Here is a 72,089-nt window from a genome sequence, read left to right on the forward strand (position 1 = left end):
TAGTGTCCGCCGCTTCGAGTAGACTGGCTCATAAACTAGAGTTGAGCCATCTGCCACACGCAACCTTTAAAAAATTTCGAAAGTGTTCGCTGAAACACCCTGTATATAATTCACTCAGTAACCGAAATGAGACCAAGCCGAATTCACTCGAAATAAGAATCAATAGCAATTACGTGGCAGAAGGGCTTATGCTCGGACTCACAGTTAAAAAACAATTTAAAAAAAAAGGCAGAGAGAAAAGGAGAGGCTGCTGTTTCGCCGAAAAGACGAAAACTTTCCGCCTAAGGTTTATTCCCGGCACTTTTTTAACAGTGTAAAAAAGTACAAAAGGTATTGCGCACGGATATGTTTCGCAAGAGTTTTTGACGTTAATCTTTATTTTAAAAGCCATTGAAGTACATTATATTATGTATTGTAAACATTTGCGTGTCCATCCTAGACCTGTCAGGCCTTTCGACCCTGTCTGTTGTCCTGTTTTATCGGTTCCCAATACACGCTTGCCGGAAAAAATAGTGGAATACCGACATGACGAAACAGCCACTCTTGTTTGAACGAAACGTATTTGGATGAAGTTTCTACCCACGTCGCGTCTGTGTCCTTCGCAACGCATAGCAACGTCCGTGCTGCGTTCATTGGCTTCCTAGCGCATTACCGCCGTTTATATGCACGCGACGTGCGGAAAATGGGATACCACGGGCCATTGTTGTATTCGTGTAAACGGGGCTACTGAAGAAAGCAACAAGCTTTCGATCACCGAAGGCCGGCAGACGCTGAATATGTTAAATTTTATGCATGCCGTTTTTCGCATGAGTGTTAAGCGAACACCAGGCATACCCTAATTGCACATTGGAACAGTCTTCCGGATCACGTCGCATCCATATCTAACTGCGAAACATTTCGTAATAACCTGAATATGCTCTTTGATAACACTGCATAATGATGTTCGACTGTACTATTTGTAACCTTTGTTCTGTGACTTTTCTTTTTTGCTTTCTTTTTGCTTTTTTTCTTGTTTTTGATGCTACATATTTCTTTTCTGTGCAAACTGTAACCCCCTCCCCCCCCCCGTTACTCCGTGCCCTTGAGTGGGCATCTAAGGTGTTATGAGTAAATAAATAAATGTAATAAAAGAATATGCGAATCCCACGCACTGTGGGAATTGATGTAAGCGAAGCTTTCTATGCTGCTTGCTTTGATTGACAATAACTAAGGTTGACAGTTGATAGTTGACGGCGAATGTGTAATTTCTTCAGCGTTTAGTCCAATACGACAGGGGTGAGTTGATGTTAAACGTTACCTTGCGTGCACCGCTGCTGTTTGTCTGCGTAGTACACAGAACACACAAGGAGACGTGTTTGCTTCAGACGTTGTTTTGCGCCATTGTTCATAATCTCTTAGAAGGTTGAGCAATATCATTGCCTCACATAACACATCGCATGGTTGAAGAAGTGTCAAACTTAAATTGAATTATGTGTCTGTACGTGTTTAAATCACGATGGGATTACGAGGCACGCCGTGGTGGCGGACTCCGGAATAATTTTTGACATCCCGGTGTTCTTTAACGTGCACCTAAATCTAAGTGCGCTAGCGTTTTACAGAGAAACTGTTAGCCTCTAGTTGGTCGGGAATTCGCGCGGTGTCGTCTTCCCGGAAAAAAATACCTTCAGCGATTCAAAAAAGAAGAAAAAATCTTCAGTGATTGAAGCGAAAAGTGCACACATTCTCTGATATCACGTACACAACATACAGCACAGCATTCGTTTCAATAAAGAACAAGCCCAAAACAAGCATCCAAACCACATCATTGATAAGGCACTCCTTATAAAAATGCGAAGCACGTAGCGCTCCCCGCATACGCTTCCCGGTAAAGATTAAAGCGTGGGTCTAGTCTGGTGTTGCCAGCGTGCCTGGCAGTGCCCGACAAAGTTGGATACGTTAGGCCGGCGACGCCAGGGTCGCCGAAAATTTGCACCCCATAGGGTACGGCGCACTCATTGTGACCCGCAACACCGCGGCGATCAGCTGTTGCCGCGGCGCATGGGCACAAGTGCGCGGCGAGTGGGCGCTTTTTCGTTTGGCAAAGGCGCAAACTGGGCGCAATCTCTTCATTGCACGCTGTTACGACATCCAACCGGTGCCGCCAGTGTTACGAACTTTGCACCGCTGCACCACGATTACGGCTTTGTGGTCCCGTAGCGCTCGTCACCCGTTTCGTGACAGAGCGTTGGTAGCGAAGACTCCGAGCCTGGCGTCGATGAGAATAACAAAAGGGACTTTATACATTATATACAGGTTATCATACAGGACATGAACGGTCGGCACTGGGGCCGAGTGCTCACAACAAACGCGACTGTTCTCGCACGACGACGTCCGGCGAAAACGCGTGACACATCTCACCCCAGTCGGGAGCGACACTGTCTCCCGGTGGGTCGGCGGATCCTGTTTTTCAGGCAGCGCGTCGCTGCTTTTATAATCCCCGAGGAACCATTGTCACTCAAACGGCCCAATACAAAGTCAGCACACGACGGTCGTCCGAGGGGTCCAACCAGCGACCGCGCTGGCCACCCGGTTCAAAGTTCGCGCGCGCGGAGACCTCCATGCAAAAGGAGGTGCGGCGCCGGGCTGTCTGGCACACGCCGACACGTCCGAACACGCTGCTCGCCGAGGCTTCTCCCGCAGGACACCGCTGCCTGACGGCTCAGCATCTTGCCTTGTGAAGGGAGAATTAGGGCGCTCGCAGGATAGATTCTGCATCTCCCAGGTTCGGAATCCGGGCTTGTGGTAATGGCACAACAGCATCCCCGCCCTCAGATAAGGCGCCGGGAAGACGAGCTGCCTCCACGTGGCTCGGATGCCAGGCGCGCACGTTCGTCAGGCTCGTCCAAGTTCACGTCCAGTGTCGGGACGCCAGGTAACTTCACGTGCCCAGGTCCGACTCGCCAGGACAGGAGCTCTGCTCACCGCGTTGTCGCCAAGGCACCTCGACCAGCTCCGCTCGGGTCGTTCGTAAGACCTTGCTTCTCGCCACTGGTCCCGGTTGGTCGTTCTGCAGCTTGCAAAACCGACCGGCAAAAGGCAACACCCAACACGAACAAGTGCCCTCTGTCTCCCGTCAAACACCAGACAAGGCCATAATTCAAATCAACCTAACTAAATTGCTATCCCCTTTTGCTCCCGCTGCAACAAGAGGCAGGTGTACGATCTAGCACACAAGGCTCAAACAATCAGTTTTCAAATTAACAACGCAACAAAATAGAAACAATTATTAATCAGCAATAATAATTACAAATGGAATGGTCCCCTTGAAATCACTTGGACCGAAAACATATTACTGAGGAAGCAAGAGAGGTCATTCATTTTTCCCGGCGATATTTTCGCGGAATCCGAAGCTGCTTATATTTGCGACCCTGCTTATCCGTGTAGCGGCGGTACAATAAGCCAGATTCCTTACCAAATGAAACCCCTTTTTTTTCACTCCCCGTTTGATGCTCTTCCTCAGATCGGCTAGTGAACAATCTTCCTGTTGCTCGCGAATCAGACTTTCTCTTTCAACTGCAGCCTGCTCCTGCCGGCTGGCGGAAACCGGAGCGAGTGTGGAGCCCGCGTCGCCTAATTGCGGCGTCGAGTCTATATCGCGGCTAGCACTGCACGCGTCGCTCCCACTCACTTCCAGAACCCGCTCGCCTAGGCCAGCCTCCGAGCTCTGCCTCCCCCGTGACTGCTCGCCACTCAAGTTACCGTGATCGGTCCGTGTGCCGCACCGCCTTTCGCTCACCGACGCTAAGTCAAGTTCCCTCGACAGGGGCGCGCTTTGGATCGCGTGGGGGCCATGTACGCCACGTCGGCAAAGAATGATTTGCCCTGATCCCTCAGCAGCTGCTCCGAGTTATTTGAGAAGAGGTAGGAAAATTGCTCCGGGAGGGCGGCTGACACAGCGGCTTCGGTGTTAAGTTTCCCAAATTCTCCTTCAATGATAACCGTTGCGATCGGTAAACAGACACTCTCCTTCTCGGCCACTTGCCGTATCCTAACGCACTCTCCCGTAAAGTCACTCGAGGAGACGAAAGACGGGTGAACAACGTCCATAGTTGCTGCAGAGTCCCGCAGTGCTCGGCACTTCTTGCCGTTTACCTTAATTTCCTGCACATAGGGCTCCAATAGACGTATGTTCTTGTGAGTTTCCTGTATCGTTGCAAAAGCAATTCTCTCTGGGCAGCTTGCAGCGATGTGCCCTTGCTTTTTGCAATTGTAGCAGGTTAACGGTTTCCGTTTTTCAAAAGAACGCGTCGTATCGTTTCGCTGTTTCGGACCATCGTCACCATTCTGAGATGCATTCTGTCCTTCCCTTACAGTTTCTTTGGGAAGGGACTCGTCGTCCCGAAACTCGCGACGCGTGATTTCCTTCCGTTCGTCGGGCTTCCCGTAAAACCCATCTCTTCTATCTGCTTTTTCTACACGCACTGCCTTGCTGTGTAAGCTGCGGCGGGTGTAATACTCTTCCGCTAACTCTGCTGCCTTGTTTAGCTTAACCTCCTTTAGCCTATCTTGCAGCCAGAGCCGGACATCCTCATCAATGCAACGGTAGAACTGCTCCAACGCTATGCAGTCGACAATTTTGTCGCGGTCGTCGTAAACCTCTTCGCCCTTCAGCCATTCCACCAAGTCGGCTTTTAGACGAAACGCGAAGTCAACATTCGACTCCTTGCCCTTTTTTGCATACCGGAACCTCTGCCGGAAAGCTTCGGGCGACAATTTGTACTTCCGCAGTAGCGCTTCCTTCACATCACTGTAGCTCTCAAACGCCTCTTTCGATAAGCAAGTTATTACGTCTGATGCCTCCCCAGGAAGCAACGCTAACAGATTCTGTGCCCAAAGGGATCGCTCAATGCTATTCCGTTCACACACGTGCTCAAATTTCACGAGGTATTTGGCCATATCCTCTCCGACGACAAAGGGTGGAAGTTGATCGCGTATTCTTGGAACATTAGAAGTGAGACTAGGCGCTGGCGAGCTATTTCGGGTCTCCAACTCTTTCATTTTAAGCTCGTGCTCACGAATCTCTCTCCTTTCCTCCTTTTCCTCCTCGCGACGTTGCTGTTCTCTCCTTTCCTCCTTTTCCTCTTCGCGACGTTCCTGTTCTCTCCTTTCCTCCCTTTCCCGTCGTTCATTTTCGTTCCTTTCCTACTCGCAACGTTCCTTCTCCTCCCTTTCCCGACGTTCACTGATACCCGCCAAGGCCTCTGCGGCTTCCTCAGCCGTTACGTCCCCAGTCCTCATGACCTCAAGGATCGCTTTCTTTCTTTTGGTTGAGCCCAACTCAATGCCCAACTCCTCACAAATTTCGAGAAGTTCCTTCACCTTGTACTTCTCCATCGTTCACACTGTCCTCCTGCTGTTTACCCTTTTTGAATATACCTGCCGTACGCTACTATAATGCTACTAGTAAGACATATGCAAGTATTTCACACACTGCCCTGTCTACCCCCTCAGCATCCCCTGGTTTTCAAAACACTCTTACTAGGCTTGAAACACACAAGGTTATCACAATGCAACACCAAATCCTTCCCTAAGCTACTATAACCTGTGTCAGAGAAAGTCTGGTGTTTGAGGTAAACTTCAGGCACTCACCGCGCCGAGGTAGCTGATGCCGGTCAATCCCACCGCTGCCACCCAGTGTTACGACATCCAACCGGTGCCGCCAGTGTTACGAACTTTGCACCGCTGCACCACGATTACGGCTTTGTGGTCCCGTAGCGCTCGTCACCCGTTTCGTGACAGAGCGTTGGTAGCGAAGACTCCGAGCCTGGCGTCGATGAGAATAACAAAAGGGACTTTATACATTATATACAGGTTATCATACAGGACATGAACGGGTCGGCACTGGGGCCGAGTGCTCACAACAAACGCGACTGTTCTCGCACGACGACGTCCGGCGAAAACGCGTGACACATCTCACCCCAGTCGGGAGCGACACTGTCTCCCGGTGGGTCGGCGGATCCTGTTTTTCAGGCAGCGCGTCGCTGCTTTTATAATCCCCGAGGAACCATTGTCACTCAAACGGCCCAATACAAAGTCAGCACACGACGGTCGTCCGAGGGGTCCAACCAGCGACCGCGCTGGCCACCCGGTTCAAAGTTCGCGCGCGCGGAGACCTCCATGCAAAAGGAGGTGCGGCGCCGGGCTGTCTGGCACACGCCGACACGTCCGAACACGCTGCTCGCCGAGGCTTCTCCCGCAGGACACCGCTGCCTGACGGCTCAGCATCTTGCCTTGTGAAGGGAGAATTAGGGCGCTCGCAGGATAGATTCTGCATCTCCCAGGTTCGGAATCCGGGCTTGTGGTAATGGCACAACAACGCGAACTGTATAGGCCGGCCAGCCAAAACTAGCGCGCGATGCTCTCTGATCTAGCGGCTGAGGTAACCTAACCAAAGAACGTTGGCTGGGGCGTGAGATAAGAAATGCTTTATACCGACGCTGGTCATGCCAACACGTGCCAAACGACGCCAGTCACACTGGTTGCGCGTCCACTTTGCGCCGGCGTCTGCGCCGCGCGCCCGCGTTACGCCGGACTGTGTGCCACTTTAAATAAGCCGCACCGCGTGCGCGTCAGCCAGCGTCGGCGGCGGTTGGTGACGCCAGGTTCGTCAGGTTACGGTGGCACGAAAACCGACCCCTCTATAGTCCATCGCGTGCGCCACGCCACCTGGATGCGTGCGCATTTTATATGAACCTAGGAGTTTCTCGACGGTAAGAAACTGCGAGGTCACTGCAATGTGCAGAGGGGGGGGGGGGGGCGAGCAGCCACCAGCAGCGAGACACGGTGCATTCTGGGTGACGAGGCCGGCGTGAAATGGAGCATCTCGCACCGGCTGCAGCCGGGGAACGCCGACGGATCGCCTCGCGCCCCACGATGGAGTGCTGCGCTTTCGCTGGCGTGGCGTCGCCGTGCCGAGCCTGCACGTCCGTCAACGCTACGTCGGACTGTAAAGGGGCGCTAAAGTGGCCTTTACGCAAGCTGCCGCGGCGAGTGGCAGCCTACGATGTCGGGAGTGGCGTCACTAGCCTGTCATACCGAATGTTCAAAATTAAGCTTTATGGTTTTCTTAAAATTAGGCACTGGGCGGCACGCGAAGACCATCTTGTGCAAAAAAGTTATGTGGCCAAGGAGACACAAAGTGAGATCATAATTACCGCTGTCAGCAGCCCGATTAACTAAAATCGAATAATTAACTTTTTATTACTTGCAGTAAGTGTGTTTGTATTCAAAAGCTAGAGGGTAGTCGTGTCACTACACAGTTCCACTTGGAAGAATTCTTCTAGTGTGTTTCTGCTGCGAGATATGCGACTCCAAATTTTAAGTTGTCGTTCTCATCAGTACGCTTACAACACAGCGAGAATCCGCGCAAACTTCCTCCCTGATGTGACGCGGCTGTTGCGTTCGGCGTTTAGTGTGACGACAGTGCGGAGGCATATAGGCAAACATGATAACTGTTCCCCATCATCATCATCAGCAGCAGAAGCAGCATCAGCCTACCTTATGTCCACTGCAGGACGAAGGTCTCCCTGAGGTCTCCAATTACCCTTATCCTGTGCCAACTGATTCCGACTTGTGCCTGCGAATTTCCTAATTTCACCATCCCACCTAGTTTTCTGCCGTCCTCGACTGCGCTCCAATTCTCTTGGCACCCATTCTGTAACTCTAATGGTCCACCGGTTATCGGTCCTACGCATTACGTGGCCTGCCCAGCTCCATTTTTTTCTCTTAATGTTAATTAGAATATCGGCTATCACCCGTTTGCTCTCTGTTCCACCATTGCTATCTTTCCGTCTCTTCACGTCAGGCCTAACATTCTTCGTTCCATCGCACTTTGCGCGGTAGTTAACTTGTTCTCGAGCTTCTCAGTCATCCTCACAAGTTTCTGCCCCATATGTTAGCACCGGTAGAATGCATTGATTGTACACCTTTCTTCTCAATAATAGTGGTAAGCTTCCAGTCAGGATCTGGCAATGTCTGCCGTATGCACACTATTACGGTTGGCGTCTAGCACTCCGTGCAAAAAGGATTCTCGCCCACCACGCCTCGTCGAAATGAAGTGTGACTTCCTAATTCGCCATGGTTTTCTCGAGTGGATGCCGGTCTGGTGGACACCCCGCAGTGTTTGCAGGCCCCTTTTGTGTGTGTGCGACTTTAGAGGGACCCTTAAGGAAAGCGAAGGTTGCTGAGATATTCGCCATTCATACTTACTCCTAAGCCTTCCCAGTTTAACGCTTGAATACGTATTCCAAGCCCGCAGTGAAAAGCATTGGAGAGATTGTGTCTCCTTGTCAGACCCCTTTCTTTATAGGTAACTTCCTACTTTTCTTCTGGGGAATCAAGGTAGCTGTGGAATCTTTGTAGATATTTTCCAAGATATTCACGCATGCCTCCTGTACTCCTAGATTAGGTAATGCCTCTATGACTGCTGGTATTTTTACTGAATTAAATGCCTTTTTGTAATCTAGCTATGAAAGCTATATAGAGAGGTTCATTGTACTCTGCAGATTTCTCGATTACCTGATTGATGACGTGGACGTGATCCATTGTAGAGCATCCCTTCCTGAAGCCAGCCTGTTCCCTTGGTTGACTGAAGTCCAGTGTTGCCCCTATTCTATAGGAAATTATCTTGGTGAATAATTTATATAATGCTGGAAGTAAACTAATGAGCCAATAATTTTTCCATTCTTTAACGGCTCCCTTTTTGTGGATTAGTATAATGTTCACATTCTTCCAGTTTTCTGGGACCCTTGAATTTGTGAGACGTTCCATATAAAGGGCCGCAAGCTTTTCAAGCATGATATCTCCTCCATCTTTAATTAAATCAACTGTTAGTCCATCTTCTCCTGCCGCTTTTCCCTGGCTGATGTCTTGTAAGGCTCTTATAACTTCATCGTTGGTTATAGAAGAGGCCTCTGTATCCTGTTCATTACTACTTCGATGGAGATATCGTGGCTTCTCTTCTGGGTACTGTACAGGTCAGTATAGAATTCTTCTGCTGCCTTTACTATATCTTCGAAATTGCTGATGATATTACCCTGCTTATCTTTCAGTGCATGCATCTTGGCTTGCCCTGTGTCAAGTTTTATTCTCACTGTTTTCACGCTGCACCCATTTTTACAGCTTCCTCAGTATTCCTCACGTTATAATTTCGAATGTCGCTTATTTTTGCCTTTTTGATCAGTTTTGACAGTTCCGCGAATTCTATCTGGTCTCTTGAGTTGGACACTTTCATTATTTGTCGTTTCTTTATTAGGTCCTTCGTTACTTGGGAGAGCTTACCTACTGATTTTCTTGGTGCCCTACCTCCCACATCAACTGCTGCTTCTGAAGCCAGTGTAGTTACGGTTTCGTTCATTACCTCTATGTCATCATCTCTCTGTTCTAAGGCTGAATACTTGTTTGCATGCACCAGCCTGAAGTGGTCTGCTTTTACCCTTACTGCGCGTTGATTAGCCTGTTTCTTCTTCAATAATTTTACTCCGTCTCTCTTCATATTGAGGTAAATCCTAGACCTTTACTAAGCTATGATCACTGCACTTCACCCTGCCTAACACGCATGCCGCCGGGCAAAGCTCTCAAGCAGAAATGAAAGAGCTCTCCCTCTCTCTCTCTCTTTCTCTCGCCAGCTGCGAATCGCTCACAATTTGATCCCTGTTTTCCAAATGTAAAATAGCGCAGCACAGACCGGCTGCGCAAACGTACGCAAGGAACAAGGGAGGAAAATTTATATCTGAAGGTGTAGACAGCCCAACATTGTCAAAGTCGCACATCTATACGCAAAGCAAACCCCACTGCCTATTTATTTTTCATTCGGCCCATCCAAACAAATATAGCAATTATGTAAAAGTAAAGTCATGCGTACACACATGTTAAACTTGATGCTCTTGAAACTGCACGGCCAGCTACAGCTAATCCTTCAAGAACAATGGCAACCTCACCAAGAATAACAACGGCCGTAGTTATATTCTGCCTGCTTTACTAAGGGTATATAAATATGACTTCTTTCGTTTCGCCAAAACGCCGAGAGTGCAGTTGGACAAGGAATCGTTTCCAGCGGCTTTCAAGATTGCCCCGTCTCTGTCTTTCTTCTCCGTGGTGGATAAGGCAAGGACAGGTAAATTGAGAGATACACTTGCTAATTGTCTCTACTTTTTATGGCGATTGTGAAAAATTACTGTGAGAATGTTCCATGGCACCTTGACTACTCTGTTTGAGAAAATCGTCGCATTGAAATTAGTGTAAGCATTAAATAAAAATTATTTTAAAGAAGTATGAAAAACCTAATTTTGAAATGCCCCCCGAGGAAGAATGAGAGAGGTCGAGAGGACAAAATGAAGACAACCGCAAAAAAATAACATAATTCTTTACTGGCAAACTACGCACTTGCTGTAGGTTCCATTGGCCACCATGCAGGCTTCATGGGCTCGCTCCCTGCAACTTCTGCGCTGAATCCGCACAGAGTTTGGTCCTATCGGGCTGCACAACTTACAAAGCAAATACTGTCAGTTCCCTCTAGTTCGAGTCATGTGACAGGCGGAATAATTTTTCTTGATCTGCTTGCACGCTGATTGGATACTTTCGTTTTCGCAACTTATATCCTTCCTCTACGGTTTCTGTATTTTGAGCAAGACTGCGTTCTAGCAGCTTTTGCCAACAACTTGGCCGTGCGGATAGATAAAGTGAGAATTGAGCTCAGGTCTGCATTTTCTTTTAAATTTTATTTTCCTTCCCACTGGAGAAATTTCATGGTAGGTTTCATCACTTTTAGTGCTCTCGCCCTTGTTCAGCAGTTTCTCGCGACTGTCTCCGCAGAGTATTTTTCGGCATGTCAAAAACTTTCGATGCAGCGAAAATAATGTCTTTCCGCCGATGGACGGCTTCAGTTGCTCTTTGCATGTAATCTCCAGTCAATTCCAACCCTGAATGTCGTTCTCTATAGAAAGTCTGGACCATCCTACACAAGAGTATGGAAACTATAGAATTGTAATAAACAATGGGCTCCATAAATATATATTAAGGCTAACTGACGCGTTTTACCCACGCCTTAGAATATTAATCAAATAATTTTACTACAGTGAAGATTCACACACTCTCAGACAAAGGTACACTCTTTGGGGTGTATATCTGCCTCACAACGATAATCGTCATCTGCCTTGCTTGCGTTTTCTTTCTTGAAACGCCGCGCCCGCTACTTTCCTGTCGGGGCTGCTATGTCATGACCCGCCGTGGTTGCTCAGTGGCTATGGTGTTGGGCTGCTTAGCACGAGGTCGCGAGATCGAATCCCTGCCACGGCGGCCGCATTTCGATGGGGGCGAAATGCGAAAACACCTGTGTACTTACATTTAGGTGCACGTTAAAAAACCCCAGGTGGCCAAAATTTCCGAAGTCTTCCACTACGGCGTGCCTCATAATCAGAAAGTAATTTTTTCACGTAAAACCCCATAATTTAATTTTTTTTTACTGCTATGTCATGCTGATAACGCGCATGCCGTTCGTTACTAGTAAAGTACCGGGCTGGCAGCGTTAAAGAAAGGAAATGCGGCCAAGACAGATGACATTTATTGTTGTGTGACAAGATAGAACCCAAAGGGTGGAATTTTGTTTCAGAGTGCATGTACCGTGCTGAAATTTCGTGTAGCTAGTGAAGGATAAAAATAAAATAAGAAATTGGACACGACTCATCCAAGACGACTATTCAAATATTCGAATAGCCGAAACGCGCAAGTTGTGCGACGCCTGCACTGCGGTCGGGCTCCTCTCTCACGCTTCCCTCAGGACGTGCCGCGCCATCTGGCGGCACGCCCGCCAAGTCCACATGTCGCTTCCGAGATGCGCGGCGCGCCCGTGCATGCGAGCACTGAAGATTAATCCCTCCCTCTCTCCCTCGGCGCGGGCAGCCGTGGCGCAGCCCCCATACGCGTCCGGCTGTTGTGCTTGAGGAACTCGTGTGACGCGGGTTCTATTCTGTTGAGCACCGGATACATGTTAAAGGATTTTTTCTTTCGTTCAAGAGTGCCGATAACGAGATTAGGCCCACATTTTTAGAAGGAACTATCTTCGGGATCGGCCCATATTCTTGGTCAGTTATATAGCCGCAAGGAAAACTTGTCTGAGAATGCGGCTATTGCTATTCGCATTGAAGCTTTCGTTGATGAAGAACAGTACCAGGACCGTGGTGTAGACGACCAGAAATAACAAGTGCGCTGATTTCTGGCTCTTTTTGTCGGGCCGACAATTAGCGATCACTCAGTCCGTATTTTTTCTTCCAGTGTACATCGCCCTATCACTACAATTTTCCAGTCAAGAAAAGTTGTTAAATACTGTTATCTGTCGGCAAAATTACACGCTACTGAGATTGCGCAGTTTTAAGATACGGAACGGTAAGCTCAAGTTGACTCGCTTAGCGCTTTGTCTCATTTTCCCCCGCCTTGATACACGTGTCTCCCGTATAGCTGGGATAAGACAATCGCAGTCTTCGCATTGGGCGGTCAGGTTGGCGCTGCCGATGGATACGAGCTCCCTTTCAGGCAACGGCTGTTCTGACCGACATGAAATCGGCAGATGTAGGCGGGTAAACCACACGGATAGCGCGCGCTGCCAAAAAAGAAAGAAAAAGAAGGAAAGGCAAAAACATTCTCTGAATTACAGAGCAACCTGCTGTGTAAAATGTGGCCGCTCTCATTTCCGTAATTAGAAAACTACATAGCTGCAGGAGTGGTGTGCGCTCGCGCCAGACCTCCAACGTTTGGCATCTTGATGTTCCTGGCATTCAAAAGAAGGCTCACCTGAAACAGGTGAGCGTTCTAGGCAAGTATAAGTTGCCTATTTCACTTATACTCCGATTGTGTTCACATATTTATACAGACGGTTCCGTTTCTGCAAACGGCTTGTCCGGTGCGGTGTCCATCTCATCGATATTGGCGTCTATGTGTCAAGTTCTAACATACCATCCCATTGGCGGCTCTAAAGGGGAGCGGCCGACCCCACAGCATTTCCTCCTGCCCCGCCCCCTCTCCCTATGATGCCCTTCCCGGCACCATTGAGTGCCAAATGATGGAGTGCCTTCCTGCACCCCGAACGAAAATTGAGAATCGTGCTCCGGCACCTCCAACAGAAGAATCTTGACGTGGCACACCTCTACCACACCGTCGATACACAGCGTTGCCTGTTGACTATACATCAATCTACATTCGCTTAACCGGCTGGCGATGTTTTCAGTCAGGCGACCCTCGATATCTACAATCAGCCCAGCATCGCGGTCTTTAAGAACAGTTGGTTTGCCAAATGAGAAAACCTTCCCACCGCGCAGTTTAAAATGGGCGCCCCATCGAATTTCAGTGGTGCTGGGCCATTAGCCTAATCGGCATTTCCAGAGACAATTTTGCGTCCAAGTATCGCGAGAATTCCTATGCTATATATTCACGCTGCGGTTGTCTGTTTGTGGGCCGCAGGCGCCACGCTTGTGTCGAGTAGCATCACATGTGTTACTTCATCTGGCTGACGTTCAAGTGGCCTGTTCGAGAACAAGAGTGGGCGGAGCTTTTCTATGCACTTTCCGCTGTTTTCGCGGCCTACATCGATGCAAAACTTTGCGCGATTGTCACCGTGCGATCTGCGCACCGCGCTTGCACATTGAACGCTGTTGCGTGCAATGATTGCGTGGGCGCGCGCAGGACCTCGTAGCTCTTTACTTTTCATGCCCCCAGTGTAGGCTATCAAATCTGGCAAAAGCAGATTAACCTCCCTGTTTTCCCTCCCGCCGTGGTTGCTGAGTAGCTATGGTGTTGGGCTGCTGAGCACGAGGTCGCGGGATTGAATCCCGGCCATCGCGGCCGCATTTCGATGGGGGCCAATGCGAAAACACCCGTGTACTTAAATTTAGGTGAACGTTGAAGAACACTAGGTGGTCGAAATTTCCGGCGTCCTCCACTATGGCGTGCCACCTAAACAGAAAGTGGTTTTGGCACGTAAAGCCCCATAATTTTTTTTTCTCCCTGTTTTCACTTCTCTCTTGAGCCGACCTCAAGCGATGAGTCTTGCTCCAAATACGAACGCTTTATTCCGAAAGTGCGATATTATACAGGGCTGCAGGTGTTTCTTAAACACTACTGAGAAAAATTAAGTTGAGCAGTATTAGTAAATTACGCTTCTACAATGTCATAAATAAACAAGAAAAATAAAGTGTTCTTGCCTTGAGAGGAAACTGTCAGCGACGCCGCCTTGAAGTTCCCGTATCAGCTTACCGTGCAGTCATGAATTGCATGTGGGTAAGGCAGGACCAAATTGCCCTTTAAAAGAGCCAAATACATCCGAAATACCCGTTTATAATTTGAAACCCTTGACGCCCCACTGACGTACTGGCGCCGCTGTTTCGGAGCGAAATTCAAGGGGTGTAAGTTTGGCATTGACTTTCTCTTCTAGTAATCTACATCTTTCCGCAAAATTAACGAAAATAGAGCCTTAAAAGAAAAAAAATGATCACCGTGAATTGATTTAGTGTTTCCCTTTAGTGTCCTTTTACGCACGTCGTCAAGAAGTGTTTATTTTTGCCTTCCAACGAAATGAGAGGAGACTTGCTATTAGCAGTGATGGCATGATATTACTGTAAGCCTGGCGTCGAGTCTTAAGATTATCTCGACCGAAAGGGTTAAGTTCGATGACAGTTCGTCCCGGCGCGTTTTAGGAGCTCGTGGAATTGGATGAATTTTATTTCTTCGTCAAATGTTGAAAGCGTACTGCACTTTTGCAAACAATAGCAACAAAAGCTGCAGCCTTAATTTTAATTTGTTTTCTTAGCAATTCTTGGTCATTCTGAAGTTTCATGGCCACTTTCTTGCGAATTGTCTGTGATTGCGGAGCAACATCTGCCCGACTGCTTCAAAATTCCGTCTGGTGACGGCTCACTGACGACGGCCACTCCTCGGAGGGTCCATTGTACCGACAGCGGAGTTGACGCAGTTGGCTCCATGACAGTCCTTGGTCAAACTCCGAGCATTAGAGAAATCTTGTGCGTAGAGTAACAGAACAAAGTGTAAATCAATAATGATGTTGTTTAAAGTAAGCGACTACCAATGGCTGTAAAGTAGGAACATAAGCAGCGGCATGCACACTCAACCACGGAAGCACACGTGTTACATATGCATGCGCTCAGGCGGTGTGGGCCAGCTTTTTCTAGCTTACGCTCATAATTCACGTGCAATGACCAATGTCGCCCTCAAGGCGTGCGCATGAACAGATCGAGGCGACTGCGATCGTCAACGGCAAACTCCCCTTGACATGACAGCGCATGACCTGCGTTGTTCATGACCGTGCGTGGGCGTCACGGTCGCGCTCATGTTTTCGCTGACGCCGCAGCGGCCAATATGCCTTAGACGCGACCATCGAAGTAAACGCGAGAGCAGCCCGCGCCGATCGATTGCGTCCCAAACCGGAGCGTCCACGTCGGCACGCAGATCCATTATCCGCGCATGGCGCAGGAACGAAGCAACCCCCCCTCTGCGGCAGCATCACCGCTGTGCCGGCGGCTCCGGGTCCAAACCCCCACGCTCGGCACGCGCGCTCCCTCACCCGCCGAGGCTTTGTTCACCAATGGGGGAAGGAGGCCTCTCGAAAGCAGGCGCCAGGTGGCGTCCCCAGCGCCGAACCCCGAAAACAAAGAGGACGGGAGCGGGGAGAGCGGGCCCTCCTGGCAACGTGCTCGAGTGCCTCCGGAGTGCGGGGAAGGGATGACGTCACGGGCGTCGTCGGTCGAAGCGGGCCAGCTGTTGTCGCTCGGGGCCCCGCGCGCATCATTCTCCCCCGCATCTCGTCTGCCGCCGCCGCCGCTCCTCCGCATCCTCCGGCGGCGCCGACCACCCCCGCCTTCCTTCTTGCCCCTGCGCACGCGGCTTTCCCGCACGGCAGCAGCCGCCCTTCGCCGTCTCTCGTGCGTCAACGAACGAGAAGTGCCGCTCGAGGGCCTTCGCGAGCGGCGGCGCAACCTGTTTTCGATGGCTTCTCGCCGCGCTGTAACGCGGCTGGCTGGTGTCTTTGCTTAAAAGCTAGGCATGGCAACGCAGTGTGCAGAGCCTGTGAGGGGGCGGTTTCTTGTTGATTGCCTTTATCAATTTCGTTTTGCGATAACAGGACTTACTTTAAGCAACGAAGGATGGGCTGTCTGTGCGCCGGTGGCAGTGACATTAAAGTTGGCAGTTAAGTCGAGTAGCCATGGATTCGTTGACAGCAATAGTAATAGTGTTTATAAAACGTTTCATTGTGTCTTCATCGTCTGTAACAAGATACATAATTAAGTTACGTATTTAAATTGTTGGGTATTATATGCCAAAACCATGATATTATGATGCACGCTGTAGAGGGAGAGTACAGATCAATTTTGGCCACCTAAGGTTCTCTAACGCCCACCTATGTCTTAGCACACGGGCGTTTTTGCAGCTGTAATATTTCGCCATGCGGACACAAAGCATAAGGGCTCATTTCACAAAGGAGTCGTTAGGGAGCGAGGTTTCAGACGTGGTCATCTAATCTTAACCGTTCGTTGCGAGCTCTCGCAATACGTCGATAGGGCAACGGAATAACTTTGACATGTTCTTTCTTAATCTCGCTTTTGTCAGGTTGTGTACAATAATTTGAAATCTCATACACATTAGCTAAGGGTAACGTGCTTGTTACTTTTCGCGACACGCACAACGGACCATACTTCCTGTGCGAGCTAAGTTAAGCAATTGGATCGCTTAATAAAGGGAAAATTATACGTTCGCCGAAAGGTTCCCGCTACGTCGCACACTTGAAGACAGTCCTCATGATAAATTGGCAGATGCCATAGAAGTCTCCCTACGGGCAAGTTGATCAATGTAATCGCAGTCCAAATGAACTCTCCACACCTCTCCTTAAGCAAAGGAGAGGAGTATCTTTGTCGATAAGAGGGTTTCCTTGCTTGCCGATTTTTGCCAAGTGGCAAACAAGGAACCACATCAATAGGACTCGCGCAAAAAAAGAAAAAAATGCAGGAAGGACACTGCATAAACAAGTAAACGAGTGAAATTCTAAAATAAAGCTTTCTAGTAGCGTTTATTTTTTTAATTAGCTCTAGAAGAATTATAGAGAAACATATATTTGCCTAACAATTACAGCTACTTTGTATTCCTCGTTTACAGCTTTACCGAATGTCAATACCGACTCGTACTGACATTTGCGAAGTTGCGTAAGGATGCGTGCCCGCCATTACCGCACAGCCGCGCATAGCTGCAGGACGCTGCGGTTCTAGGCGTAGCGCGCCCACTGCGGAAGGTTAGAAAAAAAAACCACATTAGCACAGCAGAGACGTGCCTACGTCGGGCGACTCGACTGATAACTGTAGAATCGTCATTCAAAGCACACGGAATCATTCTCCACTTTCGGCGGCGTTTTCGGTACTTCCTTTTTAAATAAAGTGATTTTGATCCTTGAATATTTTCACAAACAAGGGTTAAATTTGTTATTATTTTTTATATTTTCCTTTCTGTTTGGCTGTTTCGTCGGCTCTCTCCGTTAGTAGGTCGCTTATTTTCTCAAATCCTTGAGACTGCCAGTTGCCAGTTTTTCACGAAAAGGGCTGTACAATTAGAGAAAAACTAGACGAAGTAGCGGGTCACATTCATATTGCTTATGTGTTTAACGGCTATTGCGGCCGCATTTCGACGGGGCGAAATGCAAAAATACCCGTGTACTTAGATTTAGTAAGGTTTGTTACAGCGCTACAAAAACACGGACAAAGGGAACGTATAAAACGAAGACAATGCGCTGGGTCGTCGTTTTATACCTTCCTTTTGTCCGTGTTTTGTGTTGCGCTGTAACGAACCTTACTATGAATCCTTGCCAACTGGCCCAACTTCCTGTCTTGATGCAGTATGCTTAGATTTAGGTGCACGTTAAAGAGCCCCAGTGGGTCAAAATTAATCCGGAGTCGCGCATTACGGCATGCCTCATAATCAGGTCGTGGTTTTGGCACGTAAAACGCCACAATTTAATTTTTGTTGATGATTATTGCAGAGTTTGATGATGGATGCATCCGTTTCGCATCAGAAGGTGCCACAAACAGAATATGAAACCTTGAAGGAACATACCCGACGGTGGAGGGCAGACGCGGTGGAAGCGTTTTGTGGCGTCGCGGGAGGCTTCCATAAACTCTTCTAGTGCGGCGACTATTTTCGGCAATGCCTCACTAAACATTGAGACCGCCTCGTGGCGCTCCACCCACCTGGTTTCACAATGCCATTGTAAGCGGCAGAAGGATTTCCAGGCACATTCAATGTGTTTCTTCAGGACCGCAGTTCTTTTTATGTGATCCCCTGAAGAAAGCGCAAACGCCTTTAATCGTTCCGAAGGCATGCACGTTGAATCTCTTCAACATTCGAGGCGTCGCTCAGGCAGAGATTGACGGAGGATGCGATGAGCAATGCGTGTACAACGCAGTTGGAAACTCTTTGCGAATTATCGCCTGTACGCCACGGAATGCCCCGCTCGTCACTGCCGCGCCATCGTAACCTTGGTCTCTCATGAGTTGACGCTGCAGACCTAACTTAACAGGCTCACTTTGCAGCGTGTGAGCTAAGCTGGAATGCCTGACATCTTGCACAGCTACAAAAGGACAAGAAATCTTTTCAAATGCACGAAGTCCTGGGGTCAACGTATCACACGCACAATGAAAATTGCTGTGTTTGCGAATATGTCCGACGTTCCGTCCGCTAGAACAGCAAAAGCCCTGCTTTGTTGATTTCTGTGACTATTTTGTCTTGTCACGTCTCTTGCCACTATAGAAATTACCTCATTTTGTATGCGTGGACTTGAGTACAGAGCGTTGTTTCTAGCTGTTTGAATGTGATCATCCAACACTGTGTCCCCTCCATTTGCTCTGTAGCGTAAAAGGGCCCTAAAGTTACCGTCGTTGTTTACCGACTCTTCAAGAGTAGGTCGCTCTATATCTTTGTCGCCCTCAGAGCCCGGCCGTGTCTTCCGCATAGCACGATAGTCTCGATGATTGCACGCAGTTTCTCATTGGTGTCCTCAAACAAGTCTTTCGCTTGCTTGTTCATCTGCATGTGGACGCTATCCACCTTACGTCTCATCACCTCAAGGAAGTTTTGCTCTTCAATAGTAGATCTGTCTGCGAATGGCTTTCGAAAGTCTCAATGGCCTCTTTCCATTTTCTAAATGGATCGGTCACGAGTCTTTTGCACGTTTGGTGAGCACCTTTACCAGCTTCCGTTTTAGCGCGAAAAAGCACGCAAGTTTTAGAAAATGCTCCATTTTTAACATCAGAAAAAGCAAGCCACTTATATCGTTGAAGCCAGAGGGACCGGAACTTGCGTCCCTTGCCGTCTTTAGACACCGAGATTTCAAAGTCGCAGCCGGAAGGTCGTGTCCAGACTTCGGAGTATGCTCGATCTTTGATGTCGCCAGGTATGTCTGCGCGGTTGATGTGCAGTCCTATGTCATACTCACTAACTGGGATGACCCTTTTTGCTGCTTCTTCAGCCTGATGAGATGTCTTGGAATCCACGCCTGTTGCTGCTATGTTTCCGTTTGAAGACGTTGAAGCTAGTGGCGAGCCAGGGCGTGACACCTTTAGTAAAAAAAAAAGAATTTATTTAAACTTAGCCCCAATGCAAATTTTACAACTTAATCATCTAGACATTGTTTAAAGCCTTTCTTTGAGTTACAGTGCTCGTGCCTCCCTCAATAAGGTTACATGTCCTGACTGCTGGTCGCCATTAAATAGCCACCAGGTGATGATCTTACAATAGAGTGTTCCATTTTTCTAGACACGTACACACCCGTCAAAAGTATGCAGCCCGTTTAGGTCCGTTGGCGAAACTTAAGAAAAACACCATCAATTTAAAAAATTTACCCGAATAACTGCACATATACTCTGCAGTAATTATAGATTCCCTCTGCTAATGTTACGGCATATTTCTGGAACATGCGATAAGCCATACGCAATCGAAGTCGGCCGAAACAGCAATATGTCGCTTACAGCAATAGGTATGCCACTTAATTTCCGGAGGTGTGGGGGTCCTGATATATACATTATAAAGAGATTTGATTCGGCTCGTAGAGCAGCAGCGACAAACGCAGCACGAGCAGGAGCCAGAGAGCGAACTGGTTACGAGCCACGATGGCAACGGGGCTTTTCAGCTTGGCGATCTTCTTCCTCACAATCTCTCTCTCTTTCTTACACACACTCACACATACATACATGCGTGTGTGTGTGTGCGTGCGTGTGCGTGTGCGTGTGCGTGTGCGCGTGCGCGTGCGTGTGTGTGTGTGTGTGTGCGTGTGCGTGTGTGTGTGTGTGTGTGTGTTTGTGTGTATGCAATGTTTTCCTCGCTGTTCATTCTTTCAGGACGGCAAACACTATACATAGATCCATGCTATTATCCCGATATGTAGGGCATTGGTGCCTACACAGCAGGCACCTACACTGAAATAAAGCGCGATAATATACCGGGTGTTTTAGAAGGTTCAAACGTTTTTAAATGTTGCCTGTGGCAGATAAATTACTCTAAATTACTCGATGAGGCGGCCATTACTCCTACGAGAAATCAATATGCCTAATACATATTTAACATAATTACCCTAACTCCTTACTTAATTATTTTAGGGCACATTTTCTAAATATATGAATTATAGCCGGTGAGTTCGCAACGTGTATCAACTTGGAACGGATTCTATGGACTGCACCAGTTTCGATATAGTAATTTTCAAAGTGTCCGACGAAATACATTGGTGTTTCAGTTGCTTTTCTGCTTCGATGCATAAGACAGTGTTTTCTTAATAGAATTAACTGGAACGACAATGCATTTAGTCGGGCACTTGGAAGATTAATATATCGAAACTGATGCCGTCTTGAAAATTCGTTCCAAGTGGATACGCCTTGTGAACTCACCGGCTATAATTCGTAAATTTAGATGACTGACGTAAAGTAACGTAATTATGATTATTATAATTAGTGCAATTACATACCACTGTTAGATATACCTAATGTAATTAGCGTGTTAATTATTTAATGACACATTTTGTTTCTTGTTGAACTGATGGCTGCCTCGTCAAGTAATTTAGACCGAGGATTAGAATTGTGCTATCGGTCACAGGCAGTTTTTAAGAACTTTGGACCGTCTAAAAAAAACACCTGGTATTGTAGAATTTATTCGCCGTGGTTACTTAGTGGCTATATGGTGTTGGGCTGCTAAGCACAAGATCGCGGGATCGAATCCCGGCCACGGCAGCCACAACTCGATTGGGCGAAATGGGAAAACACCCGTGTAATTAGATTTAAGTGCACGTTAAAGAACCCCAGCTTGTCGAAATTTCTGGAGTCCGCCACTACGGCGTGCCTCATAATCAGAACGTGTAGTTTTGGCACGTTTGATTATGAGTTTAATTTGAGTTTAATTTTATTTATAGAATTTGGTCACCTCTATTGAGCTCTTCCTCGAGGTTTCTTTATTAGGGGAGATAGGAAGTGTTTTCTCTCTAGCTTCCTCATGTTAACTAAATTGGGTGCACGTAAGTACAGCCAGTGGGCATTTTAGTTATAGCAATTTAGCGGCAGCATCCCATTCTCGCTGCATTTAGAATTTGCCAAAATTGACAGGGGTTGTCAACGAAATTATCTATTTATTAGATGGAGCTTTCTTTATTCGTAGACAAAATGCGCGCGTTTTTAATATGATGTGTCTTGCACTTCGCCTGCGGCTTCAGACACTGTTGTCGACAAAAAACTTTTGAATATTTTTCCACTGAAGCGAAGCAGATGCACAAGCCACATTTACTGCTGCGGGTGACTATGAACGTGGTGCTCCTTGAATATTTCTGATGATAAGAAAGCGTACAGGAAGAATGTTATTAACGACTTTCTAGCTAAAATTTGGTGCTTTATCACTGCCTTTCTCGCACCATTTTTGTTAAAATGAATCTGTGCCACGGTGTCCAGATTCCAACTTTCTTTAGCGCTCTGAGACCTCAGTCCAAAAAATACAAAAACGAGGAAGTAATCAAAACAGATGTCCTATAAATCGGGCAGGGCAGTCATCACTGCGTCAGCGGTCGTGCAAAATAACACGTCATCTGCAAGATCAACGCAACACCATGCCGACGTTAATATTTCGAGACTTTCCATTTCAATGGTCGCATTAGATAACGCTCTTAGACCGAACTGGACGACAGTACCAGTCTTTCTCTATTCGCATGGCAGCGCAAAGGCGAAAGGCCATACAGACATATCCATACGCGTACACATCCGCCTTATAGTCAGGCGCAATCAGAACGGCCCCAACCCCAATCTGCATTGTATGCGTGTGCACTTGTGCGGCCGCACTGTCCAATGAAATTGCTTCGAACAGGGCAGTTGGCGCCTGAGGGCTCAGAAGGCGCTGTCCTTCGACGGTACCATTTAAAGCTCGATCCTTTCTTATAGGGGCGCTATAACGTAAAGTTATTCCAAACTTTTCTATTCCGATCCTGCAATCAGCCCTCGACGATTGGTGAAAAAAAGTTTCGAGTCGCCACCCACTGCGTCTCTCTGTCATGCGACGCCCTGAAAACCGCGAAAACGCTCCATATGATATCTGCACATTGATTATGCATGGTTAGACCAAACGAAAGAAAAATAATAATTTCTGGTTCCACGCCTTTTTAGCCATTAGTGAAAAAGGCGTCGTTTGAGCAATTGCTATTGGTCAAACATTCTTGGGCTACGCCCACTTTACCTGTCTGTCACGCGACGCCAAAAAACCACGAAAACTCACCACGTCAAAGTGACGTGTACGCATTCAAGACGCATTAATATGCCGAACAAAACAAAGTTTTTCTGAGTGGCCGCAGGTTGCCCCGTTTCAAAAGGAATAGAAGATGGCTGTCGTCGATCGCTGTGGCACTGGCTATGCGGAGCTGCCGGGGAGCATGGATTTATTTGCGTACAAAATAATGCGTGGCAGTGTAACGTTACCGAGACCTTTCGGAGCGTATACGACATCGCTCTGCCAACTGTAATTTGCTGAGGAGCCATTTTAACGGCATTTTTAACCTTCCTTTGCACGCCGCCGCGACTTTCGACCAGCCAACGCAAGCTAAGGGGAAGCGTACCAATCGCAGATGCCGGCACCACCCTCGTCATCCGGCTATCTACTTTCACTGCGCCGGCTCGGCCCCATCGGAACTATTTCCATTTGAGCGTGCTCCTCACCTCTTCTCAGCCAATTAGATAAGAAAAACTGCGCAATGTAGGCAATGCTATTCGCTTTGAAAGCAAAAGAAAGTGACATCCTATATAAACGAGAAGCGCGTTTGGTTGGGCTTTTCAAACAACGCTACGTGTCACCCTTCACCTTCAGAAAAATTTCTGCATATATATATATATATATATATATATATATATATATATATATTTAATCCCGACTACCAGAGACGCCTGCAGTTTGTTAATAAATGATGGAATGAAATAGAATACTACTCCCATCCTTTCTTCGAGGGCGTCGACCTGAACCGGAACGGAACCGAAAACTAGAGCTGAACCATTATTTTGAGCTAAACCGGAACCGAACCGATATTATTCCTGCCATCTTGGAAGCGAATCCGAACATAAACTTTGTTCACGAACCGTTCCGAACCGCTTCGACTACAGACCCAGCCCACGTTCGTTGTTGCTGAAGTTCTACGAAAGCAAACGACGCCTCTTGCGTCAATTTGGTGCAGCGCGCGTAGTGTCTCATCAGGAATAGTCACGTGGCTCGCCACAGTGATCTCATAGGCTCACTGAACTGTCTGCACAGTGGGTTCAACTGCACAGCTGAGCGCAGAGCCAGCGCGCACTGTCTGGACAGACCATCGCTGACGCTGCGTCGTCGTAGAGGATAGTGCTTGTTCGCAGAGCATGATATGCTGTGCTCAGGAACAATAGCGAACTGGTTGCGCTCTCCGATACGCGCTTTGCAGTTCGTGCTGTACCTTCATTGACTGCATGCTGTTTCTTCTGCAACACGACTGTGGCTTCGTGAGAATTTTTCACGGCAACGCACAGGTGGCTTCAACTTAATGAAGAAGAGGGAAATCGGATATTGTTTCACGGGGCTCGCCTATTTTTCGTGAACTTACGTTATTGTAGGCTTTCTATACAGCGTTTAGATGGAATTAATTTTTTGTTTGTGAAGCGCTTTGCTCGAGCGCCTCTGGAGAAAGCCAGGATGGAACATGTATTGTTTATGGGAATGCCAGAAAAAGTTGTATTCGTCCGAGATCTACATTCTTGCGGCTAAAATGGTGATAGCTAAAAACTGAGCACGAAAACAAGACACGACAAGAGAGGCAACTGGACAAGTGCTCCACAATGATTACCTGTTCAGATGTCGCTCTTGTCGTGTCTTGTATTCATGCTCAGTTTTTAGGTATGTATGGACATGTATGCACAACTAGCCCAGATTTCTGTTTTACTAAATATGTCACGTGGTGTTTACGGAGCTCTGCTCACGGTCCACACTTCAATCTGCTCTTTATACAGCGAAGGTGTTAGCACGGCTATAGATGTGCTCGGACACTTTATATGCATCTCTTCACGGTGGCCTGAAAGAACTGCATCATTCACCAAGTTTACATTTAGAGGAAATGGGAGTGGAGGCACGTTAGGGGTTAAATGAAATTGATAAATCCTACTTTCCTAGACCTGTTTAGAGGCGTTATATGAAACGCTTACTAAGTTTCACCGCCGCACTGGGAGAACAAAGAGATGGTAGCGTTTCTACGCATGTTTAGAGAAGACAGGAGCCGTGAATGTTATGGGTGATCATGTAACATAAAGTTTGAACTGAGTAAGTTATTTACCTCCTTGACAGTAAATTACTTAAGGAAGCGTGTCTAAGCTTTACAAGCGTTTTTGAACCGCGTAAGAATGTCGTCCAATCTCCTGAAGCAAGTTCACCTGCCACAAAAAATACATTTTCATTTGGGAATAGGGGCTATTCAATGGTTAGCCTGTGGGCAAAGCTTCAAGAGCGTCAGTTGATTTAGGGTTCTGGATAAATCTCACTGCAAATTGACGTTACTCGTGGCTGGGAGTGGCGTTTACGAACGCCTATATACTAGGCCTACCATATTGGAATGGCCGATAGCCCGACGTGCGACTCCTGCAGGCGCGACCATCGAGCAGCTGTTGCGTGCCTGTCCTCGTTACGACCAACGCCTCTCTCTACGGATAACTTTGAGCCTGAGTCAAGTGAGTCAAAGATACTGTGACAGGGGTCACATCCGTCGCTGGCACAAAAAGCAATTCGTGACGTGTGAAAAGTGACGTGTACGCGTTAAAGATCCATTGGTATGCCGAACAAAACTGAATTTTCTTCTGAATAGCCGCAGGCTGCCCCGTTCCGAAAGGAATAAAAGATGGCTGCCGCCGATCGCTCAGGAACTGGCTACTCGCACGGGCCGGAGAGCATGGGTTTATTTGCATGTAATAAATCTTTTTGCGTGGCCGTGTAACGTTTTCGAGCACTTTTGGCACGTTTACGACCTCGTTCTGCCAACTCTTCTTTGCTGAGGATCCGCTTTAGCGTCATTCTTAAGCTTCCGTTGCATGCCGCCGCGATAGTCGACAAGCCACCGCAAGCTAAGAGAAAGCGGACCAATCGCAGGCGCCGGCACCACCCTCTTCATCTGGTTATCGATATTCAGTGCCAGTGGCTCGGTCCCATCGAATCCCTCTCCACTTGAGCACGCTCCTCGCCTCTTGTGAGCCAATTAGATAAGGCAAGCCGCTCAGTGCAGGCAATGTTATTCGTTTTTCAAGCAAATAAAAGTGACCTCCTATGAACAAGGGGAGCATTTGATTGGTCTATTCAGACAACCCTGCGGGTGACCGCCCGATGCTTGCGTCGGCGGTTACGCAAATTTGACGTCAGGAGATTGGAATGAAAACATATTGGAATAGTTTTACGTTATACGGCCCCTTGTGGCTCAGCCAAGCACCAAGAAGGAGCCAAAACTCTCGAGCAGCTGTGTAATTTCATGGCAGGCATGCACGATATGGCAGCATCGTCTGACAAAAACTGGTGCGTGGTCAGTCTTATGGCAGCGAGGCGCGATAATGGAGAGGGGCGCGATAAAGTTGCCTGACGTGTGCTCCGAGCGCTTCCATGACAATGTGAATATTGGCTTGGTAGCCGTGAGCAATTGAAATGGTTTCGGATGTGGATGTACATTGTGGCAGCACAAGGCAAACCCTAAGCACCTGGGCCTGAGCACTTTCCAGTGTGCGGATGTTAGTTCTGCACGTATTCGTCAACACTATCAAGCTGTGCCTCAGATACCCGAGAAACAGCGTCCGGTACAGTTGCATCATCGCCTGTACTGATGTGCTGCAGGCTTTTCCTCCAAGAAACTTGAAAATATGAGAGATGGCTGTCAGGCGCTTCTTTAGGTAGGCCACATGGGGACTCCAACAGAGATCACGTTTGATGATTACCCCTAAAAACCTGTGTGTCCTTACACAAGAGATATTTCATCCATCGATGGATATGGCGTACGAAGTCATTGACTTCCGGCTAAATACCACCAAGGCACATTTTTTTCTGGAGAAATCATGATGCCTTGTTGCCCAAGGTACGTCGATATCAACGTCGCAGATTTTCGCAGCCTTACACGCACTTGACGCATCACACCAGATGCCCGGATGGAAGTAAGTATGTATGTATGTATGTATGTATGTATGTATGTATGTATGTATGTATGTATGTATGTATGTATGTATGTATGTATGTATGTATGTATGTATGTATGTATGTATGTATGTATGTATGTATGTATGTATGTATGTATGTATGTATGTATGTATGTATGTATGTATGTATGTATGTATGTATGTATGTATGTATGTATGTATGTATGTATGTATGTATGTATGTATGTATGTATGTATGTATGTATGTATGTATGTATGTATGTTATGAGCATCCCCTTTGGAACGGGGCGGTGGGTTGCGCCACCAAGCTTTTGCTATTATACTGCCTAATGTCCTATATAGGTTAAAAAGAAAAAAAAACACTGTGAACTCCCACAACCACATTTTCTGACCCCCTATTGCGAACTTTGCTTTTGTACGTTCCCGTCTTTTGTCGTTTCCCTACTTCCACCAATCTTCCAATCGCCTCTTACTAATCTCTATTGCCGAACATGTTTACTTTGCCACTGCTCGTGCTGAACCCAAGGGCTTCAAGGAGGCCAGTGGTGCCTAAATCTACAGTTGAGCAGACGTCTTCACGTTCTAATAAAAAATGCTCCATAGTTTCCCTAGCTTTGCCGCAGCAAGCACATGCTTCTTCTTCCTACTTATATCTCGCTTTATAGGTGCGTGTTCTAAGGCATCCCGAGCTCGCTTCGAAAAGTAATGAGCTTCTCTTTGAGTTATCATAAATTGTTTCTTTCCTGATTTCGTTTTTTCCTTTTAAGTAGTTACTCATGGCAGGTTTCTTTTCCATTGACGCCACCCATGTGATTATTTAAGCCACTCTGACTTTCCACCTGACGTTCTTTGTTGCTGTGTTGCCCACCCTACAGGCCGCATACTTGCTATTAAGCATCCTAGTTCTTTTCCTCCACTGTAAATCAATGTTTATCCTGCACAGATACCTCAGCACTCTCCCAGCCCATTTACTTTCTTCCATATTCCTCAGTCGTTCTTCATAATCAATTTTACTGTGACCTTCCCTCACTTCAAAACTAGTTCAGCCCATATCACCCTGCACAGCTTCAGTTGTAATAATAATATTTGGGGTTTTACGTGCCAAAACCACTTTCTGATTATGAGGCACGCCGTAGTGGAGGACTCCGGTAATTTTGACCACCTGGGGTTCTTTAACGTGCACCTAAATCTAAGCACACGGGTGTTTTCGCATTTCGCCCCCATCGAAATGCGGCCGCCGTGACCGGGATTCGATCCCGCGACCTCGTGCTCAGCAGCCCAACACCATAGCCACTGAGCAACCACGGCGGGTAGCTTCAGTTGTAGTCTTCCCGTGAGCGCCCAATGCGAGGCGTCCCACTGACTTGAGGGCAGGACGGACAGAAAGACGCTCGGATCGAAAAGAGCGTGAAGTACCCTTAAAATGCTAATTGCATGAAAATAGGCACACTTTAGCGGCCGAGGCCACCAGGTGCCGAAGCCAACAAAAAAATCATGGCGGCAAGAGACATAGCCATTGCTCATGTTTGCTGCGACCACAGAAGCATTACTGTTGAAGAGATTTCCTCAGAAGTAATGCTCACGTATTAGGAAATCGACGTCATTCCCATAGTGTTTACAAATTTACTTTATCAAGCTCCAAATAGTGGATTTAGTTCTCAATTAATAAACTTCACAAGAAATACTTATGCCACCACTTGCGCACTGTATTTTTTTGATCATTTCTTGTCCCTCGAGTCTGTATATTGCACCCTCAACAAAAAACTAAATGCATATAGTTACATAAGCCAGTGGCGTCCTGTGTTCCTTCACAGCATCCCGTCTCTCATGTTATTTTTTGTTTGCTACGATAGCGACCGCCTTTTCATGTGTTAGGTGAAAGCCGGGCGTATTCGTTCGGTTTCAGTTAGCTCGTGTGCTTTTAGTATAACAGTTCGGTGCAAGCAACTTTACTTCCGTTCTACCAGAGTCCTTCATTGAAGGACTCTAGTTGTTGTAATGCCTTACCCACTGTGGTTGCTTAGTGGCTTTGGTGTTGCGTTGCTAAGCACGAGGTCGCGAGATTAAATCCCGGCCACGGCGGTTGCATTTCGATAGGGGCGAAACACAAAAACACCAGTGCAATTAGTTTTAGGTGCGCGTTAAGGAAACCTAGGTGGTCAAAATTAATGCGCAGTCCTCCTCTGCGGCGTGCCTCATAATCAGATCGTGCTTTTTGCACATAAAACGCCATAATGTTTTTCTACCAATATCCACTTTGCTAATACACCTTCTCTTAACATCTACTGCATCTACTATTAACTTCTGTTCTGTGTAACTTTCGCTAGTTACACAGAAGTTACTAGTATGCGCCAACTTGTGTTAGTTAACATAGTAAATGAAACTACCTTCGCTGAAGCACCTTATAAAAGTCGGGCAGAGTCTTTCTGATAAAATGACATTCCATGCAACGGTGTTCAATAACGTCGCGGATCTAATGTGTTCACTGACCTATCTTCTTTTATTATTATTAACCAGATAACAATTTTCTGGAGCACCAGCATGTTCTGTAGATCGTCGGCTCCTGTAAGGGAAACGCGAACTGGCGAATAAAGCCGGCGGCCCGTATTTACGCAAGTCCTTCTTGCGTAAGAACGTTCCCCGATTACAAAGGCTCTTGCAACTGGACGATCGCCGCAGATGTTCGGTCCCTCGGGAATTGCGCTTACGTAAGTGAAATTTTGTGAATACATGCTCAGTGCCAGTATAAAGGGGGTGCTATCCAAAAAACTTGTTATTTGGACTAGAGAGTTGAAAATACTGCCATTCGTGGAGTCTTTTATGTAGATTTCAAATATCCCTATTGCAAAAAACCAGCGTTTTCCAGTGCCTTCCAGTATGAAACCAGCGCGTTTTTTGGCACTGGATCGCATTGGGTACGCTGGCGTTCGCTGGGACTCACTGGGACACCAGTGAGAACGCTGGATAAGAGCTGGGTCACACTGGAAGAGACACTGGTTTCACTGTCATGACGCTGGGGCACACTGGTTTGTGCTGTACAGGCGCTGCTTATCGCTGCAGTTCGCTGGTTCGCACTGGAAACTGCGCTGGTTCCAGTACGCAAGGACGAGCGCTGCTGAATATGAAATGCTTTATACAATTTCATCGCTTGATACTAGTCTCTTGTCCTAAATAACGCTATATCTTGGGGTCATAAAACCCCATTTCGTGTCGCAGCTTAGAATAAAGGTGCTTGAGTTGCCCTGTTTATTCATGGACATTTGACACTTAAGATCACTTTCGTTTTTTTTTTTTTTCCCTTTTGACTGGGCGGATAGCTAAATTCTTGAACGGAACCACGCAAACGCAGAGGATGCCACGTTCTTTAGTAATTCGCACGTAACATAAGACTGGGAGTTGTCGCCGTTGTCGCAGTGTTGTGGAGTGGACATGAAATGCAGAAGTCGTTCAGACGCCAGCGAACGGATCCCGAGTTCGAAGCCTACCGTTGACTGATATTATCCCACCGATAACAAACCTGAGGTGATTCGTGCGCTTCCACTTTCCCTATTGTACTAAAAAAGTTCTGAGGCTCAAATACACACATTTTAGCTTTCGCCAGCTACCCGCGCCGAGATCGGTCCCCACCGAAGCTTAGGCCTAGCGTATCCGCCGAGTCCGTGTTCACGCTATCGGCGCGTCTCGGCTCAGGAATCAAGAAGTCTAACAAGGATAAATCACTCTATATTTCATCTTTAGCATCGGTGTCCTTAAATACATCACTTTTTCATGTCTACAGTGCCAGCACAAGAAGCGATGAGCGCCGATGTGACGCGTCATAAACACAGGTATATGTGCTGTCGCCAAAGGCTCCCAGCACTAGCCTGCGCTTCTCTGACGAAGATATATGACTAGACAGACGTTTTGACTGAACGGCATCCCTGAACTAAGAAAACATTGCATATCCCTCACGTGAAGAACAAGAAACGTCTATCGAAATCGGCAGTAACAGCCCACACAGCGTCCCGGGTCGGTAGTTCATTTAAAACTTTTTTCGAAGTTAAAATACCAATCGGAAGTGAAAATTGATGTTGTGGCACTTCCGAGCACGCTACTGAATACGGACAGCAAATTTCTCTTTGTAGTACAGGCGTGAGCTTTAGTTACTGGGCGAGACGCATCACTGCGAAACTAAAACTGCTTCTCGATCATTGACCTGGCAAATTATCCGTTCATGCTCATCTGCTGGCTCGCCTCAGCTCAAGTGTAGCTGAAGTGCTTTATTGTTTGTGACTCCTTCGTTTCTCATATGTGAACTTCGGAAATAAAGAAGAAGAAAAAGAAGCTGGCGCGTGGCGCAGCGGTGATGTACCGAGCTTGTGATTTGTTGGTCGGAGTTGTAGATCGGATTTGTAGGTCGGAGCTTGTGATTTGTAAGTCGAACAAAGAGCGTTCCTGGTCGGAACGCTCTTTGTTACTTTCTGTGTTCAAAAATATATATACGGTGTCCACGCACCGCATACTTAACACGCTAGAGCTGTTTTTCGCACCAGTAGCCAGAGCCTCCCAGTGCGCCACGCCTGCCCAGCGCCCCAGCATCCAGCGCGTGGCACTGGGCCCATAATCCGACGCGCTGGGTCCCAGTGGCACTGGGTTTTGCAATAGTGATGTCATTAGTTTTTGTGTGACTGCTATATTATTCATGTTATGTCCTACACAACTGAAAAATATAGTGATCTTTGGAAGCACTTCCTTGTCTATTAAATGTTCACAAAACGCATCGCGCTGTGGCTTATTTAGCTCTTTGTAGACTGTACAGTGCCGATATCTATCCAAACTGCACGTATAATTACTGGAACTATACAAGAAAAGATTAGTAAACTTCAACTAACTTTTTTTCGCAATCCCTTCAAAATAACCTTGTCGACTTAATTGTCCTATACCAACGAAATTCGGTATACATACGCTTCAAGATATGTGGAATGCTGATATCTACTTCAAATTGCAATATCTCTCGGCAGTAGCTGCGCAAGTGCAAGGTTATATTTCATGGGATTGTGTAAAAACATAAAGTGTCCTAATTTCTTTTGCATAGTTCCAGTAACTGTACATACTGTTAGGACAGATATCGGCACACTGCGGTCTACAACGAGCTAATAAGCTATAGCACGATGCTTTTTGTGAAAATTTTATACACAAGGAAGTACCTCCCTATTTACTATATTTTGCAGTTGTGTAGGACATAACTAAAAGAATAGAGTAGTTAGACAAAAACTAATGACATATTGTAAATCTGCATAAGACTATGAATGGCAGTATATTCAAATATCTAGTACAAATAATTTTAAAAAATGTTTGGAGTAGTATCTCCCCTGAAAAAAACTTTCCTTTCAAACGAACGTTTCTTCGTTAGTCAACGTTAGGTTTTTGCCGCTTTTATTATGAATCGTGGTCGCAACCAGTTGGTCGCCTTGGCGATGATGATGACGTTTACGAAAGAGAGCTAAGTTTTGTGAATACCAACCCAGATTTTTTGACGTAGTCCGCATTTTTCTCAATTCGTAGGCAGGAAGTATATCCCACTGTTCTTGCTCCCTCTCTCACACACACGTGACGTGAGCATTTCCTGCCAATGAGCAGACTATTGTGTGGGTGTTGCACTTTTGCCCCTCCGTGGACGAAAAAAAAAAAATACCGGTCAGGGTCGTGTCTGGAGAATACTTACTCATGTTTCTTTTCTCCGCAGTGCATGCGGCTGCCGGCACGGACTGCAGCACGGGACTCCAGAGAGTGCGACGCAAATATATAATTTATTCTTCGATTTGCACACCCATTTTGGACTTGCACACAATGAAATGAACGATGCGGGCACTTGAGTCAGGCACGAATGTCCTCTTCCACACTACAAATAATGCACGTACACTCACTAGATGTCGACACAGTATAAAGAGGCGCCACAATGTGCCCACCTATTCCGTGAACAAGAGCCCGTAATCCGCGAACACAGCTGTTTCTACGAAGCTTGGCCGCGGCCTCTTGACTGACGGCCGCGCGCGGCATGGCGGTGGTACAGGACGAGCGCGCGCGGTCACCGTTCTTAGAGCAGCTGCGCTCCCATCTGGATGTTGCTCAACTCGTAGACAATTGAAAAGCCGAAAGCGCAATTTAAAATACGTAATCTTCAAATTCGCTCCCTCGTCGCTTCATACCCTTCGCGCCGGTGAAGCGACAGGTGCTTGTCGCCTATCGCTGCCTTGAGTTGACTAAATTCACACATAGCACTACGCGTGTATACAAATCAGTCACTGGATAATGACCCCCTTGCGCGAGCAGTTTACAAGCAAAACAGGAACAAGACAAATTCTAAGTCTCAGTAGACCTTCGCGAAATGTATATCGAGCATTATTGATCCTCAAGTGTACGGTAGTTAAGTGGATGGTCCTGTTGTGGTAGTCATCCCACTTCCCACCTTTGTGAAAGTCGGCGCACGGCCTTTACGAGTGCATAAACGCTCTCCGTTTTGTATAAGTAGTTCAGAGACGTAGATTAAGAGCATCATTTTGTCGTTCCTAGTCCAACGAATCAAATCCGAGGTTGTAAGTCTTCACAAGTGCGCGTCCATGGACGGTTGTAAGCAAAGACAATCGGTTCAGAGCCTGCGGACAGGACGGTACGATCTCCAAGGCTGTCTGGTCTTGAACACTAAAAATGTTACTCTCTCGAATAAAAATCACGCAAGACAAAGAGGGCCACATCAATTTCAGCAGCACGCAGGCTCCAATGTACCAAGGTTGTTTTTTTTTCCTTGCCAACACATTTATTTGGAAGTGCTTATTTTTTAAGACGAATTATAGAGGTAAATCGGGAACCATTCGCTGCAGCTTCCTTTTTATTTTTCTTCTGTCGTTCGACACCGCAACAATTACGAACGAAAAATTTACGATGCTACGAGTGTTGGTCGCTGCTCTTTCTTTACCGGGGAAACAAAAGGTGCAAAGTTCAATAAACTATTTTCTTCAAGCAGGATCCAAAATGCTCGATGGTGTCGAACATCCGAAAGCAGCAATGCAGTCTGTGACGCGGTGGTGGTCTCTGAACCAATTCTGACTACACCATGTTCTCAAACGAACACGCAAATCCAAAATGAACCAGCATTGTTGCATTTCGTGCTATTTGGATTACGGTCGTTGTGGCCCGTGTTCAACAGCAGACTATAAACCGAGTGTAAGTTGAAGACAAAGAGCAGACGTTGTTTTGACGTTGAGTTTTAAAAAAAAACATCCTTAACAATCCCAAACAAGTTTTTTTTTTCACTTTGTGAAGGGTGCTAATTATAAACAAGCACTCGTTGTTCAATAATATATGCGAACGACACTTCCAGCCTTAAAAAATTAGCTTTACAGCGTAGTTGCGGCTTTAGCTTTCAATGTCGAAACCATATAGAGAGATGTGCCTAGCACATGCAGTGATGCAAACCATTTAACAGGTGCTCTGTTTCCACTCCCTTTGACTGAACAAAACCCTATTCAAGAAGAGTGTGGCCACTCATGCCGCTAAAAAAATTTACAACAGCATGCCGCCACGTACTAGAAGGAATACTAGAAAATGGTCGAAGTTGAACAGACGAGTTAGAATCACCCTTACAACACTGCTCATATCGTCTTAATTGCACTTAGGCCACCTATACGACGCCTTCTGTTGCCACGAGCTTTTTATTTTTTTTTCCATTCATCAAGTCCTTAAGCAAGAAAAACAACTATCATCCCTTTGTTCTACAAATAGCCAACGGAGTATTTCGCTAGATTCGTTGTCTTAAGCTCACTAAACTTGTCAGCTACATTACTTTATTCTAAAAGGCTACAACACGTCGTCGTCCGATTACGCACAACGAACAGGGCTAATTGCTCATCTTCGTTTGGATCGTGCGATGCGAGTCAGGGTGAGCTAGCTCACCCTGACACTCAATGTTTATAACGGCTACCACCATGTGAACGGCTTCAGTCTTTTAATATCTCTCTCTCTCTCTCATCTTCCAAAAGATTTTCGGGTGGCAGGTTCACACGTGCAAGTGCGACCACATTCTTGCAGCATCGCTAAGTTGACGCCATGTAACATGTGCCGAAAGTGCCTCGTTTTATGCCAGAATGCGTGCGCGGCGCTGTTGCGCCGACGACAGAGCAACGGTCTATCTGAAATACTATAGCACCAACAACTAAATTGGCCACTAACTGTAGACACCGAGCACAAAACTGCGTGCGTACTGGAAGGAAGTGACTGAAAGCAAACTGGGTGCTTCAGTGGTGACAGTGTTGACACTTTGTTACCCTACATATCGCCGCACTGTTTACAGTGACGCCTCATTAAAAAAAAAAGGAATTGTGTGTAGAGCTGACAGGCGCGCTGCTCCTGATTTTCTTGGCCGCACATCTGCATTTTCCACGTACATACGTCTGACGATGTCTAGGTAAGATGGTGCAGTTGTAACGGATGGTCAAGGTCCTAACCATCCTATAGGAGTAAGTGGAACAGTTTGTCTGTCTTCTCCAATCCGTTTGCCTTCCTTCCTTTTTTTTACTTTTTTCGTTTAGTTGTTTGTTGTTTCCCGCCGCTGCGCGTCCACAAAAGTCATGGCCCTCGCACAAGTCGTCGGAACGGCTTGTCACAAGGAAACATTCTTTCCTGCTGGTAGTGAGTCTGCAATACCGGTGGCACACAAAACCAGTGTTTTCCGACCCCGATAGCAAGAAGCATGAGTGTTGGCAAATTAAAAATCGCATATGTGAGGGCAAGTTAATAGTCAGTGTATCCCAGTTGCCAAATAGAATCATGCTTTGTTGATGCTCAAATCATTGGGCTGGATAAGCAACGTCAGCTTTGAAGCCAGTCCAGCAGCCAGTCAGATAAGTTTGCGCGACAACGACAGCACAAATAGCGAAAATGTCGCTTGGTTACGTAGGCGTGTTCCTCTTCCTCCCTCTGACGAGAAGCACCAGTGAAACAATTGCCGTAAGTGCCGTCTTTAGCGAGAAAATACCTTACGCAGGAACAACAATGACGAAACAAACGCGTTGCCAGGACAGTCACTAATCAATTCCTTAAATTAAAAAAGCAGTTCGGGTATTTTTTTCCTCCTTTCAGTGTGGAGGTCTATCACACTCAGCAGCTTGCACACAGGTTGCGTCAGTCTCTACACAACGGAGCGCAAAAGCTGCCCTGCAATATGGCTGCACTGCCAGGTGATGGCGCGCTGCTGAGCCAAGCTCGCTCGTTGGGCGGCTGACGGGGCTGGCGCAGTCGGCGGCGCTCACGGTGGGGACGTTGAGTGACTGGGTGCCGCCGCGCCGCTCTCCTCCCGACGTCAACTGGACAGCTCCAGGGAGTCCTGCGAAGCAAAACAACAGGCGTATATGTTGCGCCATTACATTTGTGGGCATAAGCCGCGAAGAATCTGAACTCGGTAAAGAAAATATGCGCATGCCAAATCATGCGCGCACAAAATACGCTGAATAATGCACGCCTAAAGGTGGCACCATCATCCACATCACCTTCGGTCGCCTTGGAGTTAAGCTTTCATCGTACCACGAAGCTGCATCGACGACAGCGCTGGTCATTGTCATTCGCGAGGCAGCTCGTTTCGTATCACAGCGGCCAGCACAACAGCGAACTGTTGTTCCGTGATGCAAAACAGGCGCCCTAATTCACCGCGTCTGTCCATCGACACAACTCAAACCTCTGCCAAACTGTTCGACCCTCCCTCCTAGCCCGACGGAAATTGCGCACCTTAGGGTCGCTATTTCAGGTGACACCACCACCGCAACATGTGCAGGCGGGCAAGTGCCTGTATACTTTCGGAAGGGCCCTGATGCTGTCCACAAGTGGAACTGCATCCTGGGCCTCGCCGGCTCACTTGAAAAGTCTGCGTAAGTTAACTTGCTAAATAGTTGGCACTGGACAGCAAATACTACCGCGCAACTGATGTTTTATATGGCGTGACCCTCAACTAACCCTCGCTACCTCTGCACTAAGGCCCGTATGACGGCAGGAACGAGAAAACTGGCAGTGGTTAAGACGAACCACTGTCCAATTGTGTCCTCTGTCCACTGTACAACGTCATTAATGTGGTATTGTTTAATGCCGTGACAACATTCCATGAAATCTACGCTTGTCCTCGTAATGCAGACAATTCATTGTCGCTGACACACTAAATGTTCTTAAAGAAATAAAAAATGTACCGTACTTATTGAATAAAAAGGCCATGAGATGTGCTCAATAAAAATTTAGTAAGTTCCTTCGTTGACAAATCGACAAGCATGGAGATACTACCGACTTTCTTTTTGCTCAATACGATTTCAATAAGAGATCGACGGAAATTAGGTGGGCAGGTCGAGTCACTCTTAAAACAGGTTCCATTATTAGAAAGTTTTAGCTGACCGTTCACAGTCGGTTCCGCTGAGACGAGTGTATCCTAAGGATTTTCACACAGGTGCTCAGCGAGAACGCTAGTGTGCGTATGTACGCACAACGTTCACGCCGGCAGTGAAAGAGAGCGCTGCCCTCGCTCGGCTGAAGAGCCGTTTTGGGGGAGCGAGGCTGCGCCATCCACTTGGTCTCTTCGTCATTTTGCATCCAAGCTGACTGCACGTCGCTTGCGTCTCTGGTAAACACGCTTTAACGCGCTTAAATCAACGCAATTCTCTACAGTGCCTCAGCGCGTGAAATGTGAGCGGAGCAGATCGCAAGCGACGCTCAGCTAAAACTGTCTTTTGACAGCTATTATTGAACGAAGGTAGCGGGAATAATGGCCGCTAGCGAGCACGAATTCGCTTGCACTTTCATCATGTTGACGCTATATTGCGATGAACACAAATGATGGGACCTCATCTAAAGGGTAGGCAATAACGCACATCGGTAACACTGCCCTTATATGGAGAACGTATACGCAACTTCTACGGAAACTCAGCACTATCTGAAAGCCTTCAGACCAAGCATTTCGCATGCGACATAAAAAAAAAACGGCCTATTTAACTGCACATTTGCGGGCCCAAATCAAAAGGAAAGGCAACGACAGCCCAGTGGTCGGCGCATCGGATGCGCGGACATATTGTGCGGAGAGAGACGCGAGCGAGCACAAAGACGGCTCGCTGTACGAACGAGCCCAGCACCCCGGCCGACCGGAGAGGAAGCGCCGAGTGCAAAGAGAAAGGCCACTGCGAGAGGCGTATCTGGAAACGGCAATAAGCGCTGCACACTGCTCAAGAAGCGCGAAGGGGAGTTACAGGAACATCGGCTGGCAGAAGCAGAAAAAAATAATACAAAGACGCACAAAAGCGATGCTCGTCGACTTCAACGAGCCGCGCCAGCAAAGCCGGGCCCTGCTAGTCATTTCGTTCATTTCTTCCTCTTTTAAGCGCACTCGTGTTTCGTCCCTTTTCGTTCTTTTGCTTCGTTGGTCGCCGCGGCTCGTGGAGCGTTCCTCGGCCGCCGCGCATTCTCCCGCCGCCCGAGGGAGGAAGCCGAAGAAGAGTCGCCGGAACAGGTGTGCGTGTTCAGCAAGTGCACGCCCGGCCCGCTCCTCTCGCCCCATGCCTTCCCCCTCGCCGTCACGGCTCGCGAGGCGGGCGCTCGCTTTGAACAGCTGGCTCGTTTGCACTCCGCCGCCGCCGCAGACTCGATTCCGGGCCCTGCGCCTATGCTAGCCGTGCGCGCGTCTCATTGCACGACGCGACGAGCTGACTTGATTCTTCCTTTTTCTTTCTATAAGTCTCTCTCTCTGCTCACTGCCTCCCCTTCGCCATCAATTTCTTTTTTCTGCCGTCCCTCCGCTGACATCGAACGCAGGGCGCTTCGTGTTATGGTGCACGCTAACTGTCTTGAGCGGGCTTGAGAATCTCGCGAGGTGTCCGATTCCGTTATATAGCAGCGTAGATCTTCGCGCGACACGCAGTCATTACCAGCAATTTCAGCAAATCATTATTTTTATTCTTTCAGTTACGACGCGTTGTGGGACCCCGAAAACTGCAGGAACGACTTTTTACGAATTCTGTCTCTCCCTCCTTAATTCTTCAAGGTAACTCCAACATGGTTCATTACACAGTCCAGTTAGCTGGCCAGTAAACCACCGACGCAGGATGTCCCAGCTAACGTTAGCCAGCATCTTGAATATTCTTTTTGGGGATTAAGCTATGCAACATTGTCCGCAGTCACCTTGAGCAGCTCAGGCTGTATTTTGTATTGTGCGTAACCAAATAATTAGCTAACGTTAACCACATTGTTAAATGTTTTAAGGCTATGTTTAAGTGAAATAAAAATGCTGACGGAACTGCCCCTAGTCAAAGTCCCATTGTAACGTACCCCTGTTTACATGAGACAATTTCGACCGACGTCGATAACATGGATTAGAAGGGATGGATGGATGGATGGATGCTATGAGCGTCCCCTTTCGAACGGGGCAGTGGGTTGCGCCACCAAGCTCTTGTTACTGTACTGCCTAATGTCTTACCTATATTTAAAAAAAGGAAAAAAAAAACACGAAGAATTCCCATCACCAAAATTTCTGAGCCCCTATTGGTAATGAGTAGAGCAGATAACTGTTGGACCGTTAGGGTGACAGAATGGCTACCAAGAGAAGGGAAGCGCAGTAGAGTACGACAGAAGACTAGGTGGTGCGACGAAATTAGGAAATTTGCGGGTGCTAGTTGGAATCGGCTGGCGCAGTACAGGGTAATTGGAGATAGCGGGGACAGGCCTCCGTCCTGCACTGGACATAAAACAGGTTGTTGTTGTTGTTGTTGTTGTTGTTGTTGTTGATGATGATGATGATGATGATGATGATGATGATGATTGGGAACTTTGTTTTTGTACGCCTCCGTTTTTCGTCATTTCCCTACTTCCACCAGTCTTCCAATCGCCTCTTACTAATCTCTACTGCGGACATGTTTACTCCCCTCCCCCCTTCGAATTGTTTGTGTTACGCTCCCTCTCGCGGGCACTTCCTGGTTGAAAAGAAAACGTGCGAGGGCAAAGCTGGATGGCTTGCGTGCTGCCACCGCACTGTCCTCGAGCGCGCTGTGAACAAACGTAACTTGGCTCTGTGTCCCCATCAACATGGCAGGCGGCGCAGCTTTTGTGTCAGCCACCCTTCCAGCCGGACTCTGCCGATCAGCAAAGCTGCACGATGAACCGGACCGCAGGATGATCGGTCACCGTGCATAGTCTTTCATACGATGCTCCATACGTACACAGAGTAGGCGTGCGTGTACGAAGGCTCCTTACCACGGATATACGACGCATGCGAGGCCAGCGCCTCAACCCCTTCAACCTTTTGTTTGCTGCCGGTTGACAGGCGAAAAAAAAAATTTGAGAAAAGGAAAGTTAAAAAGCGTGAAATGGACACGGAAGGAAAAGGCACGTATACACACACAGCTAATGCGCCTTTTTCGTCCTTGTCCAGCTCGCGCTTTTTAACGTTCCTATGGATTACCAACGTGCCCCAACTGCCACCCTGGTGAATAAAAAAAAAAAGAAGCAAGAATCGCTTTAGGCCATTAACGACGGTGCTGCCAAACGGTGGTCAAGGCAATTATTTTTCACCTCGGAAGTTCGGGGTATTGTGAAAATGGGCATTCGCCGTCTAAAAACCGCTAAACTCTGACGACCTTTTCCGAACACAAGCCCACGAAATAGTTGCAGCGCATCGCTGCGAGAGAAGACGGCCAGTCATAATCGCTCAAAAAAACATATATATACGGTAGTTCCTCGGTGCCGCAGGCGAGCATGAACTACCAATGTCACGGCACTCGCTTGCGTGGTTCGTGCATTTCTAGGGCCGTCTGAGCGCACTGTTGTGTTCTATTCAACAGACACAAACAAACAAAAGAAATTTACGGCTAATCCAACGCACTTCGTAAGGTTGTCTACATTAACCTAAGCTATCTTGAACTGTTTGATTTAGGTGATTTGCGGGGAGACACATGATGTGTGCAATTGTATTTTATTTCCAACTTTTGCGACAGTTTACGCATTTGCTTCAGTGCAAACACAAGTTCACATTCGCCTCATAGTATGCAACGTGGATGCAGCGATGACTTACAAGCTAATGCGACGTTTTGCGATTGGTGAAAGAAGCATTGTCAGCAGAGGTGTGTATACAAAGTGTGAAACATAGCGGCGACCTGTGACAGACACGTGATCAATCAATCAGCCCTACCACGAGACCCACGCGAGCGCGGAGATCTCCCGCTGAGTCTATCCGGCGAGATGTCCTTTGTAAATTATGCTTGTCTTGAAAGTGTCCTTTGTGATTCCCCTCTCTGCACCGCAGTTTTGTGAAAGACACACTGCTTCGTAGAATCGACGACACACCCGAAGCCAAACACAGAGAAGTAGGCAAAGAAGCTATAAGTTCACGTGCTACACTTGAGCGACTGTAACTATCGGGGACTGCGCGGCCTATAAAATCGGCTCGCGTTACGAAGCGCATTAAGACCATTGCGAGGACGCACATCGTGCAGAGTGTGAGGGTCTGGCCCCAAAGTCACCACCTTCGATTGCACAGAGTCTCAGGGATCGGTCCAGTTTACTATTACAACAATGTCAGAGGGATCTTCCCGCTTTGCTAGGCAAAAACAGGCTGAAAACCGAGGAAGAACAAAGGGTAGGGGTAGCAACGAAAGTTTCGCTGTAAATAACTGCCTGCGCGGAAGGTAACCTGGTACAACCGACTGGGTGTTTAATTTAACAAGAACAAAAACATACGTACTTAAGATTATCAATTATATTTGCCTAATGAAATGGTTAGCCAGAACAGAAAAATATCCTGCGTTGCGCGAGGCAACTGTGAAGAAACGGTAAACATTCTTACTGGCACAGGTTGCATTTCTTGATAGCCAGCAAATGGTAAACGCGACATTCAGCCTTGTAAACGTCTTATATGATTTCCCTCTATGCGCCACAGCGTTGTGAAAGACGCACTGCTTCGTAGAATCTGCATGCACCATGACCCTCCATTTCACTTTGCAATATTTTTTTATCAAGTATCGAGATACCCATGCGTCCTCATATCGCACCTGTTTGTGCTATTATTTTATTTTGTTTTAGCAAGCGCTTAATAGGGCAACATTCGATTACCATTGCAGAATATTTTTTTTTATATTTGCGCCTCATATTACTTCCGGAAATATCAATTTCGCAGGAGAACGTTGACAGGTATCGGTACACATGATTGATTTAATGATTGATTCGCTTAGAAATTCAGGCATCGAAGGCCCCTAATTAGTTTCTACCACCTGGAGCTCTTTAAGGTGCACCCAAAGCTCGGTGCGTGGGAGTTCTGGCATTCCACCCAACCTGAATGCGGACGCCGCTGACGAGGGCATCGATATAAATATTTGCATATGAGTATATATATATATATATATATATATATATATATATATATATATATATATATATATATATATATATATATATATATATATATATATATATATATAAAACGTCCATCTATGTAAATATTTATAGATGTTGCCGTTATATTATCCCAGGTATTTCTGATCGCCAGTGGTCAGACCCATTGTCGAAACGCTGGCTTCAGCGATATTCTCTGTTCTGCGTCTGCCAATGACTTCCGTGTTCCTACGAACCTCTAGTATCTGAGGCACACGGGCGCACTGATGAGCTTTCAGATGGACGTCGATAACGTGCTTTCGTTTGTAATAACCGTCGTCGTCGTTACTGCGCAAACGCAGCAATATGCACGCAAAAGATGCCGTTTCCAGGCACCCTCTTCCGCACTTGCAGTAAGTACTTGCGGCTTCTATAGTGACAATCAACCTCGGTTTTGAAGAAGCGCGTATATACTTGGATTCTGAAGGTGCAGGACGCATTGTCTAAAGCTGGAGAGCCACAGCAAGTATATGCGTACTGCCGGCACCAAAACATTACAGGGCGTGAGTTGGGCGAAAAACTTTAACTTCCGAATATTTTGAGCCTGCAGACAGTAAAACTATAAAGCACCAAGCCTAAGGCCCAGTACAGGCAGCAAATGAGGGCTATTATTCACGAAATTTCTTTTTCAATCATACCACCTGCGATTGGCTATCGCCGCGGCAATTGTCTCGTCAGCACACTGATCGCTATCGGGAGTGGCGGATGCCCAAACGCCAGCCAATCAGAAGAATGCTTTACGTAAGAGAAGTTTTTGAATACCCGCCCAGAGTACATAAGGTGTACCCGTGAGCAAAAGTATATGAACCCCAGGGTCACCGAAAAAACTGAATTTCTTCGTCGTTACCATGCATAAACTGAAATTGACGAGTGTACTGGAAATTACGCAATGCCAAGTTTTAACTGCAGCCTTTAAAAGGACACTAAAGGTTACTATGAAGTCAAGTTAAAGTGATAAATCAATCCTCTAGAACGTCTAAGGCGTCAATATAATCGCGAACAGAGCTTTAGTAACCGAGAAATTGAGATAAATGCATGACACGATTTAAGACACCCCAGAGACATTCCGGTACTAGCCCGATGACGAAGGCACTCCTCATCATAATTTATGTCACTAGTACTCAACTACTCGTATTAAAAAGATAATTTCATTAGGTTATACGACGGAAGAAAATGCTACTTGTGTTCCATTCTAAGAAAAAATGACATTTTGACATTACCCTTCAGTGGTATGGGTGATCGAAAGGTTTCGTTTTCGCTCGACTCTGCGCGCTCGACTCTGCGCCGCGCGCGCTTTGGAGTTTCAGTTGTTTCGTTATCGCGTCGTGCTGCACTGGTTCTGCTGCCTCGCAAAACTTGCATTTTGAACAAGCAGCGATAATGCCACGTCCATGTGATGTCGTGGGATGCGCGAACGGTCCGCGGAACTTGGTCAAGGGCAGTTGCAGCGGCGAATCCAACGTCACTTTTCACTGTGTGCCAACGAGTGAACCTCTCCGTTCGAAATGGTTAAGTGCCGTACCTCTGCCACAGCGCGTTGGCAAAGAGCCGAAAAATCGCATAGTGTGCTCGCTGCACTTTCGTCCAGAGGATTACGAGTTCAACGCCGACTTACTGAAGTCGTGTGGAGTGCCTTTCAAAGCAAGGCTTTCCCGTAGCGCTGTTCCGTCGGTCTTGCCTGCATTCTCCGAAGCGCAAGAACTGCAGGTCGATTCCGGGGGGGTGAGTGCGGCATTTGGTTTTCACGAAGGAAAAGCTACAAATGTGCGAATATGTACAGCCATGACATACAGTTGCCGCTGTAGTAGTACGCAACGACGCCGGCGGCGCGAGCCCTCAGCAGCAGGTCACGTTCATCAGTGCTTAAATCGCTGAAGTCAAGCCTAGCATCGCGAGCCAATGTGTCGTTGTCAGGGTCGTCCATTGCAACCAGCGTCAAAGTTAGCGTCATAAAATAAAGAACCAGCTCATCGTCGCGCGCTTTCCCTTCCGCTAGCCACCATTGTTCCGCTTTCACACTGCTGTCGGCTCTGTCTCGGCTCTGTTCCTGGCCGTGCGTTTGCGGTTTGCGCAGAAAAGCCGTAGCGCCGTCAGCGGGCGCCGTTTTACTCACCGACGGCGTAACGTCACTATGAGACCATGACGTCACAACTCCTCGATCTGAGGGCGCGCGATTTGAACTGCGCTAGAGGTACGCGGACACTTCAGAACGCATTTTCTCTTAAAATAAGTCTCTTCTTCGCATGAAACAAGCGTTTCGAGGTTTCTGGGATGGTATTTCAACAGTCCACGTTGACTTCAGATTAACCTTTAGTGTCCCTTTAATTTCAGGTTACATTCACTGGCAGAGGAGGAAATAAGCTTTATCGCGCAATCTCTGGTCCGTACACTATTGCTCACTGGTGTACGTTCCCAAACTGATGAGATATTCAGCTTTTTTCTTAAATCCGGCCAGCGCCGGTAAGCTTTTGACGCCGATAGCACATCAATTTTATTTGTCCTGCAAGTTCGAAGTCAGAGAGTTGCAATTTCGACTGGATGAAAACTTATTGGCTGTGACAAAAAATGTTAACCTGCTTTCTTTCATTCAGGGCCAGACATTTGACGTTGCACTTGAACAAAGTGACAGCACGCTGGGCTCTCAGAAGGCGCTTCGCACGCAGTGAAGAACTCTCCTCGATATCAACCACGCGTGTGTCAGAATTTAGACCAAATGGCCATTACGAGGAGGCGGTTTGCATCCGTTGGGCGTTCACCGGTAGCGCATATGCAGTTAATCTACAACCAGCGGCGGGTCACAGTATCTTGAACCTTCGACGGCGACGCAAAGGCCGCGCACGGACACTGGCTGCTTCATCGACACTGCTCCATCCTCGACGGCCCCGAGGACTTTCTGGCTCCTGAGCCACGCGTTCATCATGCTGCAAGGCAACGCGCACACGATAGCACCGCTCGCGTTCATTAAAGCGCCGCGACGTTCCACTCCGTTAACTCCGGTGCGCGGCCACCCGCGCGTGCGTGCGCGCGTCACGGTGCACGTTCCGCTCGAAGAGGCTACCTGCGCCGAGAAGCGAGGCGGCCGGCACGCGCTTCCCAGATGCCGCTGCCTCTTTGCGCGAGATGCTCCCGCGGTGCCGCACGTGACACCTGTGCGCGCGGCGAAAAGAGCGCGCAGGTGAGCGCGCCGCTGACCGCTGCTCTCTCGACTTGCCGCCGGCGCGCGCGATTTCGCCCGGTCGTCCTTTCACCGGGGCTCCCGACCCCACCTCGTCCACCCGTTCACTTTTCTCTTGTCCGAAGCCAGCTTGCCCCCAAGCACCCCCTTCTTTCTAAGCAGGGAAGATTGCGTTGAGAAGTTGACGCTCCCCTCTTCACAGTCACGCATTCAACAGCTCACCTGTGTGAGCCCTACTGAGCCGAAACGAGGTTCTTTCACAGGGTAGCTATACTAGTGACTACAGCCGCGAGCGCATTGGTGGTCGCCACTAAGGTGGGTACTGTAACCTGCCCCCCTCTTTCATCCCCTCCTCCCCATACGTGGCGCTCTTTGTGGTCTGATGAATTTGTTTTTAAAAGTTGTTTGACCCTGCAATGACTAAGGCTGAGAATGACGAACGGAATTCTCAGAAAGTGTTTCAGAGAACGCCTTGCCAGGTTCGGAACCAAATAAAACTACTTGCGCAGACAACCTGCACTCGTGGGGCCATGGCGACGACGTTCCAGAATCGAAGTTCCTGGAGACAGGCTGCGAAACTCGATGCTGAAAGAGGCGCATGCGGACCCGCGCGGTTATCAGCACGGAAGGCAACGACCCTGAGTGTTTGGTCCAGAGCATCGTCGCCCAGAGAGGGTCTCACCGTTATTTGAGGCAACGTAACCCTGCTCTCCTCCCATGTCGTCCTGGTGCATTTTCTTTTTTTTTTTCTGTCGTGCACACGCATATTGCTGTAAGACGGTGCCCCCACCCTCTTACAGCTGTTTATTCCGAAGCAAATAATGCATTACGTAACCCGTGCCTATTTTCGAAAGCACCTTTGTGTTCCGCGGTTGATTCCGATGCTTGTTAACGCGAGTGTTCGCATCGAACGCTGTAGTCACATGAGGGAACGTTTGACACAGATGTATCTTCTATTGCGTTTTTCGGACATGCGGTAACCACATACGCGGACTGCGAATTTCCGCTTAACATGAAGATAACGCGTTAGCTGCCTTTAGCGGAAGACACTTATTGTTTGGCGTAGACTTATTTTGATTGTTTCGGTTCCAAAAAAGAAATCACATTAGGAATCGTTCCCGCAGGGCTCAACCCATTGTTCGGTCAAAATATTACTGCTTCGTATTCGAACTAGCCGCGCTGTCTCTTCTCCGTTCAACCGATTTCGCAGGGAAGCTGAGTACTCCATGCACTCAAAAATCGCATGCACGAAGAAATCGACGGTTGATTTACCGCATCTGGGACGGCGCATGCGCAGAATCACAAGCAAAATAGCAGCAAGTGAAATAATTAGCACTAAGGCTCTACATTTTCTACATGTTTTCCGAAGCATGGTCTCCGAGTCATCAGAATGTGAACTTCGAGAGGGATGTGCTATCAGTGCCACTCCGCTTCGTGCAATTCCCCCGAATCCTATGTCCTAAAGTCCTATGCTGTCGCCGAAGAGCCTGACGAACATGGCACGCTGCATTTATGCATGCAGCTGGTACGGCCCGCACAGCCGCATTTTTCGCCTCCGCTCGGACGCCACGGTCTCCCCCCCCCCTTCAACTTTCTGGTGGCAAAGCTTTAGACGTGGGAGGCAGGGAAGCAACAGCAGGTGGCTGCTCCTACGATCAGAGTTCGGGGAAGAGCTCCAGCTTCGGGGAACCGCGGGGCCCGGCGCATCCGCACGTGCACCCCGCCAGCGCAAACTCGTTCCTCTCCTCCACCACCGCTTGGCCCCTTCCGGCCTGATCGATGCTGCCCCTCCTGGCCGCACTGCCCACGGGATGACGCCGTTGCTTTTGAATTCACTCTAACCGGGTGTTTCAACGAGCACTCTCAAGAAGTTCCTCAAAAATAAAAGTGCGGTATATCGATATGAATATGTTGTTTTTCGGCGACGAGATATTCGCGCCGGCGGAAGAAATTTCTGCTGCCCTCCATAAATCCGCAAAAATATCCACCAACTTCCTTGTTAATGATTCTAGCGCCCACGCTGCCACTGTGAGGTCGCCGGTAAGAGTTCCCGACAAGTCCACTTCTTGGAGATTATTATCGGAAGAAACAATAAATTTAAAACCGATTCACATTATCCCTACTCTCGTGTTGGCTCACGAACAACTTGGATTAGGTTGTGTGCCCCATGATATTAGAAACAATGTTAGCGCGACTGTTATAACTTTCAAGGGACTGTTGTCCGTCCCAATCAACACCGGGTAGGTTAAGATCACCAATGATTAAGATATTGGATTTCAAGTATTGCGTCATATGAGCTTCTCATTTCCTCGGGTATTCCGGAGCTATATACGTATGCATGACGGGGTCTATATATCGCGTACAAGATAAAGAGATGACTCCAGCATAAGAGCTTGATACACAAGCCCTCAGTACTCCTTATCTCAATCGTATTCTGAAGATCATTCATCATCTTCACGTTGTTGGTGACCGAAGCTTTAATTTCTGGTAATTCTTTATTGATGGACACTAAAACTGTAGACAGTTATTAGGCGATTTCTGCGCAATTGACCACTTGCAGAAGTACGACTGCGCATGCGCCAAAACCGGCCGCAGGGCGGCGCTTCGTGAGCGCCGTCTCCGTGGTTGGAAAGCAAACTGCGCTGCTCGGGCGTGACACGCCGGCCAACTGAGTCGCTTTCGGCTGCACGAGCTATTATTATGAAAATGGAAATAGTAATATCTTCAGATTTCCGCCCGTGAAGGTTAATGTGGAGAAGTTTGTGGGCGGCAGCGGTGAAGCGGTCGAACCCGGACGGCACGCCGTGGCAGCTAACAGTGCATTTTAGGATCTGTGGCTTATGCAGGCGACTTCTATTCCCTTGTCATCTCCTGCCAGTTCTGCAACGCTGAACAGAAGGCCAGCGACGTGCTGGCAGGGCTCGCTGAGGCTGTAAAATATAAAGAATGCAGTTTTCCTTCGCGCTCGTCACTGAGTGACCCTGAGTATATGCGAGTACGATTAAGCGATTTGTGAAGAACGGCGCAAACAGATGCGGCCAGTCTATGTACATCATGTCATTTGTGAGTCTGCGCTCGTCTTCTTTTTTTCCGTACATGTCAGTCGTGTTGCGCTCTCTTCCAACATGACTTCGAACCAATTCGTCAAACTATCTGCCTTGATGAGTATTCGCTAGTGAGCGGGAGCGTACTGGCCTGCGGACGCACGCGCTGCCCATATTTAAGCTAATATAACATATAATAAAATAGGTTGGCGTAAGCTTTGAGGCCTTAGCGCTCGCAAAAACAGACTGAATAACCTACCGCGTACATATAGCACATGCGAAATTTGGGATACGGCTTCGTAAACCACAAGCATGCAACACAGCAGTTTGGCGAAACAGCACGAGATGAATATCAAACTTGCAAGCTAGAACGTGTACATCTGTTGTTCCATGCAACAACTAAGAGTTCGGGGAATGCGACAGGCATAAAGCACTCATCCGGCCACACATTCACAGTGCTCTCCGGCAATGTCGCCAATGGCTTTTGTGAACCATGCTGTAACCACGTAGATGCCCGACTTCATGGATGGCGTGTACGTAGCTCCTATGAGGCCAAGTGGAAGGTCCACGGTGTTTACGTTAAGTTTTATGTGCTTAACTTAACCCTCTTTTTTTAAAGCCCATCGGCGGTGTGCCTGACAAACGGACGAAGTGTTGGCATGAAGATAACCCCACGCATTGTCGCTCATTATCCAGCGCTCTGAAAAGTCAGCTGTCCGTCCCATTTGCAAAAAACGGCAAGAGAATGAAGTCCTCTTCAATCATATTTAAGGCAGGTCATATATGGCAACTACCAAAGAACGTCGACGCTTTCACAAAACGTGAAAGAAGCTCTGCAAACACAACGTCGCCACTCGATGCCGCCGTACCAAAGCAAGGCTGGAGCCGGGATGTTTTCCAACCAAGCGGCGAGGCGCAAGCTTCCCGTTTTTCGCGCTAGGTGGCGCTCCGACTTCTGCAAGTGGTCAATTCCTAACGTCCATCAATGTGAATAATGAGTCGAGACAAAATAATATACCACTCTACTGCTACTGCACTGTAGTTAAGAAACAGTCAAAAGTGTTCGCTGGAACACCTGGTATGTGGGTGCCAAACTAATGGCCATATTTTACGGTCGACATTGCGTGGCTGCGAATCCGCAAGAGCGACTTGGTCAGTCAAGTAATTAATGCTTACGAAACTTGACCGCACACCTCGTTCACTGCTCTCAAGCGAAATCGGTAATGCAGGAAAGAAAAGAAGAATAGAACCATGCCAGGAATTTCGTCTAATCGGTTCTACCGCGCGCCGTCTAAACGGCCTTTCCCTCCCTATTGCTTTCCTTCGTTCTCAGCTCTCTGTAGGAGGTTTTAGACTCGTGATCGAGCGTCTGTTTCAGTGTCACTGGGTTACATTAACACACGCCCAGGAAACCAGGGTCTCCCGGAATGCAAGAAGAAGGCGTGACGTTTCCTTGCGGGTTATAACGAACCCTTGTGGCATGGTTCCTTATAGTTCATGCATGGTTAGCTTTCTTGGATCGGCCGGACACTGCGAGACAAGCAAGTTTGGTTCTGGTCATTCTTGAAAGAGCCTTGGCCGAATCTAAAAACGCCGCAAACCTAATCGATATACGCACCGTATAGGCCAGTAATGGGCCCGCGTGTAATTCTGGAACGGGTTGGAAGAAGAGAAAGCGATAATTGGGCCCATCGGCGAATTTTTTAATGGTTGAACTACATTTGAGCGCGCAGTTCATATTCGTCGATGACCGCGGATACATGTGCGTTAAATCTATATACCGACGAAAGCATACCCATGTTACATTGTATCCCGACATCAGAGAGAGAGAGCATCTCTTGCGGGCGAAATCGACCCAAGATATAGTGTCACATACTAATAGGTACAATAACATAGAAAAGCAGGAAATACTCAACGCTGTTTTCAGTGGTCAGTTCCTAAATAACATATCGGAATTGATAATGCGAGACCACCTAATGTATGCAGCTGATTGTTAGAGCCTTGACGTAAGATTCTAGCAAACAAAGCACGTCATCAATCTTGTCACCACCCTAATAATCGTTCTCTTGCCATTTTACTCAACTTTCCCCTATAACGAGTAGAATCTCTCTCTCTCTCTTTAACAAGATTAGCCATAAATGTGCCACTTCCGCGCCCGCTGGCGGGGTGGTATGTCATAGTAATGCCGGGCGTTGAGTCGGTGTCTAACAAATTCAACTGCGGCTTATTAACTTGTAAAAAGCAAGCGGCAGCAGCGTCTCTGTGAGGAACAAGGCAGCCCGCGACAATGCCTTGCAAATTTATTTAAAGTGAGGATGGTCTCGCGCGGGAAGCCTTCCTTCATGGACCACGAGAATCTTGCGGTCACGACTCGGAAGGCGGTTTTCCGCGCCGAGGAGGACAGCTTACGGAGCCCATTTGCCGCCCAATAGTGTAACCGCTGAGTAAGTGCCTCTGCGCAATTGAATTCTTCGGTGCGGCGGCCGCTCAATCACTGCCGCCACGACGGCCGCGCCGCTCGGTTCCACGGCGCCTCGCTCTGCAGCCTGCATGACTGGCATCTCCCGCCGGGGCTGCGTGCGCCTCCCCCCAAAGTCGGCCGGGGGCCTGTCGCGGCTTCCCGGGCCGCTACGGCCGGTTGTTGGCCCAGGGGGCAGCGCGGTGTCCGGTTCACGTGGATGGCCGGTGGCGGAGGGCAAGGACGCCAAGGCCGGCGGCCCCCCGTGCGGCTCGACCGCCGACGGATCGAGGGCCTTGCCGGTCGGCCCGGCGTAGCCCTCCCCTCCAGGCGTTCAGGTGCGCGCGACGGCATCTCCCGGCACTAAAGCCTTACGGCGAACGGCTTTCATGCCACAGGTGCGCGTCCCGCTTGCTCGCCGGGTGCACTACCGTTTCGCTGCATTAATTGCTTCCCAAGCTTCACCGTACAGTTACAGAGAACCTCTTGGGCTAGAGCTTCGAACCGAACACGAAGCGCCACTTGCCAACGTTAGCGGCGAAAATTGTATGTTGACAACCGGGCCCCGTGAATGGCGTGCTATACGAAGAATAAAGCCTAACGCGGGGTAAAGAGAAAACAAATATACATATATACGTAATATTATCTGCCCTTGCCTATACTTGCGTCGGAACAGCTCCGCAAGCGTAGTTTTAAAGAATTCCAAGTTGCGGGGCTTCTGCTCGCGTTGACAAGTGAGCAGGGCTGCCCCACAAGCGTCTTTCTAACAGTACCATCACTTATATCCTAGTCACACGAAGCGAAGCCCTTTAGATCGCAATCGAGCCCGATCGGGATCAAAATTCTCGATCGCAATTGACTCCTTTGCGCAAGCTGCAGAAGAGAGCCAATCGCGATGGAGGAATTCGATCCTGATCGGGCTTGATCGTGACGGAAAGTGCCCCGTGTGACTGGGGTATGATTACTCGGAAGGAGTTGAGGCAAGCAATTCGTGCTAGCGTGCGAAGTCCATATACACAAGCGAAATAAATGTATGCTTAGCCCGCCGTTTTACCGTTGATATTTACTTTATTCAGGTCATTCGAGGCAAACACCTCTTGCTTTTTTTCTTTTTGTCCAACAACGAACAGTGCTTCACGAGTATTCTTTTGTGGTGACGAAATGGCCGAAATACCACGTGACGACGACTGAATATGGCGATAAGTCCTGCTTCAAGCCCGGAACCGCACTCTACGTGACGTACATTGAATTGGTTGCATTGAAATACCATCTAATTATGTGTTGAGCGCTCGAGGAATTTAAATTCCCAACACTATTTAAGGAGACGGCACCTACAACTTAAACAAAAGTGAGATACAGGAAGTCTTCGTGGCAGTATGCTCCTTTAAGTTAAAAATTACTGCGGCAGCGCGACTTTTTCACGTACGAAGAAGGAAGCGCACATAGGCGATACCAAACGCCACCAGTCCTTCGGCGAGTCCAGCCGTGTACTCGCGCGTTGACGGGAGTCGCACAGCCGTCCGCTACGCGATGCCGGCACCAGACTTTGTCCGAGCTCGTCCCTGTCTTAGGGGAATGCGCCGAAGCTCAAGCGCTCACGGACATGGCGGCGTTCTTACACGGGCCAGCGTTAGCAGGAAGCCGTCACGCACAGACTAGAGCGGGTTTGCGGGTTACAGCGTCGATGGAAAGCTCCGCGAGGTTGCGAACCTGCGGCGGCGAGCGGGCTCTCGTGCAAGCACTGAACCGACGCAGGCTTCGAAGACCGCGCCTCCGGGCTATAAATAGGGCTCGAGAGCGCACGCCTCGAGAAACTCAGGCGTGCGCGCAACTGCCGCTTTCTCTGATCGCCTCTGCACCTTCACCTTGCTCGGGAGAGAACGGCTGCCGCCTCCCGATTGAACGCTGCCTTGGCGGTGGACGTGCTGCCGGAGTCGATACATCCGCGTGCGCGGGTCCGCAACGGCGCTCAGCACCGTGAGTCGCACGTCCAATGTCAACATTGCACAAAGTGCCTACCGTCGGCGCAACGTTCGACGGGCTCCTATAGGTATAAAACGAAATGTCAGAGTCGCTATGCCCAAGCTGAGGTTCTGCTTTATGAAACCGTGTAATTAGCGCTCGGTTGTGCGTGCGAAAAATAAAACCTATCTATTAGCTTCTGCTCGACTGGTCCTTTGCGTGCTTTCTGCCGCGCAACTCACCTGTTTCCCACAACAGGGGCCTTGTCATTCCTCAGGACACCGCCTGCGCCGTATCTTGTGTCTTACAACATTATGGGCTTTTAGGCGCCAACACTACGATTTTATATGAGGCACGTCGTAGTGGGGGGACTCCGGAAATTCGGGCCACCTGGGGTTCTTCAACGTGCAACGTGGGTGTTTTGGCATGTCGGTCCCATCGAAATGCAGCCGCCGTGGCCGGGATTCTCTTGTGTCTGAATGAGGCAGTAATATTTTTGGGGAAATTATACCGTTGACCTGCGGTCAGTGAATACGTGAGCTGACCCGCACTCTGCTGTTTGATGACAGTGTTCGTCCTTTCTTCCTTTATTTTTTTTTTATTTCTTTCCTTTACCACTTTCGATTTTTACACTGGTTTTCCCGGGGTTATCCGTCAACCTCAATATGCGGCAAAGGAAACAGTCGCAAGCATCATCGTGTAGTGGGGATCGTAGAGAAAATCATCGACGTCCTTTAACACCAAAAACGATGGAGGACCTTCGATTTAGTATATCAAAGCAGGCGCCCAATCACGGAATGAAGCTATCTATACAAAGTTAAAATTTTACTTACGACGCGTGCCCTGATTTTCCATCGGGTTTGCATACATAATCACACGTTCGCAATATAAAGCAGCGAAAACTGTCTATCATGCCTTTACACCTTTTTTTAATGCAGTGTCATCAGCGAACCATACATGACGCAGTGTTCCGTGCAGGCTTGCTGCTTCGTTGAACAAGTAGCGCTACATGTCTGAACGTGCACTACACTGGCTGTAGCTTTCCCTTTCATTCTTGTATTTCTTCAGTCGCACTTATTCTTTTGTTTGTGCGAAGGTGAGAAAGACAAGTTTCTGCAGAAACTTCGTGATGCAAAAGATTGAAAAATTGTCTGCTTCCCTTTATATTCTGCCTATAGAAAGTGTTTGATCGAGAAGTAGAACGAGCAAAATATTTCAGACCCAATACGGCCTGGCCCGCGTTCTTGTTCACTGGTAGTAGAAATATGAGTGGAAAACAAATCCCTGTCATCTAGCTAGAACATAACAAGGGAAGAGTATTCTTTTGTCCTCACTGAGCAGCTTGCTTTTGTTTGCAAATCTAAATCGGGTCATGTTTAGCGGATTCAATAAAATCCATCATTATCAGCCCATTCAACTTAACTACAGTATGAAGTCTCCTCCCAAAGATCTGACAGTGCCTCAGCCGAGCACATTTTCTAGACTCATGGCTTGATATAATCCCCTTTCCACTCCCGAGTTTCGTTGTTTTGGTGCCCGTTCTGTTATTATTTATTTTGTTTTCCTACTTCATAGAGACGTCCGAGTGCCGTAATCATGGGCTGTTAATGCGATAGAATCAACCATAGTACCGAGAGTCGTAGTATTAGGGTTGATTCGCACGTGTGAAAGTGATAGTCGTACAGAGGCGTTCGGCCGTTTTACGAGTGCTGTAACTTCGCTTCACACAAAATTTAGAAAATGCACAGGTTGCAGCCCAAGATAGCAGCCCCCATGAACCGAAAATAATGTCGTCTATATAAACCGCCGGTTATTTCGTTGACGCCTGCCAAGTGCGCCTCGCGGGCGCTAGTTAGAATCGGCGCAGGACAGGGGTAATTGGAGATCGCAGGGAGGGGTGTTCGTCCTGCAGTGCACATAAAACAGGCTGCTGCTCCTGATGATGATGGCCCCATTTTTACTCTTCAAATGTCCTTTCCATGATTCGGATTCCTAGTCCGCTTGACCTCGTAAAAGTATTTCATCGCTGTTTTAAGAGGCTGACTACCAATCGCGAACTCTTGTTCCCACGGCAGGCCATTTCAGGTTATCTTTCTGTACAAAGAACCTTCACAGATATTCCAAGGTAACGACTACAGACAGGACGATAATTAGAAACAAAAAGATTCACGACACATGCAAAATAAAGTTCAAACTTCTGCGATGAACACCGAATCCTACACCGGTAATAAGGACAACGTGTAACTATTCGACGCACAGACTAATAATAAGCCATCCACTTATTAGTAGCCTGTACGTGAAACCTTTTACGTGCACTCATGAAGCTGCGACAATGGTCGATCATATTATCCTCGGGCAAGCACGGTAGAATCTGCTGCAAGCACGAGGACGTTCTGGGAGGTAGAACACAACGCACGTGTTGTCATACTTTGAACACAGCTTTACGCAGTCACTATACGCATACATATATGCACTTGACTCCGATGTGTAAAAGGGAAGCAAAGAAAGTCGGTGTATACCTTCGAGGCGGCCGCGGTGCTCCTGCGCCTGGCCTTGCCCTCGGCCTGGATGGTGCGCGTGCACAGGTCGATGCACTCGGCAAACGAGGGGGCCCGCTGGTCGTAGCTGTAGTCTTTCTCGTTGAGCCGAGCCAGGGCCACGATGTAGGCGGCTGCGATCCGCAGGATGGCCAGCTTGGAAAGCTTCTGGTTGTCCGCGTACGCCGGCACGGCGCGCCGCAACGCTTCGAACGCCGCGCTGATTGTGTGGACGCGCGAGCGCTCCCGGGCGTTCGCCTCGATGCGCCGCTGCCTGGTCATGCCCTTGTAGTTGCGCTGCGCCACGCGACTGCCGCCACTAGTACTGTCCAGGCACGGAGACGTCCTGCTAGTCCTCGGAATTAGTTCCACGTCACTCGCGTCGAATGTCTCGCGTGCCGTCGACGTGCTGGCACTAGGGAAGGACGTTGACGCGTTATCGTACACGGAGAGCGCTATCCGCTTGTCTCGAAGGCAGGAGGTGTCCCGCAAGTTGCCAGCCAAAGCGCCATCGTCTGCGGCGCGTCTCTTGCACGGTGGAGTCCAAGAGCCGGGCCGAGCGGGCAGAGCAGGCGCGCGGTGTGCCGACTCCTCGGACAGCGTCATGTGTCCGCCAAACAGCACGACGCCGGTCTCTCGGGATTCGAACACCGACGAGTGGGTCGCCGTCGACCGCAAGTCGAGGAGGCACTCGTCATCGCCCTCGGTGCCACCGGCAGTGTTGGACGTGGCCGAGGTGGCCGGCGAGTTGGACGTCGTGGTCAGGTCGAGGCCCTCGTCCGGCGCAGCCCGCCGCACCTCGCGGATGACAGAGCCGCGGCCGGCGGCGGCCGATGGGATCGCCGGCACGCGCTCCTCAGCCGAGTCGTCCTCGGTTGTGTCCGCATCCCGGCAGGGGCGGGGCCGGCCGCCCAGCAGCCGCCGGCGCCGGGGCTCGCTTGACTTGCGCTTGTTGCGTCGCTTGTGCAGCTCCACGCCGCTGTCGTCGCTCGACGCAGCGCTCATGGCTGCACGCACGCGCCGCCGAGCAAGCAGGAGCTGTCGCGATGCGGCCGGTTCTGGTGTGCGTGCTCACCGGCCGCGCGCACTCGACTGCCGCAACCGGCGGGGTTCCCCGCCCGCGGAGGAGGATGCGCAGAAGGTTGCCTAGGCGACAGAGGCCACAGCTGCCAGAGAGCGCAAACACAGCTGGCCGCCCGGCTCACCCTCTCTTTTCATCCCGGAGGGAGGAGCGCGGCAAGTGCGGCGCGCGCCCCGCAAGGGGGCGACCCTGCTGCTCACGCGGCTCATTACGTAACGCTTTGTTCGGCTGCTGAACGAGAAAGCCGATGGCTCATTCAGAATGCGGAAGCGGGCCGGACGCCACGCTTCTCTATGGCTGAGGTGAACTGCCCAAGCTAACGCTGATACATCTCTGGAGAAAACCAGAGGACTTCGCGATGCTGGTCGTGGATGCTTCAATGTACTCATATTGCTGGCCAATGCGCCTTGTCATCAATGCATATCAGAGAGAGAGAGAGAGGTCATAAGAGAAAGGTAGGGAGGTTAACCAGACTGAGCCCTGTAGGCTATCTTGATGTGGGAAGCGGGAAAGGGGATTGAAAGAGGAAAGAGGAGAAGGAAGAAAGGAAATCCCAGTCTCCATTGTTACGCACACAAGCGTGCATCACTGAGTCAGTCCCAGACGGTCAGGCTGTTGCATTTGAAGAAACGCACCAGCGCCTTTGTGACCTTGCGCACAGCAGACGCGCGAGGCCACGGGCCCAAGATCTACTCCTCCCTGAAAGGATGGTCGTCTAAGTGCCCCAAAGCTATACGAAGGGCACTCCTCTCGTCTTCGTATGTATAGAGCAGTCACACAGGATATGTTTGGTCGTTTCTTTGACACTACATCTGCTGCAACTGGGACTGTCCGCCATCCCAATTAGAACTGAGTAAGTGTTTGTGAAAGAAAGACCTACTCGCAAGCGGTACAGTAGCGTTTCTTCCCGTCGATTATAACCAGGTAAAAGTTGCAATGTCATATGCAGGTCCACGGCATATATGCGCCGGTTGGTGAAATCCGGTGTGTTTTTCTTACAGTAACTATATGAGCAAGACCGCTGAGGTGCCGTGCTGCATCTGTTCTTGACAATGGTATCGCGGTGCTTCCGCATACATCATGTGCTCACGGGCAGCTTTGTCGGTACTTTTACTGCCAGCAATGTTACAGTGCCCGGATAGCCTCTGAAATAAAATGTAGTGGCCACCGTCCACCGCTTGATGGCAGCGTAATCGTATCTCTGCTACCAATTGTTCATGTGGGCTGTGGCGCAGAAGTGATAAGAGTAATTGCAAGGCTGCCTTTGAATCACAGAATATATAGCCCAGTGATGGTGGTTGTTGCTACACATATAGCACTGCGTTACGGAGGGCGGAAAGTTCGGATCCTGTCGATGTTGCGACGTGGCTGATGTAGAACTTTTTGCAGATATACATCGACGGAATGACTACCGCACCAGTAGAGCTAGTTAGAGTCGAAGAGCCATCTGTATAAACGTGAACTCAATTGGAGTATGAATCATGCATGCAGTAGATGTAGAGCGGCTTGATTCAGGGCACAAGTTGGCAAGTCGGGCTTCTTTTCAACTGATGGAATGGAAAGCCGCACTTGTGGCTGCCAGAGACACCACAAAAGACAAGGTGACCTTGCTGTAGGCGTGAAATCGCGGAGAGGCTACGATACAATACGACAATACGACAGTACGAGGCTACAATGCCCGAAAATGTTGCATCTGGTCTACTTTCCGAGAGTGAAGCAAGGTCTTCAGGCTGGACTCGCGAAAGGTGACGAAGATCATTTCTAAGGGTGTCCGTGGCGATATATGTACTGATGGGATGTTCCCTAGCGAATAGCGATCATAGTTTTTGCGGCTGCTGAAGCGCATCGCGGTAGACCGAGACATGCTCTCAGCGATTGAGCTTGCATGCTCTCAAGCGCTCTGAGATTTGTCCTCCGTGTGCTTGACAGCACCGGAGTGCTGTAATGCAAAAAAAAAACATGAAGATCGTTTTGTACAGTTGAAGCATAGATCGCACTGACGGTCCCCATTCTTTTCCAACAATGACTTTGAAAAGGTGACTCATTGAGAGGAGTCTATTCCTTAAGTAGGATACATGGGGGCTCCAGGAGAGGTCGCGGTCGACAAACTTCCCTAAACATCAACGGGTCCTCTTGTAGAAGATATGCTGGCCATTAATAGACACCGCGGGCATTGTTGTGCCATTACCACAAGCCCGGATTCCGAATCTGCAAGATGCAGAATCTATCCTGCGAGCGCCCTAATTCTCCCTTCACAAGTCAAGATGCTGAGCCGTCAGGCAGCGGTGTCCTGCGGGAGAAGCATCGGCAGGCGACGTGTTTAGACGTGTCAGCGTGTGCCAGACAGCCCGGCGCCGCACCTCCTTTTGCATGGAGGTCTCCGCGCGCGCGAACTTTGAACCGGGTGGCCAGCGCGGTCGCTGGTTGGACCCCTCGGACGACCGTCGTGTGCTGACTTTGTATTGGGCCGTTTGAGTGACAATGGTTCCTCGGGGATTATAAAAGCAGCGACGCGCTGCCTGAAAAACAGGATCCGCCGACCCACCGGGAGACAGTGTCGCTCCCGACTGGGGTGAGATGTGTCACGCGTTTTCGCCGGACGTCGCCGTGCGGGAACAGTCGCGTTTGTGTGAGCTCTCGGCCCCAGTGCCGATCCGATCTTGTCCTGTACAATGACCTGTATATAATGTATAAAATCCCTTTCGTTATTCTCATCGACGCCTGGCTCGGAGTCTTCGCTACCAACGCTCTGTCACGAAACGGGTGACGAGCGCTACGGGACCACAAAGTCGTAATAGTGGTGCAGCGGTGCAAAGTCCGTAACAGCATCCAGTCACCGATTTTCGCGTGAAGGCGACTAATGCGCATTTTTCTGTTTAAATTCTGAGGCTTTGTGTCTGAAGATAAGTACACGTCATCGTTGCAGCCTTTTGTAACTTTGCACGAACCTGCAGCCGAGTTACTCCTAGCATATTGACAACTCCTGGCATATCCGATAACCTATTATTTCTGTGGACTTCAGATAAACGAAGCTCGTTTAAACCGAACTGTCGGATCAACTTTCGTCGGCCTCCCATAGAACCGAATGGAACAAAATGTTTTGTGAGCTCCGAAAACGGTATTTTAACCAAAACTACCACCTAGACCTCTTTGGCGTATATGGAACAGGGAAAGTCCGACAAACATATCAAATGGTGATGACATAACTGCTGAGGAAAATCCAATCCATCAGGCCGTGGCGGAAAAGTTCATACAAATGAAAGAAGTAAACGTTGCAACGATGTTTTCATCATAAGGGCTTCGCTAGGCAAGTAATGATTCCTGAGGTGGGTGAGAGCACCACGTAGTAGGGCGGATCTTGAAGTCAGGCTGCCACTACTACATCGCTCACACCGCCACGAATGAGATCTTAGGTGATTCCCTTGCTACTTGCTATGAGGAGACAATTGAATGTATTGTCACGTTGTAGTGACGGTGAAGAACACAGTAGCGAATACTGTGAATAAGGAAAGAAACTCTTTATTGAGCGAACCTGTGCCCCCCCAAAAAAACAAGCAACAGGCACGCACAACGATATCGGCGAGCACAGTCGGCGATCGTCGAAAATCTGTGGCGGAATTCACTGAAGGCCCGTTCACACTAGGCCAACACGACACCGATTTCGGTCTGCCGACTGTCGGCGACAGCGTTTGTTACCTTCGTGTCAGCGCCTCTGACTACCGACGCCGAGCTCTCCTCCGACTGTCGGCAGATTGTCGGCGTCGGTGCAGTGTGATAGAGGCGCCGACACGAAGGAAAAAAACGCTGTCGCCGACAGTTGGCGGACCGAAATCGGTGTCGTGTTGGCCTAGTGTGAGTGAAATAAATCTTACGAAAAAAAAAAAGTGTATTCCCAAAGCTAGAACTATTCATAAGATAAGCAAGCTTGCGATGCCCGCCGCTGCAAAGACGAGCGCTGCAGTGGAAAAAAGGCGTGTGTGTAATGGTAGCGCAGGTGTGAACTTCAGTAGAAGATTGGTGTGGGCGATTTACTTTTGCGTACTTGAAGAAATTAGCGCTACGAAGACGCGGAATAAAGGAGGAACATGTCCGTCGTGCATCTTCCTCCTTTAGTCGGCGTCTTCGTAGCGCTCATTTCTTCAAGTGAACTTCAGTGCTGGCGCCATTAGTAAGCGTAAGTCGATTCACAAAACCTAAACGGCCGTCGTAGCTGCCGACGTAAGAAGGAATTCAGACGATAGGGGGGTAGCAACTTTACGAACCTAATTATGTATATGTGCGCCGCTCGAGCTGAGGCGAGTGAGCGTTGGAACGCGCTGCATAGCGGCTGATTGACCGTCGCCGTCACCCCTACATATAGTTGTTCTAAGTAAGCCATAATTTGAGCCTTCATGCTTAATTGACCTCAATGCCACATTTGTTGACCGGTGTGATAATCCCCGTTTGTTGTTATGCTGCTTTTTTTTTCGCTTTTCGCTTCAAACGATTTTGTGCTCTCATCCTTCGCCTTTACACTGGTTATTTGTTAAGTGCCATATCCATTTCCTTCATATGCTCGGGGTCTCTTCCGGCTTTTTTTTTTTCTCTTCCTGTGCTCTCTTCTTTCTTATGTTATCTCTCACTCTTTCGATGATACTGTAAGACTGGCGCATGGTTATTTTGGTGATCGCTTGTCGCAATCTTGGTCTACACTGTTTTATCGGCACATGTGAGAGTGACAATGCGGACGCGTGTACAGGTTCTTGAATTAATTATATGTGCGTTGCTGGCTTGCCAAAAATAAACAGTTGGCAGTCTGTGCTCGTGATGCGGTGTCTGTTTCTTTCGTGTGTCTTCGGTTTTCGCGCAGTTAAAAGAAACGTCTCAAGGCCAGAGGCCACAACTCGTAGCCGAGGATGGCGCGCGCTCCGCTTATATCTTTGTGGCAGGAAGAGCAGTTTAGGGCATAATTGGGCGTTCGCTGCTGTAGAACGCAGTAATATTAATGCTGTGCTGCGAACTTGTGCCTTGTCTGATAGGCTGTATTTCTCTATGCGCGCAATAGCTTGACTTTTCATACTCGTCATGGCGTTCTGTTGGGTGTTAGCAAATAGAAGTGTGGTGTCCGTCCCTGTGAACTGTCAAATTTGTCATTGATGTGTTTTGACGATCGACATTTAGGCGAGTTGGTACTGGTTGAACATCTTGAAGGGGCAGCGCAAGATGACGAAGACAGAAGGCAGGAACACAGAGGACAGCGCTGTCCTGTGTGTTCCTGTCTTCTGTCTTCACCAATTTGCGCTGCTCCTTCAAGATGTGTTTTGAGCACTTCTATCTTTTTTTTTATTCTAGTTTAAGCTTTCCCTCGCTCACAGAGCTGCGGATTATTATTTTTGTAGAAGCTTCTGAGGATATAATTCTCTGTGTGAGATGAAGCAACGGAAAAACGGCTAAACGTTTCTAATTATCAAAACATGTTGCTGTTCAACAATTCGCTTTTGTCTTCCGTGCTGTTAGCCTCAGCCTTCTAATATACTATTGCTCATAGCTTCCATTCAGCACTAAGCTGAAGCGACGTAGTGCCTACCCCGCGGTGTTGCTCACCCTGTGGCCTACGGTGTAAGCGAGCCTATGTGCACGACGGACGGCAATCCTGTCTATGATATGAAGCAAGACTTCAAATACGCGATGACATGTAAAAAATAGAAATGGTGAATCAAATCACATGCGGCACACACACACGAGCACTCGCACTCGCACACACGAAATGCATTGGCGTTCCAGTTACCTTCGAGCTTCAGTGCATACAACAGCGTTTTCTTAAAGTAACAGGAACGCCAGAGTATTTTGTCGGACAGGTTGAAAATTAATATCTCGAAACTGGTGCAGTCCAGAGAATTCGTTACGAGTGGATACGCCTTGCAAACTCACCGGCTATAATTCGTATATTTATATATGTGCCGTAATTTAAGTAATGTAAACACTAATTAGCCGAATTATGTTAATTATTCAATTAAGTGTTTTGATTTCTCGTAGAAGTAATGGCCGCCTCATCAAGTAATTTAAATCAAGGGTTAGAATTCTGCTATCTGCCACAGGCAGTTTTTGAAAATTTAGGACCTTTTATAAAAACACCCGGTATATATATCCACACTGATGCGTATCAGAGGCACTTCGTTTTCGGTAAGAAAGCGCGCAGAATAACATTCCTAAAGACCCCATTAGATTCTTGTTTTGCATGCCCAAAGCCAGTAACATGCAACATGCGCCATAGGAAGACCAGACGACACAGAAAAGCGACAGCGGACAACAGCCGATGATCGTCATCTTATGATGCTTATTCTAAACCCCACATTAACAACAGTCCTGGACGAAATGACGTCACTCACGTCTTTCAGACGCTTCATAACGAGCACTTCATAGGCGTTTGTGAATTCAGCCCAAGAATTTTCTTCCATCCAGCGACGGTCTTACGGCTTTCCGCACCTGCTGCACAGTAGTCACGTCAACATGACAGACATAGGAAAACTTCATGAATTCGGCCCAAGATGTTTTCATTACCAGCAAGAAAAGTGAAAAAAAAAAACACCTATCGAGAAAACGGCCAGACAAGGAGACACAGTCCCCCCAATGATAATCACTGCCTGCAAAGAAGAAATATTCAAGCTGTTTTACGGGTAAGGATTATATAGAGAGACGAGCAACGGCAAATATCTCAAGAACCTTCAGCTTGCCGACGACATTGTCCTGTTCATCAACGCTGGCGACACATTGCAAGAACCGAACGAGGGCCTTAACTACCCGCCGTGGTTGCTTAGTGGCTATGGTGTTGGGCTGCTAAGCACGAGGTCGCGGGAACGAATCCCGGCCACGGCGGCTGCAGTTTGATGTGTGCGAAATGCGAAAACACTCGTTAGCTTAGATTTAGGTGCAGTACGTTAAAGAGCCCCAGGTGGTCAAAATTTCCAGAGTCCCACGCTACGGCGTGCCTCATAATTAGATCGGGGTTTTGGCACTTAAAACCCTACAATTAAAACAAAAAAGAGGCCTTTATTCAGAAAGTGCAAGAGTATAGAAGAATGAACATGACGAAGGTAATGTCGAATATTCTGTCAAGCAAACAAGAACTCCTGATCGGCAGTCAGCCTCTAGAGTGTGCGCAGGAGTGAGTTTATCTAGGTCAATTACTGAAATGAAACCCTGATCATGAGAATGAAATTTACTGAAGAATGAAAATGTGTCGGAGCGCATACGGCCGGCATTACCAAATCATGACCGGCAGTTCATCGCGGTCGTTGAAAAAAACTAGCCTACAAATATTAAATTGTTTCGACTACTACAATATGGAGCAGAAACTTAAGAGATTAACAATGAAACTTGAGAACACGTTGAGTACCGCTCAAACTAGCGATGGAACAAAAAATGTTAGCCGTAACGTTAAAAGGCAGGACGAGTGCGGCCCGGTGTGGATGAGATAGCAAATTCGGGAAGTGGTAGTTAAAATGAAGAGCAAAAATTGCAACTGGGGCCGTGTAATCCGTAGGGCAGATAATCGGTGGTCCGCTAGAAATACAAAGTGGGCACTAAGGGAAAGGACGCGCTGTCGAGGACGGTAGAAAAATTAGGTATATGGTAATGAAATAAGGAAATTTGCACGCACAACTTAGAATCAGCTATAGCGCAGGGTAAAGGGTAATTACAGGTCGCCGGGAGAGGCCTTCGTCCTGCAGAGAACATAAAAAATAAGCTGATGACGTTTCACTACATCCAAAGTTCGTCCGGAATTTTAACGCATTGTTGGTCTTCAGGCACAGTTCGCTTATTGCTGCGAGGCCGCATTCATATATTTGTAAGGTGTCCGTGGCCTCTTGCGTTACACCACCCCAACCTTGTCGTCACACGAATAGTGCGATGACAAGGTGTACCGTGCACTAGCAGCTCTGAACGAAGTTCGTCAGGGTCGCAAGGTCGACGACTCGAACCAATCTAATCCGACACCAGTCCGACTGTTGAACCGTTATGTGGTTCGTGTACGGTGCTGTGCAGTATTCTGACGTCCACTTGAACGTGTGTTCTTATGAGGCTGGTAAATTTATGCATGCGTTGACGCTGATAATTGGGGTGGTGTGGATGGATTAGCCTTGAACTCTACGAGGTGCCACTAGGGCTATGACAGACAACGTAATTAGGGGCTCCGGGCCCTGACATCATCAACGTATGATGTATTACCGGTCTCCAAAATTGAAGTGTATGCGCCTTTGTGCATTTCGCCTTCTACTTTTCTCTTTCCTCTTTCTCTTTCCTACTTTCTCTTTCCGCCTGATCATGCAAAAACAAACTCTTCACCTGGAGCGAGGCATTATCGTGTTTTGTCAGCTGAGGGGAAGCCATGCCGCCCGTGTTGTCTTTATGTGTCTTCCTTTTGTGTGTGTGTGTTAACTTGAGGCAAAAAACATGTCTTAAAGAGAAACGATGAACGCTGATACGATGTCAAAGTGTGATAGGCAGCGAAATTTGCACGTGCGTACGTTACGAAGTGAAGTTTTCTGCCTTAATTTGGGAGTGTCGGTAGCCCCGGATTCTGTCTGCATTTCTTTTTTAGGGCTGTTTACATAGCTCTCCGTGCCGTCGACAGGGATCCTATACGAAGAAGGTGCACGTTTCATCGTTGGTAAGTGCTCGATCACGTCGTCGACCAACACCTTACAGACGGTACCGGCTGCCGAGGTAGCTGATACCGAGCCTATGCGCGGCATTAGAACCGCAACTGCGACCGTGCGTAACGCGATACAAACAAGGTTCCTCGAGCTGCCAGTCGCGCGGCAATTTTGCGGGCATTTGCGGGCTTCTTTTACGCTCGGAAAAACACTTTTATGGAACACATATTGAGCAACAGAAAGCTCTATCTTCAGTTTTTCACGTCGCTCTACAATTTTCTTGTTGACACTTTTAAACTTATTATATAATTTGAGAAACTCGTTAATTAATCAAGGCCAATTATCTAATTAGGTGGAAGGAAAAAGAAGCTCAGTGCCCTTCCACTCTGCGAAGGATGACCAGCGAAGCTGTGTATGTGGGCCCCTTAATGGCGAACTGCACCGCGGCCGCGGGTCGGCCCAGCATTGCACTATCTTCCGGATCGGCTCACGTATGGGGAGTGCTTGACGCTTGCTTCACCTCCGCCGCGGGTCGGGCCTGTATTTCGCTATCTTGGGGATCGGCCCACGTATGGGAAGTACTTAACGCCTGCTTCACCTCCGCCGCTGGTCGGGTGGAGGTGGTATTTGTGCCATCGTGCAGAGGCTTTTTATTGACGTGCTTGGGTTGGTGGTGACCCGCTAGCTGGTCGGCAAGCAGAGTAACGACTCCCTTTAATTACAAAAGCGACAAGCAAAAAGATCTAACAGCGCAGCGTATAAGGAGCATTCATGTTAAGCTGCTAAAGCAGCCCCAATAAATTGTTTCAGAATGAAAATATTGTACTTGTCCTTGTGAGCAACAATCACGTACACAAGACAGCCGCCTTATGCACAAGTCTTCCGGAAGCAGCGCCATGCATGGTTTCGTTCACAAAGGCAAACATCCACGAGGTCCTTCAAATCGCTTATGTGTGAAACGCACTACATGCAAGGCAACCCCATTCCTGCATTCTTCAGACTTCGCAAGAAAGCACCACGCAATAGCAACTTCGATAGTGACACTATAGCTGTATCAGATTTACCGCGCCGTAGGCATTGACGTAAGCAGAACAGTCCGCAGAACAGCAGGCTACGAGCAAGTGTCATAGCCTCGTAGCACCGACACAATTAGAAACAAAAAATCAAGAAACCAAAACATCGGCTGCACGCATATGTTCGCGTGGTTGTTTTTGTCGAGACGGCGCGAGTGCCAACACGCGACTCTGCTCCACGAATAAGGACGCGCAGACCTCATCACTTAGTTTTATTCGGGTGGCTTAGTGGCTGCAGTATCAGCTTGAGCAGATGAGTTCAGCCAACGTTTATTCAGTTTCGGATAGTGATGTGACGACAGCAGTATCTTGTATCTTAACATACACGGTACACTGTTTCATGTATCGGATATATAGGTGCATATGTACGTCTTGCCAGATCTCTCAAGATACAGATACAAGACACCCAAAAAGTACCTAAGATAGTATTTAAGGTACATGTATCTTCGATACTGCGCAGCATTGGAACTTGTATTGCGGGCACGCGCGGGCTTTATTTTGATAGCGATCTGCTTTGGGGGCACAGTCTAGGTGGGCCGACAGTTCGTAGTGTTGCGTGCGCTGTGTTCTCACCGCTCAGTTCGCGTAAAAACGATAGACAGCACGAAGGTCACTTCGCTCGCTGCTGCTGCTGCCGCGACCCCTCACGCCAACATTTTGACAGCGAGTGTACGCGGTCATCGAGTGTGAAGAGAGATAGCAAGGACAGGAAAGGTAGGGAGGTGAACCAGACAAACACCCGGTTTGCTACCCTACACTGGGGGTTGGCAGAAAGGGGAATAGAAAGAGGAAAAGAGGGAGAGAGTGAGCACTGAGTGCGTGTGGGAGGGACACTATACACAGGGACACTATAACCGATCTCTTAAGCCGGCGCACTTCAAGTAGTGTACTAGTGCCGGAATCGCTTTTCGTGCCAGGGACGGGCGTGGCCACGGTCCGAGTATCTGTGACTCGGAGAACGGTCTTGAGTCCAGTAGTTTTAAAGTTTCCCGCAGAGAGGCGTTGTACGTCGTAGCGAGAGCAGGTACACAATAGGTGCTCGATGGTTTCCTCGCACCTACAGGAGTCGCACACCGGGCTCTCAGCCTTTCCCATACGATAGGAGTAAGCGTTCGTGAACGCAACTCCCAGCCACAAACGGCACATCAAGGTTGTTTCGCCACGGGAAAGGCTAGATGGCAGTTGTAGCCGTAGCATGGGGTCCAGTTTATGCATATCGCAACTGAGGGTACTTGGAACTCCAGAAATCTTGTGTTCATGTTTGCTTGGCGCGCTGACACCATGCTAGGTAATTTAGATAATAAGCGAATGTTTACAATGGGGCGTTCTACTCCGGCGACTGCTGCTTATGGCGCGGTAGCGCGAGCCCTGTCTTGCATACGATCTGCGATGTGGACAATGTAGGCGTCCAGGCACACCGAGGGCCGATAGCGTCGTGTGCGCTATAGCACCCGTAGCTTGCGCGTCATCCGCGTCACCCACGTCACCCGCGTTCATGAAGTGAAACGTCACTGTAACTTTTTGTCACGTAGACCCTACAAACTTCTTGATGATGATTATATAATAATCACATTATTAAACCCATTTTATCCATAGCGTCGATGTGTTTTAGTTCTGTTCAAAGTGGTCGAACGTCATCTTTCATTTGTTTCGGTTACATCTAATTGAGAGCAAATGATTTCACTGTTCATCATTACTCTTATGTTTGGTATATGCAGTGGTCTCTAAGATTACAGTGACTGTGTTTATGGGATAGCGTAATACACATGTATACTATATACGGAATGTCCCGACTATCATGCACGACGATTTAAATGTATGCAAATGCCACGTAGCTCGACATAACCCAGGTACTGTTGTTTGCCGTCACTTGGAGATACTCAAACTATTTTTTCATGCTGCCTAATTAGATAATTACTCTTAAGTAATTGATCAATTTCTCAAATATTATAATTAGATCAAAAGTGTCAATGATAAAATTGCAGAGTGACATGAAAAACTCCCGATACAGCTTTCTGTTACTCAATACGTGCTACATAAGTGTTTTCTCAAGCGTGAAAGCAGCCCGCAAATGTACGTAACATCGCCGCTCGACGGGCCGCTCGAGGCACTTTGCGTGTATTCGCGGGCTTCTTTCACGCTCAGAAAAACTTTTATGCAGCACGTATTGAGTAACAGAAAGCTGTATCGGGAGTTTTTCATGTCACTCTGCAATTTTATCATTGACACTTTAGATCTAATTATAATATTTGAGAAATTGATTAATTAACACTAATTATCAAATTAGGTGGTATGAAAAAATAGTTGGAGTATCTCCAAGCGACGGCAGACATTACCTTGGTTCTGTCCAGCTACATGGCATTAGCATATCTTTAAACTCTGGGTAAATTTAGCTGGGACGCCCTGTATAGCCTGTAATCAGGAAATCATATGCATAGGTAGTAATAAAAATTCGTCATTTCATGCAGAAGTAGGAAGTCTCGTGCAACTGTCTTATTTTCAAAGCAAGAACAAAGTGCATTCAACACGAGATATTCGGGTAAGTCGGAGAGTACAAAAGTCGACGCGTCTCAACCACACCGGGTACCGTGACGCCGTGTCGTGAGATGCCACTGGCTCAAACCCCACTTCCACGCGTGCCTGCGTGCGTGCGTGTGTGTGTGTGTGTGCGTGTGTGTGTGCGTGTGTGTGTGTGTGTGTGTGTGCGTGTGCGTGCGTGCGTGCGTGCGTGCGTGCGTGTGTGTGAAAAGGACAACATAGGGGAAATTACTTGTACTCACTAATTGAATTAAAGAGATGATAAATTAATGGCAATGAAAGTGGATGAAAAGACAACTTGCCGCAGATGGGGAACGATCCCATGTCTTCGCATTACGCGTGCGATGCTCTAACGTAGTTTAGGGCAAAGTCACCCTTCGTGCATGGGATGGTTCTCAGCAGCGGTGTTGTGCAGCTCGGAAGCTGCCGCATCGCAAGGCTTATGCAAGCGAGGGCATATCTTGCAAATCCGTCGCCGAACCGCTTGTCGTCAGTGCACGCACTGTCTTCCGGGTCAAACATAGAACGCGAAGGCGACTGGTGATGCGTTCATCTTTACACCGTACCGGAAGCGACCAGCGCGAGGTGGCAAGAGCTGCCCTGTATTACAACTTCACCAAGTGTGTGCGGCGGAACATGCGTGTATACCGCTTCTTCCGGCAAAACGTAGGGCCACCACGGTAGCGAAGATTAGTTTCGCGCCTGTGATGGCCTGCCGCCACTGACACCGTGGTGCTGGGAGGTGTCGTATACTTCGTGACGTCGACTTACCGCATGGAAAGAGGGATAGAAACTGGTTGCTTATTGAACGCGACGACATCATCGCGTGGTGGCAGAACTACTTGCGTGGCATCGCGAGGTATAGAAAGGGAAGGCCGACGCACCTGCTGCTTGGACGAAACGCAGCTGTGTGCGGGGCCGACCACTCATTGAGAGGTACCGCGCGCGCAAGACAGAGAGAGAGAGAAAGCTCTCATAATTCCCGCGTTGACATATTTGCAATCGCTCGACGAGCGCACATGCTGACAGTGATGCGATGCCTTTCGCCGGCGGAGAAGGAATAAAGCTGGCGCGCTCGTTTAACGCTTCGACGAGGACTCGATTTCCGTGTCATGGCAACCGAATGTACACGCTCAGATTCGGTCACTGCTATGATTTTCTGGCAATTCTGTATTCAGTAGCCGAGGGTTACAAGAAGCACACATGCCATGTTGCACTTTCCAAGGCGACATAATCAATTTTCACTGCCACGAAAGCAACTTCGGAAATGCAGGAAGCTGAAAGTCGTTCGGACACCTGTACCACGTCGTGCGGGTATAAGTGAACACAAAAATAATCACAAGGCTCTCGGTGCCTCGTCGTGGCAAACATGTCTACAAGAGCATGACGCCATATTAAAGTAGTTCTTCGCCGTGACGTCAGTGAAATGTGTAAACGGGCTGACGCATGCATACAAATTTTCTTAACAGGGGTGGTGTTATTGCATCTGAAATCTTAGATTATCACCGACTGTAGCCTATCGCATACGTCGCTGGATATGGCGATATGAATGAATGCGTCAATTATTTATTAATGAATTAATTACTAATTTCGTTTCGCAGAGAATGGTTCGCGGCCAGGGGTGTAGCCGGGGCTTCAGCTCCCCCCCCACCACCCCGAAATTTTTTTGTGCTGTCATGCACCACCGACAGAAACAACCCCGGCGCCGGAAATCATTCTGGATTTTGTCTAGAATGTCTTTTTCATGCTAGAAAAGACGTTTTGGCGTGAACATTGCGAACTCGGGCTGGATTTCGTCGCAACGCCCATGCACCAGTGGTCACATAATGCAAGGAGCCCCATCCGAGCAGTTTCACGGGCGTTTTGATGGCAAGGAGTCTCGTCGCGGCATCTCGCGGAGGCCGCGTGATCTACGGAGCGCATGAATTTCAATTTTGAAACTTTATGGGCATAAAGTTCTCATAAGCTTTTGATGCAAAAGGTGCATTGACTTTTCCAAAGTGTGCTTTAGATTTTCAATTTCGAAACTTTGTGGGCATAATGTTCTCATAAACATTTGATGCCAAAGGTACACTGACTTTTCTAAAGTAGTACATCGGGCCATACGACGAGACAAGCCAAATCAACACACTATCAGACAAGTTGGCAAAGCACGCAGCGAGGCCCGTCGTGACGAAACGTTGTGGTGGTTCATTTGTGCCATCATGTCACACAAATGAATATCAACATTTTTTTCACTTGCACCAAAGTATCCACTGCAAGACACTAAAGACAACAAAGGTAACTACGCTTTTTATTTATTTTTTCTACTTTGACTTTTATTTGCGAGCACACATTCAGCCTCTTCAATTTTGTTGTCCTCGCTGCCCGCGGGCTGCCAGAGCCAGCCAGAGCGCATGCGTTTTTTTTTTCATGTTGCCCCGACCACCGCGCGGCGCACTTCGGTGCGCTTCATTTTTCTCTGACCAAGTGGATTTTGGCCTCACAGAGTTTTGGTCGTTTTCTGGCTAACAGATGAGAAAAAGAAACTATGTTGCTCGCCGCCGTCACTGCGGGGAATCGACGGATTGCAACGCGTTCGCTTGAGAGCAAGCATCACCTTCACTTCGATGTCATTGCAACCTCTCCAGAAAGTCTTTTGTCTCGCCGGTGTAGGACACAAAGCAGTATGCGTATGGGTAGGTGGACCAAGCGCCTCACGTTTTCTTCGGTATTCCTTCAGTAGCCACATTAAGTGCCCAAAGTAGGCATTCGATTGTGGCCAACATGCTTTCCTTTGCGTTTATTTTTCTTCATTTCGGTGACCCCACCCCACAAAAGAAGAAGGGACATTGTTGCGGCGCAGCAAATTGTGTCATGATGAAAGTTCGAGTTTTTTACTTCTCCTTTTGCGGAAGTTAATGGGCAACGAGACTCTTCATTTGCCGGATACTCTTATAATATTGCGATGAGAATTATACGGACAGTCCAGGCGCGTTCCTGCCGTCACTGTCATGTTTTGTATAAGCTCCAAGTGCGATAACATCGTGTATGCTCGATTGAAAGCATAGGGAGGTAGGGGCGATGGGTGAGCCGACGATGGTGGCTCAGTCTTGTGTCCGCAAGGGAGAAAATTTTGAAGACGTTTAAGCTTCGCCTTTAAGAGTGGAACGCGATAGCATTCAGATATTCGACTGCTTCTCACGCTTCCCGGAAACGGGAGCGTATGTAACCGTAATATTTACCGGGAAACGCTGGCTGCGAACGCTATGCACGAAGGCGGGTTTTGTGGTAGAAACGCGGCCTCTTGCGTGGGCCGCGATGCGGCGGAGGCGAGAGCCAGCTGGAGGTATTGCGAGGAACCAGGCGCGCCGCTCCGTGCCCTCCCCCCCCCCCCCCACCAAACAATCGTGCGCTGACGTGCGCCAAGTGCAGACGC

General features: G+C 48.3%; 1 protein-coding gene across 1 annotated transcript; it reads right to left on the bottom strand.

The window, feature by feature from the left end:
- Positions 1-32,514: 32,514 nt before the first annotated feature.
- Positions 32,515-56,425, bottom strand: net. The gene is made up of 2 exons (XM_070524815.1): positions 55,326-56,425; positions 32,515-36,105 (listed from the first exon to the last, which is right to left on the bottom strand). Exons 1-2 carry the CDS (start codon positions 56,346-56,348, stop codon positions 36,082-36,084), a joined length of 1,047 nt encoding a protein of 348 aa, XP_070380916.1. The 5' UTR covers positions 56,349-56,425; the 3' UTR covers positions 32,515-36,081.
- Positions 56,426-72,089: the final 15,664 nt, after the last annotated feature.

This window comes from Dermacentor albipictus, chromosome 1 (genome assembly GCF_038994185.2).
Source record: "Dermacentor albipictus isolate Rhodes 1998 colony chromosome 1, USDA_Dalb.pri_finalv2, whole genome shotgun sequence".
In the NCBI taxonomy this organism is placed as follows: Eukaryota; Metazoa; Arthropoda; class Arachnida; order Ixodida; family Ixodidae; genus Dermacentor; species Dermacentor albipictus.

Excerpts from the sequence above, each read along its gene's own strand:
- net (XM_070524815.1), bottom strand. The coding sequence starts at position 56,348 with ATGAGCGCTGCGTCGAGCGACGACAGCGGCGTGGAGCTGCACAAGCGA. Across the intron at positions 36,106-55,325 it reads GCACCGCGGCCGCCTCGAAG|GACTCCCTGGAGCTGTCCAG; the intron begins GTATACACCGAC and ends TTTGCTTCGCAG.